General features: G+C 34.4%; 2 protein-coding genes across 2 annotated transcripts; one reads left to right on the plus strand and one right to left on the minus strand.

Annotated features, from left to right (window-relative positions):
* Positions 1-35036: 35036 nt before the first annotated feature.
* Positions 35037-36846, plus strand: LOC139845507 (cytochrome P450 81Q32-like). Its single transcript, XM_071835761.1, has 2 exons — positions 35037-35945; positions 36235-36846. The coding sequence occupies exons 1-2, from the start codon at positions 35037-35039 to the stop codon at positions 36844-36846; spliced, it is 1521 nt and encodes a 506-aa protein (XP_071691862.1).
* An 11043-nt stretch (positions 36847-47889) lies between these two features.
* Positions 47890-55231, minus strand: LOC139845532 (heat shock cognate 70 kDa protein-like). Its single transcript, XM_071835787.1, has 5 exons — positions 55169-55231; position 54101; positions 49889-50011; positions 49556-49580; positions 47890-49510 (listed from the first exon to the last, which is right to left on the minus strand). The coding sequence occupies exon 5, from the start codon at positions 49480-49482 to the stop codon at positions 47890-47892; it is 1593 nt and encodes a 530-aa protein (XP_071691888.1). The 5' UTR covers positions 49483-49510; positions 49556-49580; positions 49889-50011; position 54101; positions 55169-55231.
* Between the last annotated feature and the right edge of the window lie 16858 nt (positions 55232-72089).

Below are 72089 nucleotides of genomic sequence, written 5' to 3' on the forward strand. Positions count from 1 at the left end.
TATTAAAACCTTGGGTTACACTCAGTCGACATCCTGGTATAATTATTAAACAAAGTATTAAAATCTTGTTACAGTTTAAGTCCCCAATTAGTTGGAATATTTAACTTCGGGTATAAGGATAATTTGACGAGGACACTCGCACTTTATATTTATGACTGATGGACTGTTATGGACAAAAACCAGACGGACATATTAAATAATCCAGGACAAAGGACAATTAACCCATGGGCATAAAACTAAAATCAACACGTCAAACATCATGATTACGGAAGTTTAATTAAGCATAATTCTTTTATTTCATATTTAATTTCCTTTATTTTATATTTAATTGCACTTCTAATTATCGCATTTTTATTGTTATTGTATTTAATTGCACTTTTAATTATCGTACTTTTTAATTATCGCAAGTTTATTTTATCGCATTTTTATTAATCGCAATTTCATTATCGTTATTTACTTTACGCTTTAAATTAAGTCTTGTATTTATTTATTATTTTACATTTGATTTTAACTGCGACTAAAGTTTTAAAATCGACAAACCGGTCATTAAACGGTAAAAACCCCCCTTTATAATAATAATATTACTTATATATATATTTGTATTTTTATAAAAGTAAACTAATATAGCGTTAAGCTTTGTTTAAAGATTTTCCCTGTGGAACGAACCGGACTTACTAAAAACTACACTACTGTGCGATTAGGTACACTGCCTATAAGTGTTGTAGCAAGGTTTAAGTATATCCATTCCATAAATAAATAAATATCTTGTGTAAAATTGTATCGTATTTAATAGTATTTTCTTGTAAAATTTAATAGTATTTCGTACACCCCGCTGCACACATCATACATGTTGGTTGCATGTATGTTAAAACAGGGGTACTTATTATAACGTTAAAGTTTAGTTACCAGGGTGCTCAACTTCGCAGAATATTTGATAAACGTTTCTGGATGAAACAACTGAAATCTTGTGATCCACCTTTATATACAGATTATGCGCAACATTAAAACTATGAACTCACCAACCTTTGTGTTGACACTTTTAAACATGTTTATTCTCAGGTTCTTAGAAGTCTTCCGTTGTTTGCTTATACGTTATACAAGCTATGTGTATGGAGTCATACATGCTTTATTCAAGAAAACTTTGCATTCACAAAATCATCACCATGTATCTTATTTTGACTGCATTGTCAACGGATGTAGTATTGTAAACTATTATATACGGTGATAGTCTATACGTAGAAATCATCAGACGTCGAAAACCTTGGATTTATATATTCATTTATGGTGTGCCTTTTCAAAAGAATGCAAGATTTACAAAACGTATCATATAGAGGTCAAAACCTCACTATGAAATCAATGAATGATGTATTCATCCAAAGGGATTTTGAAGAATCGTCACAGGTGCTAAAGGAGTGGTCATGTGGCCAACGATTGTAGAAGTACCGCCCCCGTAGCTCAAAAGGGGCCCAATGCACCAAAACCGGGTGTTTGTTTCGAATATGGCCAAACGGGTCACTATAGAAATGCGAGCCCAAAGAAGAAAGCAAACCCCAACACACGCAGCTGAGCTTTCAACATCACCACCGAGGAAGCCCGGGACAACAATGAACTAGTCACGGGTACGTTTCTTCTCATCAACTCTTATGTTACTTGCTTGTTCGATTCGGGTGCCGATAAATGCTTTGTATCCAAGACTTTGGCTCATACACTTCGCACTCCACCACTACCCCTAGATACTACTTATGCCATTGAGGTGTCTAACAGGAACTTATTGAGTGTCGACATATATTACCGGGGGTGTATGTTAAACATTTTGGGTAATGAGTTTGAAATTGACTTGATACCTATGGAACTAGGAAGTTTCGATGTAATAATCGGTATGAATTGGATGGTCAGAATGAAATCTCACATCCTTTGCGATCTTCACGCAATCTGAATTCCTATCGAGAACAGTGAACCCTTGATTGTCTATGGCGATAAGAGTTGCACCGGACTCAACCTCGTTTCGTGCCTTAAAGTTAGAAAGTTACTCCGTAAGGGTGGTTTTGCAATCCTTGCCCACGTTAAGAAAGTCGAGTCCGATGAGAAGCATATCGATGATGTGCCAATTGTTAGTGACTTTTCCGATATATTTCCCGATGAATTTCCGGGTCTCCCACCTCATCAACCGGTTGAATTTCAAATCGATCTTATTCCGGGAGCCGCACCCGTAGCACGTGCACCGTATAGACTTGCTCCATCCGAAATGCAAGAATTGCAAAGTCAAATCCAAGAACTACATGATCGTGGTTTTATCCAACCTAGCCATTCACCATGGGGCGCTCCGATTTTGTTCGTTAAGAAGAAAGATGGATCCGTATGAATGTGCATTGATTACCGTGAACTAAATAAATTGACGGTTAAGAACCGATATCCTCTTCCTCGCATCGATGACCTCTTTGATCAACTACAAGGGTCTCGTGTATATTCAAAAATCGATCTCCGTTCGGGTTATCATCAACTAAGGGTTAAGGAGGAAGATGTCTCCAAAACCGCTTTCCGGACTCGTTATGGTAGTTATGAATTCCTTGTCATGCCATTTGGTCTCACTAATGCACCGGTGGTGTTCATGGACCTTATGAACCGCGTGTGCAAACCGTACCACGACAAATTCGTTATCGTGTTCATCGATGATATTTTGGTCTATTCTAAAAGCGAAGAAGAACACGAAGAACATCTCCGACTTGTGCTTGAACTCTTGAGACAAGGGCGACTCTATGCCAAATTCTCTAAGTGTGAATTTTGGTTGAAGGAAGTTCAATTTCTTGGCCATGTTGTAAGTGATCAAGGTATTAAAGTCAATCCTACTAAAATCGAAGCCATTAGTAAATGGGAGACTCCTACTACTCCTACCCACATTCGTCAATTCTTGGGCCTCGCCGGATACTATCGTAGGTTCATCATGTAGTGGCCCGAACATTTACATATTTATATTTATATATATTAAATGAAAGTGTTATTTACATGATTAAGTGTTTCCAACATGTTAAGCAATCAAACTTGTTAAGACTTGATTAATTGAAATAGGTTTCATATAGACAATTGACCACCCAAGTTGACCGGTGATTCATGAACGTTAAAACTTGTAAAAACTATATGATGTCATATATATATATATATATATAGATATATATATAGTTAACATGGTATTATGATAAGTAAACATATCATTAAGTATATTAACAATGAACTACATATGTAAAAACAAGACTACTAACTTAAGGATTTCGAAACGAGGCATATATGTAATGATTATCGTTGAAACGACATTTAATTGTATATATATCATATTAAGATATATTAATACATCATAATATCATGATAATGTAATAATTTAACATCTCTTTAGATATAATAAACAATGGGTTAACAACATTTAACAAGATCGTTAACCTAAAGGTTTCAAAACAACACTTACATGTAACGACTAACGATGACTTAACGACTCAGTTAAAATGTATATACATGTAGTGTTTTAATATGTATTACACTTTTGAAAGACTTCAAGACACTTATCAAAGTACTTCTACTTAACAAAAATGCTTACAATTACATCCTCATTCATTTTCATCAACAATTCTACTCGTATGCACTCGTATTCGTACTCGTACAATACCCAGCTTCTAAATGTATTTACTATTGGTATATACACTCCAATGATCAGCTCTTAGCAGCCCTTGTGAGTCACCTAACACATGTGGGAACCATCATTTGGCAACTAGCATGAAATATCTCATAAAATTACAAAAATATTAGTAATCATTCATGACTTATTTATAAGTAAACAAAATTACACATCCTTTATATCTAATCCATATACCAACGACCAAAAACACCTACAAATACTTTCATTCTTCACTTTTCTTCATCTAATTGATCTCTCTCAAGTTCTCTCTTCAAGTTCTAAGTGTTCTTCATAAATTCTATAAGTTCTAGTTTCATAAAATCAAGAATACTTCCAAGTTTGCTAGCTTACTTCCAATCTTGTAAAGTGATCATCCAACCTCAAGAAATCTTTCTTATTTATAGTAATATATCTTTCTAATACAGGGTAATACACATATTCAAACTTTGATTCAATTTCTATAACTATAACAATCTTATTTCGAGTGGAAATCTTACTTGAACTTGTTTTCGTGTCATGATTCTGCATCAAGAACTTTCAAGCCATCCAAGGATCCTTTGAAGCTAGATCTATTTTTCTCATTTACAATAGGTTTACCTACTAAAATTAAGGTAGTAATGATATTCATAACATCATTCGATTCATACATATAAAACTATCTTATTCGAAGATTTAAACTTGTAATCACTAGAACATAGTTTAGTTAATTCTAAACTTTTTCGCAAATAAAGTTAATCCTTCTAACTTGACTTTTAAAATCAACTAAACACATGTTCTATATCTATATGATATGCTAACTTAATGATTTAAAACCTGGAAACACAAAAAACACCGTAAAACCGGATATACGCCGCCGTAGTAACACCGCGGGCTATTTTGGGTTAGTTAATTAAAAACTATGATAAACTTTGATTTAAAAGTTGTTCTTCTAGGAAAATTATTTTCTTATGAACATGAAACTATATCCAAAAATCATGGTTAAACTCAAAGTGGAAGTATGTTTTCCAAAATGGTCATCTAGACGTCGTTCTTTCGACTGAAATGACTACCTTTACAAAAATGACTTGTAACCTGTATTTCTGACTATAAACTTATACTTTTTATGTTTAGATTCATAAACTTAAGTTCAATATTAAACCATAGCAACTTGAAACACTCAAAACGGATTTAAAACGAAGAAGTTATGGGTAAAACAAGATTGGATAATTTTTCTTGTTGTAGCTACGTGAAAATTGGTAACAAATCTATATTAATCATATCCTAGCTAACTCATATTGTATTATACATGTATTCTAATATATTATGTGATCTTGGGATACCATAGACATGAATACAATGTTTTGACATATCATATCGACCCATCTATATATATATTTCGGAACAACCATAGACACTCTATATGCAGTAATGTTGGAGTTAGCTATACAGGGTTGAGGTTGATTCCAAAATATTATATATACTTTGAGTTGTGATCTAGCATGAGGCTTGTATACACGAGGTCGTGGATTGATTCAAGATAATATATATTGCTTTATTTTTAGTACATATAACTGTGGACAACTAGTTGTAGGTTACTAACGAGGACAGCTGACTTAATAAACTTAAAATAGCAAAACGTATTAAAAATGTTGTAAATATATTTTGAACATACTTTGATATATATGTACATATTTGTTATAGGTTCGTGAATCGACCAGTGGTCAAGTCTTACTTCCCGACGAAGTAAAAATCTGTGAAAGTGAGTTATAGTCCCACTTTTAAAATCTAATATTTTGGGATGAGAATACATGCAGTTTTATAAATGTTTTACAAAATAGACACAAGTAAATGAAACTACATTCTATGGCTGGATTATTAAACCGAATATGCCCCTTTTTAGTCTGGTAATCTAAGAATTAGGTAACAGACACCCTAATTGACGCGAATCCTAAAGATAGATCTATTGGGCCCAACGAGCCCCATCCAAAGTACCGGATGCTTTAGTACTTCGAATTCATCATGTCCGAAGGGAGTCCCGGAATGATAGGGGATATTCTATATGCATCTTGTTAAGGTCGGTTACCAGGTGTTCACCATATGAATAATTTTTATCTCTATGTATGGGATGTATATTGAAATATGGAATCTTGTGGTATATTATTACGATTTGATAAATATAGGTTAAACCTATAACTCGCCAACATTTTTGTTGACGTTTAAAGCATGTTTATTCTCAGGTGATTATTAAGAGCTTCCGCTGTTGCATGCTATTATATGGACAAGATTTGGTGTCAGCATGCTTGTATAATATTGTTTAAAACTGCATTCGAGATTTATTTTGTTGTAATATATTAATATTTGTAAACCAATATGTATTGGTAGTGTGTAAGTGTGATATTTGTTAGATTATCATTTTTGGATAATCTAAGTGGTGTCATGTTAACCTTGTCGATAAAATAAAGGTTATGGTTTGTTTTAAAAACGAATGCAGTCTTTGAAAAACGTCTCATATAGAGGTCAAAACCTCGCAACGAAATCAATTAATATGGAACGTTTATAATCAATATGAACGGGACATTTCACATCTAAGATTTCTCCTTGGTTGCTCGTCCTCTAACCGCGTTAACTCATAAGGGGAGAAAATTCGTTTGGGCAACCGAGCAAGAATCCGCATTTCAAATCTTGAAGACGAAACTAACCACCGCTCCTATCTTGTCACTTCCCGAAGGTAATGATGATTTCGTTGTATATTGCGATGCCTCGAAACATGGTTTTGGGTGTGTATTGATGCAACGAGAGAAAGTCATTGCTTACGCCTCCCGACAACTAAAAGTCCACGAACGGAATTATACGACCCATGATCTCGAACTCAGAGCCGTTGTCTTTGCACTTAAAATGTGGAGACACTATCTTTATGGAACCAAGAGTACTATCTTTACCGATCACAAAAGTCTTCAACACATCTTCGACCAAAAGCAACTAAACATGAGACAACGACGATGGATTGAAACCTTAAATGATTACAATTGCGAGCTTCGTTACCATCCCGGAAAGGCAAATGTAGTAGCCGATGCCTTAAGTCGAAAAGAAAGAGCGGTGCCTCTTCTCGTCCGAGCTTTAGACATCACTATCCACACCAACCTCAATAACCAAATTCGTGTGGCCCAAGAGGAGGCTCTCAAGGATGAAAACATTTCTCATGAACTTTTAAACATTCTCTTCTCTCGATTCGAAGTTAAGGAGACCGGACTTCGATATTTCGCCGGAAGGATTTGGGTGCCTAGATATGGGGATTTACGAAACCTCATCTTAGATGAAGCCCACAAGTCACGATACTTGATTCACCCCGGTGCCAATAAGATGTACCACGACCTTAAAGAACAATATTGGTGGCCGAACATTAAGAGGGACGTCGGTACTTATGTCGGAAAATGCCTAACTTGCTCCAAAGTCATAGCCGAGCACCAAAGGCCATCCGGGTTACTTCAACAACCTGAAATCCCCCAATGGAAGTGAGAAAGAATAACGATGGACTTCATCACCAAGCTACCAAAAACGACGGGCGGTTACGATACCATTTGGGTTATTGTTGGCCGTCTCACCAAATCCGCCCACTTCCTAGCCATGAAGGAAACCGACAAAATGGAAAAGCTCGCACAAATTTACATCAAAGAGATCATAGCCCGTCACGGTGTACCTTTATCGACTATTTCTGACCGAGACGGCCGTTTTGTTTCTAGATTTTGGCGTACCTTACAAGAAGCGTTGGGAACGCGATTGGACATGAGCACCGCATATAATCCACAAACCGATTGGCAAAGCCAACGCACAATTCAAACTTTGGAAGATATGCTACGAGCTTGCGTTGTCGACTTCGGAAAAGCTTGGGAAAAGCATTTGCCACTAGCCGAGTTCTCTTACAACAATAGCTATCACGCGAGTATTAACGCCGCACCATTCGAAGCACTATATGGCCGAAAATGTCGTTCTCCTCTTTGTTGGGCCGAAGTAGGCGACGTTCAAATCACCGGACCCGAACTTATTCACGAAACGACCGAGAAGATCGTTCAAATCCGTGATAGACTCCAGACGGCCCGAAGTCGTCAAAAGAGCTATACCGACAAAAGATGCAACGACCTCGAATTTCATGTCAGTGATCGCGTAATGTTAAAAGTCGCACCTTGGAAGGGTGTGATCCGTTTTGGGAAACGCGGGAAGCTAAATTCGCTATATATTGGTCCTATCGAAATCTTGGAGCGTATTGGAACCGTTGCTTATCATTTAGATCTCCTGCCTCAATTAAACTCCATTCATCCTACCTTCCATGTATCCAACTTGAAAAAGTATCTTGCCGAACCCGATATCGTCATCCCTCTCGAAGAACTTACTATTGATGACAAACTTCATTTTGTGGAGGAACCGGTTGAAATTGTGGACTCCTACGTCAAAACGTTAAAACAAAGCCGAATCCTGATTATTAAGGTCCGTTGGAACGCCAAAAGAGGACCCGAGTTTACTTGGGAAAGGCAAGATCAAATGCAAAAGAAATGCCCTCACTCATTCGCGAATTCGGAAACGCAAGATCTCGAGGAAGAAACAACGACTACTACGCCTACTTAAATTTTGGGACGAAATTTCTTTTAAGGAGTAGGTAATGTAACATCCCGCCTTTTTCCGTTAAATTTTCGTCTAACTATTTAAAGTCCGTTATATATTTATAACATCTCCCGTTGACACGCGTTTTAAAATTATCTCGTTTAGGTAATTCACGCACCCGTTTCCAAAGTTGAGGGACTAAGATTGTCAAAAGAGCAAAGAGGTGACTAGGTCAAAGAGTCAACACTCTTCCTCATCCATTCATTTATCCATTATCATTTCCCTTTTCTTTTCATACTTTCACCATTTTCTCTAAATCTCCAATACAAAGATTCATCATCTAAATCAAATCAAGCAAGCATCAATCCAAACAAATTACATATTCAGAATCCTTGCATCTTCCTCTTCGAATCCATACCGATTACATCTCATTTGGGTAACTTTCTAAAATCACTAGATTTTGTGTTCTTGATGTTTTTAACTTATAAAGTTGTTAATTAGTGTCTATGGCTCAAGTCTAACATGAATATATGATTTATATGCTTGATCTCGTTGTTTAAATGTACCTTTCCAACGATATATGGTATGCGTTTTGAATGTTTTCGGTTCATGAATTATGTTAATTTGGGTTTTGGTTCGAGACTTAGCCAATTTTCTGCAAACCAGCATTTTTCCAGGTATGCGCGCCGCGCACACCTTAGCGCGCCGCGCAAATCAGAAAATCCAGATAATTGCCCTTTTTAGTTGATTTCTGACCTGGTTCCACGTTGAAGTGCGCGCCGCGTATCTCTGCGCGCACCGCGCATCTGCCCAGTTGCTTTTTATTTGTGTTTTGTTCTTCATAAAAACTTTTCCACTTAACCGTCACTCCGATTAATATGAAATTTGACTAATGTGCTCATATATGATTCCTCATCATGGGAAAATTGTCGGATGCCCGACCCGACCCCGTTGACTTTGACTTTAACCAAGTTTGACTTTTAGTCAAACTTAACCAAACATTTATACGATTGTTCTAACATGCGTAACTACTTGTAACGTACATGAAACTTGACAAATTGATTCACATGCTATATAATCGAGTCGTAACGAGCCATATGACTAATTGAACATCTTTGACCAATCGTGATTACCGTTATTGATACGACCTATTTGTTTAGGTCAAGACTAGCATTGTTCTTTGCACGCGTATACTTGCGAAGTACTTTTTACTCGTGCACTCAAGGTGAGATCATAGTCCCATCTTTCAACAACTTTTATACTTTTAAACTATGAGATGAGAAACATATACGTATCATACTTTTATGCTTTGAACGCAAGTACGAAAACAAACATTCCACGTGCGAGTTTGAACAAAAAGCCTCAATTCAATTATCATTAGTTACACTTGCAGGGTGTAAACGAGAACTTATATTATGTGATCACATGGGCTTGACGAGCCTCATTCGGACGGTTCGCTACCGTTAGCGGATGAAATATAATTTTGAGTATAGTGTATGTTCAAACACTACGTAACAGGGTACAAAACAGTTAAGTTTGATAATTGGGTGCTCGCGATATAAACAACAACTTTGGAATGCAAACGATTTAGATAATCAACTTATATTAAATATTGTGGTTCAATTACAACGTTTACTAAAACACCTATGTTTTCACCAACGTTTTCGTTGACAGTTTTCTATATGTTTTCTCAGGTCCTTGAACGCTATGTGATACATGCTTCCGCACTCTTTTTGATACTTGCTTGGATGTCGAGTATATATGCATACGTGGAGTGTCTTTTGATACTTAAATTGTGTCGCATAGATTTCAATTGTATTTTAATTGTTGTAACGTATTTAGTCGTTGAACTACTTTTGTAAACCTTGAAACATCCTAACTTTTGAAATGAATGCGACATATTTTTTGGTCAAACGTTGTTTTAAAGACTTATGACTACGTAACGGGACCTATGTAGACGGCGCCGTCAATGACGATTTGGTCGGGTCGCTACATCAAAGCTATTAGCTTCTAGTTTTTATGAATAAGATCTTATCATGTTAAAAATTCTGTCTATTTACAAGAGCTTAAAGCTTTTTGTGGGAGAAAAAAAACTAATAAAAGGTTGCTCAAATTGGTTACCCTCTTTTAGTTTTGATTTAATAGTGCCAGTTATGATATATTTGTGTTGTTTTGTCTTTGGTTATTGCGTTATATATGTTGTATGAACACTTCAACTAGTAGAAAATACGTTTGAAGTAACTAAACCTATTTGTTAACGTGGTTTCTTCAACTGGATTTATATCGAATGATGCTATGTTTTTCTTGACACCATGTATCAACTGAGTTTGTGTACTAAGTTGAGGTTCACCCCAACATGGTGTGGTCTATTGGAGCTAAAGGTGGAAATTGGGTGGGTCAGGTGGCCGTGGAAGGTTGAACAATCTCGTTTGAGGAACATATTTTAGCATGAAAATATAATGATGTTAGCATTGAATATAAATATATAAGTCGTTAGAAGCTAGACATAATGGTATATGTATGTCAATCAACAAAAATGGTATATAAACTATAAATTATAAATAAATCGGGTAAAAGGCTCTGGATTTGAAATTTCAAATAAGTAAATAACCATAAAATTGAAATTTGTAGCATATGAGTTACGTGGGTTTAGACTTTTACAATCAATCAAATTTGAGCCTAGTTATATCACTAAAACGGTAATAGCTCGCAAATTCTGCGATCCTTCACCATTTTGGCAATATATCCATCACACGTACTCCAATTTAGTTCATACAATATATATATATATATATATATATATATATATATATATATATATATATATATATATATATATATATATATATATATATATATATATATAGGTAGGATCAAGAGGGAAGTAACCAATCGGGGGGAAGCGGGGGGAAGTAAATTTTTTTTTTTCGTTTTTTGAAAAAACTTTGTTCACGAACATTATAGATGAGATGAAAATATGAACATTTAGTAGAGACACTTTGTGATAAATGTTTTTATTTTGGCGGAAAAACGCTCGAAGAAGTAATATATAACAATTATCGTGTTTTTCGAGCTTATTTTGAGGTTTTAGCTATTGGGGTTTAGATATTAGGGTTTAGATATTAGGGTTTATAGGGTTTAGATATTAGGGTTTAGAAATTTAGGGTTTAGGGTTTAGATTTAGGGTTTAGATTTAGGATTTAGATTGAGTTTTTAACACGAACGGTTTAGAGTTTAGGGTTTAGGGTTTAGGGTTTAGGGTTTGGTGTTTTGGGTTTATGGAATAAACCCCAAACACCAAACCCTAAACCCTAAACTCTAAATCGGGCTAAATTTTACTTCACAAAACATGGAAAAAAACGTTCATATTCTTCACGAACAATATTATCTTGAATGTTATTTTTGTCGATCGTTTTCCCGCCTAAATAATAACATTCATCACGAAGTGTCTCTTCTAAATGTTCATATTTTCGTGTGATCTTGACGCCGGAAAAAAAAAATTCAAAAAAAACGAATTTTTTTTTTTTTGCTTCCCCCCGCTTCCCCCCGATTGGTTACTTCCTCATTGATCCTGCCCCTATATATATATATATATATATATATATATATATATATATATATATATATATATATATATATATATATATATATATATATATATATATATTGGTAAGATCAAGTGGGAAGTAACCAATTAGAGGGAAGTGAGTGAATTAATATTTTTTTTATTTTAGTTTTTTCGAATTATTTTTTTCACTCATAAAGATCACACGAAAATATAAACATTTAAAAAAGACACTTTGTGATGAATGTTATTATTTAGACGGGGAACGATCGACAAAAATAACATTCAAGATAATATTGATCGTGAAGATTGTTAATCTTCGAACAGTTTTTTTCATGTTTTGTGAAGTAACTTTTGTCAAAATTTAGCCCGATTTAGAGTTTAGGGTTTAGGGTTTAGTGCTTTGAGTTTAGTCCCTAAACCTAAAACCCTAAACCCTAAGCTCTAAACCGTTCGTGTTAAAAACTCAATCTAAATCCTAAATCTAAACCCTAAACCCTAAATTTCTAAACCCTCAAAATACGCTCGAAAAACACGATAATTGTTATATATTATTTTTTTGAGCATTTTCCCGCCAAAATAAAAACATTTATCACAAAGTGTCTTTTTTAAATTTTCATATTCTCATCCAATTTATAATGTTCGTGAAAAAAAATTTTCAAAAAATGAAGAAACAAAATATTGCTTCCCACCGCTTCCCCTCAATTGGTTACTTTCCCTATATATATATATATATATATATATATATATATATATATATATAGTTGTAGGATCAATTGGGGGGAAGCAGAGGGAAGCAATTTTTTTTTTTTCGTTTTTTGAAAAAACTTTGTTCACGAACATTATAGATTGGATGAAAATATGAACATTTAATAAAGACATTTTGTGATAAATGTTTTTATTTTGGAGGAAAAACGCTCGAAGAAGTAATATATAACAATTATCGTGTTTTTCTAGCGTATGTTGAGGTTTTAGATATTAGGGTTTAGATATTAGGGTTTAGAAATTTAGGGTTTAGGGTTTAAATTTAGGGTTTAGATTTAGGATTTAGATTGAGTTTTTAACACGAATGGTTTAGAGTTTAGGGTTTAGGGTTTAGGGGTTGGTGTTTTGGGTTTATGGAATAAACTCAAAACACCAAACCCTAAACCCTAAACCCTGAACTCTAAATCGGGCTAAGTTTTACTTCACAAAACATGAAGAAAAAAAAAGTTCACATTCTTCACGAACAATATTATCTTGAATGTTATTTTTGTCGATCGTTTTTCCGCCTAAATAATAACATTAATTACGAAGTGTCTTTTCTAAATGTTCATATTTTCGTGTGATCTTGACGCTGGAAAAAAATTTCAAAAAACAACGAATTTTTTTTTGCTTCCCCCGCTTCCCCCGATTGGTTACTTCCTCATTGATCCTGCCCCTACACACACACACACACACACACACACACACATATATATATATATATATATATATTGGTAGGACCAAGGGGGAAGTAACCAATTGGGGGAGCGGGGGGAAGCAAAATTTTTTTTTTTTTTTTTTTGAAAAAATTTGTTCACGAACATTATAAATTGGATGAAAATATATGAACATTTAATAAAGACACTTTGTGATAAATGTTTTTATTTTGGCGGGGAAACGCTCGAAGAATTAATATATAACAATTATCGTGTTTTTCGAGCGTATGTTGAGGTTTTAGATATTAGGGTTTATAGGGTTTAGACCTTAGGGTTTAGAAATTTAGAGTTTAGGGTTTAGATTTAGATTTAGAGTTTAGATTTAGGATTTAGATTGAGTTTTTAGCACGAAAGGTTTAGAGTTTAGGGTTTAGGGTATTGGTTTTTGGGTATAGGGACTAAACCCAAAACACTAAACCCTAAACTCTAAACTCTAAATTGAGCTAAATTTTACTTCACAAAACATGAAGAAGAAAAAACGTTAATATTTTTCACGATCAATATTATCTTGAATGTTATTTTTGTCGATAATTTTTCCGCTGCATAATAATAACATTCATCACAAAGTGTCTTTTTTAAATGTTCATATTTTCGTGTGATCTTGATGCTTGAAAAAAAAATTCCAAAAAAATGAAAAGAAAAAAAAGAAAATTTTGCTTCCCCGTTTTTTCCCGATTGGTTACTTCCCCATTGATCATGCCCCTATATATATATATATATATATATATATATATATATATATATATATATATATATATATATATATATATATATATATATATATATTAGAGAGGGAATGATTTTCTCTTCTCATAGGGGAGGAATTTTTTCCCTACAAGTGAGTGGAGAAACGATTTCTCGTCTATTCTAAAATATTAGAATAATTGTCTATATCTCACCTCCTACTACCTCGAATATACGAGATTGGGTATTGTTGTTGTATATTCAAAACTATTGCTCTCATAGAATATTCACCGATTTTGACATTTTTTTAGAGTTTCCATGCATTTGATCACTCATCACTTGCTACAGAATATTCTAATTTCAAATTCATTATATTTTCAAACTATTACTCTCGTAGAATATTCTTCGATTTTGACATTTTTCACTGTCTTTTCACGTACTTTGAACATTCATAATTTACTATAGAATGTTTTCATTTTAAATTCATTAAATTTACGGTCAAACCACTTTAAGTTTATGTGATTCTCTCATATGCATGTAATAGTTGTACATAAAATAAGAAGTAAGTAAAACTAAATGTGAATTTTCAATTTCTTAAAACACGATTCAAATCAATGAAAGGCTGGCTCTTGCATCAATTGTTTATTACATTTGGATTGAACGAAATATAAGATTCTTTCAAACGATTCAAAGTTAGTAGATAATATAAACAATGCAACAAAATAATTTATAAGGTTCAACTATTGAGTTCGAAGGTTAGACGTTAAAAAATGTTGTAAATGTAGTTCGTATGTCGGGGCTCAGATGGGTTGATACCTATTAATTCAATATGGGTAAGATTGTGTTTATTTACCTATTAATTCAATGTGCCAACACCGCTAAATGGTGAACTTTTAGCATTCAAGTGTTTATTTGACAGATGATGCTGAATGATTCAACATTTAGTGTTGAACCATTCAAAGCAAGATTATCTCTTAATCATTAAGCACCTAAATTTTATGCAATATTCTCTTAGAATTATGTCAAGATTACTTATTAAAAAATATATCGTAGTTTTATTTTTTGAACAACTATTTCGCGTCACTAACGGGTGCCCAAGGCAACCCACCCATTCATATTGCGAAATCAGGACCGTCAAGGAGGAAATTGAAGGACGTTAATTCAGGGTCACACTCAATTAATTAACTCCACGAGATTTTAATTCACGAGTCACGCACTATTAAATTCGGAAAAACCCCCTTGTGGGGATCGAACCTGGGATCGACACGGGTCTCACCTCATGATCAGGGCCGGGTACCACTAGGCTAGAAATTTCGTGGTAATATATTGTAGTTTTTATTAATGTCAAAGTTTAATATGATAATTTTACAACATTCAGAATATTCATTTAAAATAATAATCAAACATGTTATTGTTATTCAGAAACAACTTCATTCGAATAATTCGGATTATGACCTTTTAGTGCTTAATCATTTAGTTTTTTAAACGCACTATAAGACTATTTCTAATGGTGATTGTGTGATGGACTGTGATGAGGGTTTTTTATGGGATATATTGGTGATGTGACAAATGTGATGGAAGAAAGGTAAATTGTTGGGCTGGAGTGGTGGAGTGTGTGAAATCAAATCTAAGTAAACATGTATATATTCGTTGCTTGAATATGACTTTAAAAAGGAACAAAATTTAATCACCCGACATCAGTTTATGTTTCTTTGTAACTGCTCATCCAGTCTAAAAAGTTGTCCACTTTACTACTTTTTTTTTTATCTCAAAAATATTATCACTTAGTAAAAAACAAATAAAAATATTGAATTATACTTTTTTATTAATAGAATAGTATTCAATATGACAACAAATTTATTGACTACTCTTTAAAATTAAATTCTTGTAATTAAACAATCTCATTGAATGAAGAGTATAATAATACACAATTCACAAATATATTTTAAATTCAACAAAAAGTAAAATTAAACGCTAATTTTTGGATGGATGGATGGACCATTTTTGATTATGCATTCATGTTTCTTTGAAAGTATCCGACTCTAATAAATACTTCTTCCGTTCCTAATTTATTGTCGAATATTTTTCATTGGGATGTTTCAGATTAATTATTCACTTCCATATATAGAAAACAATAAGAGGGTAAAATTGTTTTGCGCCCATACTTTATGCATGTAAGACAAAAATGAAAGTAAAAGAGAAAAGGTAAGATTGTAAAGTAAAGAAAAAGTACACATGGCAATTATTTTTTCTTAAAAAGTGCGATTTTTGTCTGTAGACAATTAAATATGGACAGAGGGAGTATAAAATTTATGTATTGTTTAAATCAGTGAGTTTAACCCTTTCTTTTATTAGACGTCAATCTTTTTTTTTTTTTTAAACAGCAATTTGGGATCACCCAGGAGGACTAAACGACCCACACGTTCATCTCTTGCAGTTGCATAACCCGGCCCCAATTGCTACCCAGAAGGAAACCCGTCCCAATCCTAGGGCATGGGCGGTAAAACCCCTTCCCCCACTGCCCCCGCAACACGATGTGTGGAAGGCACCCTTCGGTGGAATTCAAGGGTTAAGGGACAACCTTGTGTGCAATGCTGCTTCCCACGAGAGTTGAACTCCCAACCTCTCGTTAGAAGAGGCAAATCACTACCACATGAGCTACAACACAAGGTTTCAATCTTCTTTTATCTAGCCGCATTGCATTGATAATATAATTTGGATTAAATAACCCACTATTTCACCACCTCGGTGGTGGCGTAGTAGAGGACCACCACCCTGTTGGTAGTTGGATTCCCATGATTTAGGGGTGGGTGGAGGTGGTAGTTGTGCCTTTTTATTTGTCCTTGGTCTAATTTTTGGTGTAGTGACTTGTCAGGTTGGCGCAATCATTTGTTCGGTTTTGCCTTCGGAAATTGGACCAGGCGACGATCTCTCTATTGGAGATCTAGTTTCGTGTTGAGGGGATAGATTTTTGTGGTTAGGTTCTATTTTGATGCGACTTTCCTGCGGCATCCTGGGTATGTTGCGGTGGTGATCAGAATTCACCTAGTCACCTTCGATGTTCGTTATGTTTGTTTGTTTGTTATATTTAGTTGTTGTAGTCATTTATTGTAAATGACACTGTTATTTCTATTTGTTATAGTTCTTTAATCTTACTTTTTTGTTGATTAAATGTGTTTTCACTCTATTGGTGATGTCGTTTATTTAGTTTGGTATAGTTTGGCTAGAGCTCTTTTTGGATTCGGTAAGTAACTGGGGGGGGGGGGGGGGGGGGGGGTTCAACTCAAATCAATGTGCATAGTGTTTATGTTCAAAGTAATGTAAGAAGTAAAGTAAAGAACATAGACACAAGGATTTATAGTGGTTCGGGTGGATGTTAACTAATCCACCTTAATCCATTCCTCGATACACCTTATCGAGATTTCGCTTCACGGAGCTTTTTTCTAAAATCGGTGGAGATCCGTTTTACAAGTCTTGCACTCCTTTGTAGACAACAAACCTAATCCTTCAATCTCGTCGTAAGATTACCTGTAACTTAGATCAACTTGTCTTCACCTTGGACAAGTATTAACCCCCAATGGGATTAATCAACTTCCTAGATCTCTTTTAGGAAGAAGACAGCTAAGCTAGCATATGCTTCTAGTTACAAAGTACAAGACTCACTCTTTAGTGATAATAATCCTAATACAATTCTAAGGATATTACAACACTAAGTAAACTCACAAGATAATAATTTAGTCGTAAGTTTACATCAATTCTATATCTCTAAGATCATAGAATCTTCTATTGCTTGATCACCATAAGAATATGACTTGAGGTCTTTGTGATCACTGATGTATTTGAACTTAAATCATGTAAGAGGGTCAAGTTCAAATGTTCTTCAAGTCTTGCTATTTATAGTGAGACTTCAAAAAACTAGTAGTTTCTGCGGCTGAGCACACGGTCGACCGTGGGTTGACCGTACGCGGTCCAGTCCAAGACACCTATCCGTTATATAAACATTTGAATCAGTTTTGAACTCAAATCTTTGGACTCTTTACTACATTTAATACCTGCAAAAGATACCCAACGTCCTATACAAGTACTATATGGATTAAGTGTTCATTTGTCTTGGATGTATTGCCTTGATAGTGACTTGTCATGTTCAAAGTGGTAAGCCTAACATTCTTGAATACAAGTCATGATAATCATTTGATTCAATTTCAGTTTTGTCATAATCTTTTGTTTGTAATTAGCACACTTGCTAAAGTCCTATTGGTTGGTCAACATGTCATTGATGAAAATAATTCACTTAATCACAAAGCACATTAATATTCATCTTTAAGCTTGCTTATGGATTAATCAATTCATAACGTCTTAACAAGTCAAATAAGTAATATCAATTAAGTATGTTGTAAGATATTAAGTTAATCAAGACTAGACTATTCTTAAACTTATTTCTAGACCTAAGCAAATTCTATGTGTGTTAATAATTCTTTATTCTTTTTAAGACCATTAAATTATGACATTTCAATTGTTATCCAAGTTGCATAAGTAGGTTGAAGTAGTCCAAATACAAGTTGATGGTTTTCCAACTTGTAGCATATAGCAAGACAAGTAATATCATTCATATATGTATTTGAATGAGTATTAGCAAATTAACAAATAACACATAGTCAAATAATACTCGTGTAATCATAGCAAGAGATAACTATTGATAATACATAATGATATACTAGTCTAACACATAGAGATTACATAGCAATATCTTGGGCTATGTAAGTTTAATTGCAATATGGCATATTACAAGATTAATGTATAAGTTACATTAATGTCCAACACATGTACAAGAGAAAATCAACTCTTAGCTAGGACTTGGTGACCATCTCAATCATGTCTAGATGTGTTTTAAAATCATAAGTCATTGCTAGTTATTTTATCACTCTTAAGTGTTTCCTTTAACTAAGACCAAAAGGTCACTAGGTTGTCATTTGGTGTAATTTCTAGTGACCAAGGGTCTTATGTGTTGGTACTTGATGATCCTCCTACGTATGTCTAGATGTACTTTAGGATCACAAGTTATTTTATAACACTTACGTGTTATCCTTAATCAAGGTTAAAACGTCATTAAGTGTGATTAATCAAGATTAGTGTTCAAATGACCAAAACTCTTTTGAGTATGGAAGGGGCAACTATTCTAAGCATGTTGAAAAAGGTTTCGTAAATTATAGATGCCCGGAAGTAGTCAAACATTAATTGATCAAACGGATTTGGACAAAGATTTCTGCGGTCGACCCACGGTTGACCGTGAAGTCGACCATGTACCTTCTTTTCATAAAACAGTGGTACAAGACATGCACGGTCTGACCTGCGATCGACCATTTTCCAAACCGTGTGCACTTTGAGTTTTGTTTTACTTTGTTAGCCTAATGTTTGGTTTGGTCATTTGCAAGATTAAGTATGAATTAGTGAATTTGCATGTTTTATGTCAAGATGTCGATCATCACATTTGGCTAAGTATGTGTCATTATCAAAACATATATTATCATTGGTTGAGATTAATATTATTATTTAGGCCATAAACCAACATCAACCAACAAATTCTTTCGTATCACTTGTAATTGTTGATCTTCGAATCTGTTTTAATGTTATCGTTTATTAGATAATGAAATATCTACTATAATTATATGCAAGGTCGTGCTTCCCCATAAACCTCATGGGCAGTGGCACAGGGCAACATGAAAATAGGGGCAACATTTTTCTGTAGCTCATTCAGAATAGTAAGCTTCATTTTTTTTCCAAATGTAATATCATCCCACATTAGAATAATTAGCCTTTCACAATTGTTGTTACATTATTGAATATTAGCTCAAATACAATGCTAGTCAACTATTTTATGATCACCAAATATATTAGCCAAACCGCTAGCAACCAACACCATTAACATTTTTGTTAGATCGTTTTTTTCTCTTCATTTACGTGATCAGGTTTTGTCTTTCTATAATTTTATTGAATGTTTATTTAAACATTATTGAGTTTTTTAGCAAATCTTGAATGTGACAAATTAATTGTTGATTTTTCTTCTAAATATGCACACATACATCATTTTAGGTGATGTATCAAATTGTAACTCATTGAAGTTGATCTCTTCACATTGTAAAACTTTAACTTGATAATAACATTGACGTAAAGATTCTATCTAGCTTGACTAGGCTCTAAACCCTAATCATAATGTATAATTTGTTTATGAGAGGACACTTTTTCCAGATTCGCTCATGACACAAGATTACACCAAACCAACCCTAATTATTTGGGGAATTCTCATGTGAGATAATGTGTAGAAACTTGCGAAGAAAAATAAATCTAGGGGAAAAGAGCATCTTTCGCCGCAGATAGATTTGGTTACCTTGATTTTTTCTCGGACTCTATGGTTTGTTTAGTTGTTTTGTGGTTTATGTCGGTCAAGTTATTTCTTAATGTTGGTTGTTGCTTGTTGCTTTATGTTGGTTAGTTTTTAAGATTAGTATGTTGTTTTGTTGCGTGATTCCTGATATGTCGAGGGTGGCTCGACTCGCTTCTAAATATCTTGTAAGCTAGTTGTTTTTGTAGTTTTGTTTTCTAGGAGTGAATCTGGAATTAAATTTAAGTATATTTTAAAATTTATATTTTTTCAAAAATATAAAACAATGCTAAATCACCTTTGAAAGATAATTAGCTTTGAATACTATTTAGGTCCCCTACAGATTTTCAGTCTAGATTCGTTACTATATCTAACAGGAACTATATCGTGTGTATGTGATATGAAAACAAGCACACAAATAATTAGTCAACAAAACATCCATGCCATTTGCGTCAAACTTTACGTCTAATTTTATTATTATTATTATTATTATTATTATTATTATTATTATTATTATTATTATTATTATTATAAACTTAAAAGTATTAAAACTTACAAAAAATTAGTGGGGAGCCTAGAGACAATCTGGGCCCCCACACCTCTAGCAATAGCAAAACCTATCCTAGTAAAAATATGAGCAGCAGCACCGGCACCAATATCTTGCGCCATCGAACTCTTCTGAACCCGCTTTAGCAAAGAAACATCATCCTTTTCTAATTCCCCAAGGGAAGAAAATGAGAAAGGAATGAAACCATAACCAATCGTCTGACAGCTAGATTCGTACTTGACCCGCTTCCGACGAGCCGCATCAACCACAGCACGTCCAGGGACAAAGTCAGAAAGCCCAGACTGTGTCAAAGGAGAAGACCCTGTCAAGTCAACACAAACATCGCGACCACAATCCCAGGAATAAAGTAACACATCTGCAGGTCTGAGGGCCCTGTCGTTCCCTCCAGACAACCCAATGTCAACCTCCTTTCTCGCTGAAATCCCAGATCGATAACAAACATCAACAAGGGAATCCCGAACAACATTATGTCGATGCTTAATACCCACCATACCAGCACAAGACACCGCGTGATCCCCGAAAATATCCCCAGTAAAAACCCTTGAACAGGCAGAGCATGCCGTCGAGATAGAGAACAATGGAACACCCAACCGGTAGCACAACACACATCGGTAAGTCTTTGCGTTCATCGTCTGACCCAACCCCAAAATAGGGACTGCCCTTAGCCAAGCAGAGGTGTGATCACCCTGCTGCGATTTCCATAAGGCCGATTGTCGGGGAGATAACGAAAAAGTGGATTCTGCAGAAGCGGTAACCTTTGTGAAATAAACATCTGCCAATTTCTTCATGAGTATTGGGGCAGCGACCTCACTCGGATTACCTAAAATATCAAACCCAACTGTTTTATTAAACAGACCCAATGCATCTTCAAAAGCACGACCAAGACCAACAATACTCGCATGACGTAGTAGCTTGGTCTGCAATCCAGCAGACTGTAATCGAGATGCCAGAAAAGCATAATGACGAACATCTCCCGCAGAATAAACACCAAGCCCTCCAAATGCAAATGGCAAGGTGGCAAGCCGCCACTGCCAATCACCAAACCCAGGCCCTGAAGCAGTAACAATACGCTCCAAGGAAGATCGAAGAGCTCCATCGAAAGCGCGTTGAGCCGCCTCAAATATACTAGGAGGACAAGTACGCAAGGAAAAGTAGAGTTTAGAAACTCCCGTACATGCCCTATGATGATGTAGCGTGAGGGTACGAAATAGTATTATTTTTACTAGGAAATACTACAAAATATGACACAAGTTTTATTAATTTACGGATGGGATATACCTAAATCTTGCTACAACACTATAGGCAGTGTACCTAATCGTAGAGTAGTGTAGTTTTTAGTAAGTCCGGTTCGTTCCACAGGGAGCTAGTGATTACGTACTATATTTTTATAAAACTATATTTATGTAAATATATATATATATATATAAGTAGTAATATTATTATAAAAGGGGGGTTTTTACCGTTTAATGACCGGTTTGTCGATTTTATATTTTTAAGCGTAAAGATAAATGACAATAATTAAAGTGCGTAAAATAAATAAATGACGATAAATAAAATAACAATAAATAAAATTGCGATAGAATATGAAATAAAAGGATTATGCTTATTTAAACTTCCGTAATCATGATGTTTGACGTTTTGATTTTAATTAATTGTTACTCGGGTTAATTGTCCTTTGTCATGGTTTATTTGATACCTATCTGGTTTTTATCCATAATAGTCCATCGGTCATAAATATAAAGTGCGAGTGTCCTCGTCAAATTACCCTTATACCCGAAGTCAAATATTCCAACTAATTAAGGATTTAAACTGTGACGCAGTTATCACTTCTGTCAACAATTACACCAGTTATCACTGTATGTAATCTACCCCTGTTTTGATTAGATATGAATATTAATTTACCCACTTGATCAGTTTGAATAATCAATTACCCAACCCGAATAATTAATTAAATGATTATAATAGATTCCATATGAACGTCACTAAATAGGACAACCATAATCATTATTAATTATTAGGATAATTAATTTGAAGATAGGTTCGACAGACTCCAATGAGTTGTCACTCAATTAGACAATACCCCCCATCTATTAATAGTCAATAGTCCAATTTCCACAAGTGTCGGTCTTTTGCCCAAACCTTAATTATGGTACAAAGCCCAATTACCCAATTTTAGTAATTAGCCCAACATCATGATTACTTCGTTTTAAATAAGCATAATAATAACTTAGCTACGAGACATTAATATAAAAAGGTTGAACATAACTTACAATGATTAAAAATAGCGTAGCGTTACACGGACAGAATTTCGACTTACACACTCAAACGATCTCTATCATAAATCTTATTATTATCATAATTTAAAATTAAAATTAAGATTATTATTATATCTTATTACATTAACATTATGATAGAGATTTTTAGATATTGATATTGATAATAGATTTTTAGGATAGAAAAAGGGATGCTTTTAAATTGATCGATAATCATCGCCTTTTATAGGCAAAATATGAAATTGAATTTTCATTTACGACCCCTGAACTATGCTAAATTAACAACTTTTTATTATTTAATATTATTCTTATTATGAATTATTTAAATATTATATTTTATTCTTGTGCATAGTTGACTCGTAATTTTTACACCGTTGCGTCGAGCGTTGAGAGTTGACTCATGTCCCGGTTCTGGATTTTCGAACGTCCTTGCGTACTATTTTATATCGTGTACTTTGCGTTTTGTAACTTGTACTCTTGTCATTTTTAGACGTTCTTCATCAATAATTTGAACCTTTTTAATTGTATCTTGTACTTTTGAGCTTTTTGGACCTTTTTGTCTTCAATTTGTCGAATCTGCCTTTTGTCTTCGCACTTATTTAATATAAACGAATATCACTTGAAAATGGAACAATTGCAACTAAAATCTTGTCTTTCTTGGGGGATAATGCTATGAAATATATGTTCCTTTTTAGCCTTATCAATATCCCCACACTTGAGCGTTGCTTGTCCTCAAGCAATATAGTCTTGAAATACTAGAATCACTTCTTTATTCTTCACACTTTGTACATCAGTGATTTTGATATGGCGGTATAAACAATGGTAGTAACGATATGGTTTACAGTCCCACATGACTATAAAAATTTAGATCCATTAAGGAAATTGGATCTTTATGAAAACATTTGATCTTTTGAAAATTCATTCTAGCTTTTACCCTAGATAAGTTTTCTGATTTGATCCATCATCGGTGTTGCAAAATATATTTGTGGATCAATATTTTGGCTAAAACTTTTAGGTTCGTGTAATCCACTGCTATTCCGGTATCGGAAAGCACACATCCAGTTTACTTGTTCCGTACATTACCTTTCGGTAAACTACCGTCCGGTTGTAAAGGAAAGCGATGAACAAGAAACTGTTAAGGCAATGTCCCGTGACATGCAGATGATTATGGTCTTATTAACGTGTCCGATGCTAGAACTATCCTTGGTAGGAGCGATAGTAAAGATCATCCTATAATTTTTCGGTCTGGCACAAGGTCCTGTCTCCGACCATGCTATGCAACCACCGTTCTTACGGTTGACACCCGATTTGGTTCAGGTGACCTAATGAATTCCAGGTGAATTTCTTAGGATTTTACGTTCAATGGTAATGAACGCATTGAAAATGGTTTTTCAGAAAACAAATCGGTTTGTATTTTTGATCAAAATATTTTCTCGTTCATGCTCGAGTTTAGATATCATCGAATTCCATGAGTTTGAATTCTCAATCTTTAAGGTCAATCTCTAGAATTGAGTATTATCAGTCTTAAAAGCTGATTTTTAATCTTTAAGGAGATTATCCTTTTCTGGGGATCTGATTCATTAGTCTTATCAAGCTAATTTGCACGGTGCCTCCCCATTGTACGAGATAAATCCTTCTCATGGTTAGGATAAATATGACCACTTGGCGACCCTGTTTGATGCTGAGGTCCGTGGATTTCCTGCTGATTTTAGTGATGACTTTTCTAGATTTTTCGTCAACCTACAGCTGGTCTGGACGACAACTTCATGACCTAAATCAAGAAGCGCGTGTCTTTTTCGGAAGACTTTACTTCCTTTTAATGATGGAATTGATTCATCGTGTAGATCCATCTTTCTTTCAAATGTATTACAGTAAACCGGGTAAAACTGATTAGTATCGTCCAAAGCAAAAGTACCTGCAATAATCTTGTACAAAAATATGTGATATATGTTTTAAATTGAATAACTTGGTACATTCTTCCCACACTTAGTTTCTTTCTTTGCCTTTTTATTTTCTTCTATTTCATTTTAAATGAATTCAAGCGTTTTAGGGTGTTTCTCAATTTATGTCCTTTTCGAGGTAACGATAATTTCGGTATTATCACCTAGTTTTCATCGTTCATAAATATGTATAAACATGATTTTGAGTTCATTTAATTGAAAATTTTTCAAATTTTCACAAAATTTGGCAAATAAACTAAGTGTAAACCCGAGAGAATTTATAACCCTTCCCCACACTTGAGATCATGCAATGCCCTCATTTGCATGAAATCAGACTATAATTATAAATTCATGAGGGTGATTAGTGTAGAAAAGTGATTAAAAATACCCAGTTTGTAAGCATATTATTTTACATCACATTTGATATTTTGCGCCTTGTCATCAAAATTAGTAGCTTTTTGTTGAACTTAATGACAGTCTTTGAAAGTGCGCTGTTTTACCCTGTTGTGTACATAACATAAAATACAAACATATATACATATTTTTGAAGTTTGGTATATAACCCCTACGTTCAAAAATTAATATAATATATATATTTTTTTTTTTGCATACTTTAGATCAATAAAATTAAATGATAACAAAATTTGTCGCCCCGCCCTCGGGTAAAGCAATTTCGGCTCAACGACCTAGTCTTTAACTCACGACGAATTTTAGAAATCATTTTTTAAACTTAATGAATTAAAGTAAATTTTGTTTTTAAAAACTTAAATTAAAATGCATATTAATTTCATAAAAAAACCTACAAAACAAAAATTCAGAATGGAGGGAGAAAACTAGTTCTTTAGTGTCTGCTAGCGGAAAAGACCAATCGGGTTCCATTCTCGGAACTACACGAGAACAGAACAACTAACTCTAGATAGCATTTTCTTTTTAGAACATTTGAATCTCCCCACACTTAGGTAGCCATGGTGTCAAAATTGTGATTAACTTCATCGTTAATTTCTCTTGGTCCATAATCAACTTGCATATCCGTGACTTTTTCTTTAAGCCATTGGTCGGATTCCTGTGTAATATCCACAATTTCAACTAGTTTCTCCTTTTCTTTAGGTGATAGATTGGATACTAACCGGTTACATAACTTAAAGTTCCCCTTGGTTCTAGCATCGCGAATCCGTTTAATAAGTTTCTTCATTGAACTATTAATAACGGGATCATTTAATTTCGTATCAACAACGGGGTTCTTTGTTATCATGTCATCATTAGGTGTTACTTCATTTTCCCCACACTTAGGCGTTTCATTATTGCTAAGTATTACCGTTGGAGTTGGTAAAAGCACATGGTTCTTACCAATTGTTTTTACTGGTTCAACGGTTTTGGCTGATGGAGATTTAGACTTTCGAATCATAAAGGTGATCGATTTGTCACCACTTTTAAGTGTCATTCTTCCATTTCCTACATCAAATAACGCCTTGGTGGACGCTAAGAATGGCCGACCTAAAATTAAAGGAATGTTTGGGTCTTCTTCTATGTCAATGACAATAAATTCGACTAGAAAGGTTAAATTGCCTACTTGAACGGGTAGGTTGTCAGCAATTCCAACTGGGTGCTTAATGGTTTGATCAAAGAGTCGAACACTCATATCCGTTGGACTTAACTTACCTACACCTAATCTCTTATATAAGGAAAGAGGCATAACACTTACACTTGCACCTAAATCTGCTAGTGCATCATACATGACACAATCACTAAGTAGACAAGGAACAATAAATTCACCCGGATCACCTACCCTAGGTGGAGGTTTTGGTGGAACTGTCTTCACCGGGTTTATATTTACGGCTTTTGTTTCTTGCACTTTCTTATTCTTTTTCTTCTTCTTCTTTCCAGAGGTATCACAATCTTTATTACCTATCACTTGCTCATACTCAACTCCTTTTCTTGGAAACGGGATGGGTGGTTTGTATGGTGCCACCACTGGCTTTACATACTCGGGTGGTGGTGGTGTAACTTCTTCATTGTTACTCTCATCTAAAACCTTCCCATTTTCTGGTGCTGGTTTTTCAGAATTCGTTGAAACCATATTAACATTCTCATTCCGAGGATTTACTTCAGTATTACTCGGTAGCTTTCCTTGTTCCCTCTCACTCATCATGCTAGCAAGAGTACCTACGTGTTTTTCTAGATTCAAAATGGAAGCTTGTTGAGTTCTTAATGACTGATCAAATCTCTCGTTCGTTTGGGTTTGAGTTTCAATAAATTGTGTTTGAGATTCAACTAGCTTGAATACCACGTCTTCCATATTTGACTTTTTCTCTTCGGTTTGTTGTTGTGGTTTATATAAGCCAGGTCTTTGTTGATTGAAAGTGTTGTTTTGAGTTGGTTGGTTATTCGGACCTTGTTGGTTATACCAGTTATTTTCGGGTCCTTTTGGATTGTAAAGAATGTTTTGATTTCGATTGAAGTTTAGCTTTGGCAGTTGATAATTATTTTGATAATTATTTCCAGGCCTTTGGTTCATATAGGAAACATTCTCTCGTTGTTCCAATGTTGGTTCAATGTGACAATCTTTCAATAAGTGTGGTCCACCGCATAGCTCACAACTGATTCGTATTGCGTGAATATCTTTATTCATCTTTTCCATTCGTCTTTCGAAAGCATCTATTTTTGCTGAAACGGAATCAAAGTCATGGCTAGAATCGGCTCTAGCCACTTTAGATGAACGAAAAATATCTTTTTCTTGGTGCCACTCATGCGAGTGGGATGCTGTGTTATCCATAATTTTGTAAGCTTCAGTTGCGGTTTTCTTCATAATGGAACCACCGGCTGTTATGTCGATGTCTTTTCGTGTAGCAACGTTGACACCTTGGTAGAATATTTGTACTATTTGATAAGTATCTAAACCGTGTTGAGGACATCCTCTCAACATCCTTCCGAATCTTGTCCACGCCTCATATAATGTTTCATTTGGCTTTTGCGCGAACGTAACAATTTCTCCTTGAAGTCTCACGGCTTTAGATGCCGGAAAGAATTGTTTAAGAAATTTTTCAACTAAAACATCCCATGTGTCAATCGCCCCTTCAGGTAACGATTCTAACCAATCTTTGGCTTCTCCCTTTAAAGTCCAGGGAAACAACATGAGATAGATCTGCTCATCTTCCACTTCTCGGATTTTGAATAGTGTACAAATTCTTTTAAACGTACGAAGGTGTTCGTTAGGATCTTCATTCGGTGCACCACTGAATTGGCATTGGTTAGTTACCATGTGTAGGATTTGTCCTTTAATTTCATAATCTGGAGCATTAACTTCTGGTTTAATAATGGCGTGACCTTGGCCAGTGCGCTTAGCTCTCATTCGATCTTCCATACTTAGAGGTTCTAGAATTTCCATGATTGGATTTGTTGTATCCGAATCACTAGAGGATTCTGATTTAACGGTTTGGGGTTCAGGATCTTGGAATTGTCCTTGAATATCTTCCGGGTTCTTAGTTGTGAAATCGGGTTCAAAAGATGGATTATCGGAAATATGAGTTGGAGTACTTGGATTACTTGATGATGATTCTAAAGAAAAATCAACGGCGGCAATATTCGCTAGATGTCTTGATCGAGTTATAGGTGGTGAACGTATGAAAGGTGGTGAACGTTTTGCTCGGTGCATTCACATGATATCCTATTAGTTATAAAAATAGAAAAACTTATATAAGTTGTCCAATCAATAGACTTTTCTGATTTTGCCCACGTTTCGAATAGCCAAAAGATGCAGCAGAGGGGCAGGATTCGTTTGGTCTCAATATAATTGAGTACTGTTTGGCTCCAATAACCAGGTCCACGTACAAATCCAACTATTACTACGAACCAGAAAATTTTGATGTCTATCAATTTAACCACTTAAAATAAATTTTCGTAATTTTAAGAAATTTAGAGAAGAAGTAGAAAAAAATCTAAGTCCTAAAAACTAGAATGGCGAGAAATAAGAGAGAAAAAGAGTGCGCGTCGAAAAGTGTCGAAAAATGAAAAGGTCGAAAAATAGGCGTCGAAAAATAAAAATAAGAAAGTAGTGCGAAATACGGCGTCGTAAAATTCTAAAGCACCTAAAACTTAGTCTAAGGAATAAGCACTTAAGGGATTTTACGGCAAAGCCTAAAAATTCTAGAAGTAAAAATAACTATGGCAAAACTAAACTTAATACTAAAAGTTACGACTTTAGTCTAAAAATCTAAAGGTAATAAAACTAAAAAAAACATTTTTTTTTTATAGACAAAATCTTAAAAAAATATATATTTTTTTTAATAATTTTTTTTTTTTTACGTTTTTTTTTTTTTACGTTTTTTTTTTTTACGTTTTTTTTTTTTTAGGTTTTTTTTTTTAGGTTTTTTTTTTTTTTAAAAACGATTTTTTTTTACAAATTAATAATTTTTTTATAATTATTATTTTTTTTCAAAACTTTTTTTTTTAATTCATTTACTATTCATGAATAGTAAATGAAAAGAAATTAATTAATTTACTATTCACATGAAAGCGATATGATAGAAATTATTAATTACAAGTTACATAATATACCCCTGAAGTATTTAATAAATACGACTTTTTAAAACTTTACGTATATTATTATATTATTATATTCTATTTTAATATTATTATATTATTATATTCTATTTCAATATTATTATATTATTATATTTTATTTCAATATTATTATAATTAAAAATATAGCGTTTTAGCGCTCTTTGGCAGCGGCGCCAAAAACTTGATGATGTAGCGTGAGGGTACGAAATAGTATTATTTTTACTAGGAAATACTACAAAATATGACACAAGTTTTATTAATTTACGGATGGGATATACCTAAATCTTGCTACAACACTATAGGCAGTGTACCTAATCGTAGAGTAGTGTAGTTTTTAGTAAGTCCGGTTCGTTCTACAGGGAGCTAGTGATTACGTACTATATTTTTATAAAACTATATTTATGTAAATATATATATATATATATAAGTAGTAATATTATTATAAAAGGGGGGTTTTTACCGTTTAATGACCGGTTTGTCGATTTTATATTTTTAAGCGTAAAGATAAATGACAATAATTAAAGTGCGTAAAATAAATAAATGACGATAAATAAAATAACAATAAATAAAATTGCGATAGAATATGAAATAAAAGGATTATGCTTATTTAAACTTCCGTAATCATGATGTTTGACGTTTTGATTTTAATTAATTGTTACTCGGGTTAATTGTCCTTTGTCATGGTTTATTTGATACCTATCTGGTTTTTATCCATAATAGTCCATCGGTCATAAATATAAAGTGCGAGTGTCCTCGTCAAATTACCCTTATACCCGAAGTCAAATATTCCAACTAATTAAGGATTTAAACTGTGACGCAGTTATCACTTCTGTCAACAATTACACCAGTTATCACTGTATGTAATCTACCCCTGTTTTGATTAGATATGAATATTAATTTACCCACTTGATCAGTTTGAATAATCAATTACCCAACCCGAATAATTAATTAAATGATTATAATAGATTCCATATGAACGTCACTAAATAGGACAACCATAATCATTATTAATTATTAGGATAATTAATTTGAAGATAGGTTCGACAGACTCCAATGAGTTGTCACTCAATTAGACAATACCCCCCATCTATTAATAGTCAATAGTCCAATTTCCACAAGTGTCGGTCTTTTGCCCAAACCTTAATTATGGTACAAAGCCCAATTACCCAATTTTAGTAATTAGCCCAACATCATGATTACTTCGTTTTAAATAAGCATAATAATAACTTAGCTACGAGACATTAATATAAAAAGGTTGAACATAACTTACAATGATTAAAAATAGCGTAGCGTTACACGGACAGAATTTCGACTTACACACTCAAACGATCTCTATCATAAATCTTATTATTATCATAATTTAAAATTAAAATTAAGATTATTGTTATATCTTATTACATTAACATTATGATAGAGATTTTTAGATATTGATATTGATAATAGATTTTTAGGATAGAAAAAGGGATGCTTTTAAATTGATCGATAATCATCGCCTTTTATAGGCAAAATATGAAATTGAATTTTCATTTACGACCCCTGAACTATGCTAAATTAACAACTTTTTATTATTTAATATTATTCTTATTATGAATTATTTAAATATTATATTTTATTCTTGTGCATAGTTGACTCGTAATTTTTACACCGTTGCGTCGAGCGTTGAGAGTTGACTCATGTCCCGGTTCCGGATTTTCGAACGTCCTTGCGTACTATTTTATATCGTGTACTTTGCGTTTTGTAACTTGTACTCTTGTCATTTTTAGACGTTCTTCATCAATAATTTGAACCTTTTTAATTGTATCTTGTACTTTTGAGCTTTTTGGACCTTTTTGTCTTCAATTTGTCGAATCTGCCTTTTGTCTTCGCACTTATTTAATATAAACGAATATCACTTGAAAATGGAACAATTGCAACTAAAATCTTGTCTTTCTTGGGGGATAATGCTATGAAATATATGTTCCTTTTTAGCCTTATCACCCTAAGCAACAACAACTCACACTGAGGATCATCAAGCTTAGCAACCTTATCCATAAGCGCAATGGACTTGGTCACCCTTTGCATCACTAGTTCACTACTAAAACCAGGATCGGAACTTGCGAGGGCCACAAGCAACTTAACACCATTTAAAGGCCGAGCGATATTAGGAGGAAAGACACCTACTTGCCCTAAGCAACTTATTATTATTATTATTATTATTATTATTATTATTATTATTATTATTATTATTATTATTATTATTATAAAAATAATAAACTTCAAAGTTTTAAAACTTACAAGAAATTAGTGGGAAGCCTAGAGACAATCTGGGCACCCACACCTCTAGCAATAGCAAAACCTATCCTAGTAAAAATATGAGAAGCAGCACCGGCACCAATATCTTGCGCCATCGAACTCTTCTGAACCCGCTTTAGCAAAGAAACAGCCTCCTTCTCTAATTCCCCAAGGGAAGAAAATGAGAAAGGAATGAAACCATAACCAATCGCCTGACAGCTAGATTCGTACTTGACCCGCTTCCTACGAGCCGCATCAACCACAGCACGTCCAGGGACAAAGTCAGAAAGCCCAGACTGCGTCAAAGGAGAAGACCCTGTCAAGTCAACACAAACATCGCGACCACACTCCCAGGAATAAATTAACACATCTGCCGGTCTGAGGGCCCTGTCGTTCCCTCCAGACAACCCAATGTCAACCTCCTTTCTCGCTGAAATCCCAGATCGATAACAAACATCAACAAGGGAATCCCGAACAACATTATGTCGATGCTTAATACCCACCATACCAGCACAAGACACCGCGTGATCCCCGAAAATATCCCAGTAAAAACCCTTGAACAGGCAGAGCATGCCGTCGAGATAGAGAACAATTGAACACCCAACCGGTAGCACAACACACATCGGTAAGTCTTTGCGTTCATCGTCTGACCCAACCCCAAAATAGGGACAGCCCTTAGCCAAGCAGAGGTGTGATCACTCTGCTGTGATTTCCATAAGGCCGATTGTCGGAGAGATAACGAAAAAGTGGATTCTGCAGAAGCGGTAACCTTTGTGAAATAAACATCTGCCAATTTCTTCATGAGTATTGGGGCAGCGACCTCACTCGGATTACCTAAAATATGAAACCCAACCGTTTTATTAAACAGACCCAATGCATCTTCAAAAGCACGACCAAGACCAACAATACTCGCATGACGTAGGAGCTTGGTCTGCAATCTAGCAGACTGTAATCGAGAAGCCAGAAAAGCATAATGACGAACATCTCCTGCAGAATAAACACCAAGCCCTCCAAATGCAAATGCCTAGAGACATTATTATTATTATTATTATTATTATTATTATTATTATTATTATTATTATTATTATTATTATTATTATTATTATAAAAATAATAAACTTCAAAGTTTTAAAACTTACAAGAAATTAGTGGGAAGCCTAGAGACAATCTGGGCACCCACACCTCTAGCAATAGGAAATCCTATCCTAGTAAAAATATGAGAAGCAGCACCGGCACCAATATCTTGCGCCATCGAACTCTTCTGAACCCGCTTTAGCAAAGAAACAGCCTCCTTCTCTAATTCCACAAGGGAAGAAAATGAGAAAGGAATGAAACCATAACCAATCGCCTGACAGCTAGATTCGTACTTGACCCGCTTCCTACGAGCCGCATCAACCACAGCACGTCCAGGGACAAAGTCAGAAAGCCCAGACTGCGTCAAAGGAGAAGACCCTGTCAAGTCAACACAAACATCGCGACCACACTCCCAGGAATAAATTAACACATCTGCCGGTCTGAGGGCCCTGTCGTTCCCTCCAGACAACCCAATGTCAACCTCCTTTCTCGCTGAAATCCCAGATCGATAACAAACATCAACAAGGGAATCCCGAACAACATTATGTCGATGCTTAATACCCACCATACCAGCACAAGACACCGCGTGATCCCCGAAAATATCCCAGTAAAAACCCTTGAACAGGCAGAGCATGCCGTCGAGATAGAGAACAATTGAACACCCAACCGGTAGCACAACACACATCGGTAAGTCTTTGCGTTCATCGTCTGACCCAACCCTAAAATAGGGACTGCCCTTAGCCAAGCAGAGGTGTGATCACCCTGCTGTGATTTCCATAAGGGACTGCCCTTATTATTATTATTATTATTATTATTATTATTATTTCATTCTAACCGTTTCCAATGATCATCTGTATATAGTACTAATTGATATTTACATTTCTAAAAGACAAAACACTATTTACTATTCATCAATAGTAATCAGGGGTATTTTCGTCATTTTATCGTTTTTCCGTCTATAACGATAAAAGAAGCAACTTTCGTAAAAGAACCAACCCTTCAATGTTACCAAAAGATGCCGAAAAAATTCTTTTTTATAAAAAAATCAACTACCTTTTTTTTTCCCTCAACGATAAAAGAGACAACTTTCATAAAACGAACAACCCTTCAATGTTACCAAAAGATGTCGAAAAACATTCTTTTTTACAAAATAGATCAACTAACTTTTTAAAAAAAAAACAAAAAAGGAACACTAAAAGAAGCAACTTTCAAAAAGTAATACAACTCTTCAATGTTAGATGTCGAAAAAATTCTTTTTTACAAAAAAGATCAAGACTTTTTTTTTAACTCGCATTCAAAACGGAGCCCCGACGCGAAGCGAGGGCTCCACAACTAGTACTATCTAAAAGACAAAACCATGTAGCACTATTCATCAATAGTAACCAGGGGTATTTTCGTCAGTTCACTTTTTTTTTGGTCTCCAACGATAAAAGAAGCAACTTTCGTAAAAGAACCAACCTTTCAATGTTACGAAAAGACAAAACCATGTAGCACTATTCATCAATAGTAACCAGATGTATTTTCGTCATTTCACCTTTTTTTTGTCTCCAACGATAAAAGAAGCAACTTTCGTAAAAGAACCAACCTTTCAATGTTACCAAAATATGTTGAAAAAAATTCTTTTTAAAAAAAAAACAACTACTTCACAAAAGGAACAACCCTTCAATATTAGATGTCGAAATTTTTTTTTTTTTTACAAATTAGATCAAGACTTTTTTTTTAACTCGCATTCAAAACGGAGCCTCCGGCGCGAAGCGAGGGCTCCACAACTAATTAGTACTAATTGATATTCTTAGACTAGCCCCGTCATCTCATTATATATATATATATATATATATATATATATATATATATATATATATATATATATATATATATATATATATATATATATATATATATATATATATATATATATATATATATATATATATAAACTAATAGTCAACGTACCCCGCCATCTCATTATAAATACGGTGTACTCCATAAATCATATCTACACACAAACAACCATAAAATCAACATGGTTCCTTTTTATGTAATTCTCTCCGTCGTTGCCTTCATATGGATTACTAAAATAGTCCTTGAAAAGAATAAAAACTTACCCCCTAGCCCATTCCCATGCTTACCCATAGTTTGTCATCTTTATCTAGTCAAAAGCCCTCTTTATCGAGCCTTAGCTAAACTCTCGAACCGTTATGGTCCAGTACTCATGCTTCACTTTGGTAGCCGTAAAACCCTTTTGGTTTCGTCTCCAGACGTCGTAGAAGAGTGTCTAACCACCAACGATATTGTTTTCGCTAACCGTCCCCATTTGCTTGCTGGAAAACACTTTGGGTATGACTACACCACCCTTCCTTGGTCAAGCTATGGTGATCACTGGCGTAACCTACGTCGTATAGCTACCCTTGAGCTTTTCTCAGCTCATCGGGTACAAACCTTAAACTCGGTTCGTGCAGAAGAAGTGAGGCTACTGGCTAAAAAGGTGTATGAAAGTGCGATAGAAGGTAATGGAATAGTGGAGATGAAGTCCATGTTTTTTGAGCTCATGTTGAATGTAATGATGATGATGATTGCTGGGAAAAGGTTTTATGGTGATTCGGTGGCGGATGAGCAAGAGGGACAACGGTTTAAGAAGATTGTACATGAAACGTTCGTGTTGATGGAGACAACCAATGTTTCGGATTATTTGCCATGGTGGAAGTGGTTGGGAGGGAGGGCGTTGGAGAAGAAATTCGTCGATTTGAAAAAGATAAGAGATGAGTTTATGCAAGGTTTGTTAGACGAACAAAAACGAAAACTAATTTCTGGCTTGGAAGAACGGGAAATCGAGAAAAAGGATGAGAAGAAGAATTTGATTCAGGTTATGTTAAAGTTGCAAGAAAATGAACCTGAACATTACAAGGATCAAGTTATTAAAGGACTAATGCAGGTAATACTAAATACCTAACATTATTTTGTATATTTATATTTATTCATTATTGTTAGCGTTATTGTTATTATTCAATATAGCCTGGTAGTTTGGCCTTATTTTCTGTCAAGAGGTCTCAGGTTGAGACCGGAATCATATATTGAGGTGGTTAGGGAAAAGTGTTGGAAATGATGACAGAATACCCTGAAACAGGGTGAAAACTTATCCGTTTACCCGTGTCAAAACAATTTTCGGTTTGTTTATAATCATTAAGTACCTAAAATTCAACCTGATTCTGTATACTTGATAGGTACTATTATCAGCAGGAACGGATACATCAAGTAATACGATGGAATGGATGTTATCACATTTGTTAAACAACCCTGAAGCTCTAAAGAAAGCACGAGATGAAATCGATAATAATGTAGGCAAAGATCGACTATTTAACGAATCAGACATATCAAACCTTCCTTATCTACGCTGCATAATAAACGAGACTATGCGAATGAACTCTCCTGGTCCGATTGTGTTTCATGAGTCTGCAAAGGACTGTACGGTGGGAGGGTACCACATACCAAGTGGGACGATGCTATTGATGAACGTGTGGGCCATGCATAATGATCCGAAGAATTGGGAAGAACCTAAAAAGTTTAAACCAGAGAGATTTGTAGGGTTAGAAGGTTCAAGTGTTGGGTATAAGTTAATGCCATTTGGAGCTGGAAGGAGGAGATGTCCTGCAGAAAATTTGGCAACGCGTATGGTCGGGTTGGCATTGGGTACGTTAATTCAATGCTTTGATTGGGAACGAACGAGTGACGAGATGATTGATATGACCGAAGGAGCGGGATTAACTATGCCTCGAGCTAAACCGTTGGTGGTAAAGTGTCAACCGCGTCAAAAGATGGCTAAATTGCTATTTTAGATGCCAAAGAAATTATTATTACACTCTACATTATAAGTAGTGTATTATTTATATTCTCTGCATTTACAGTGTTTATTTAAATTTTGTGTGCAACAATAATAATGAAAATAGTAGCATAAACGATTTGGGAGGGTAATTGTATATGCAATTGAAAATAAACTTGAGCAACTCTTACCTCGTTTGACAAATCAACCCACACTAATCGTTCACCTTTTCTGCAACTGTTTGATCTGACTTATTAGAGACAATACACAAATAAATCCACTGATAACTAAATGTAACAAAAAAAAAAAAAAATAAAAAAAAAAATCTGTTAATACTTGTGCACAAATATAGGAAAATAATACATACCTCACTATAACAACTACACCAAACATTTTTTTTTTCTCTCTCCTCTCTAGGCGATTAAGGCGATTTTGGCGATAATGCCAATTTTGCCCTAATTCGTGCTTAATCGATCCAAATTCTTCATATCTAAGCATTAATCTGTACGATTTTTGTTAATTTCTTGTCGTTTACTGTATTCATTTCATCTGATTTCACGATTTCACTCTAATCATGTCTCCTAATCGTAAATCAAAGAGAAAAATCAAAATTCCAGTTAAATTTCAGAATTCGATCCATAACATGAAATCAAAGGGAAGCGTTAGTGATAAGAGTAATGAGGATGATTCTATGAGTGTGGCGACAGATTATTTGGATGTTGAGGATCAAATCTCTGGAGAGCAGAATTTAGGGGAAACTGATCTGAATAATATTGATGTGCATTTTCCCCCACTAAACTCAGCTGAAAAGGTAACTACTCCTACTCAAAATCCTGCTATTATTGATGTAGTTCAGGATAAGAGTAACAGTACAGTTAAAAGTGTTGATGATGCTAAATTGTATGCTAAAGTTACTGATTCTATTGATAAAAATCTGTGCTATGTGCCTTTAGTGGAAGAGAATGGTGAGGAGATAGTTGTATTTGATGAAATTTTGGTTGAGGAAGGTTGTACTAGGTGGAATACTACTGCATATGGCTATGTCATAGGTGGTAGTATGTCTTATGGTGCGTTGCAATTTAATCTGAGGAAAATGTGGAACAAATTTGGGATCAAAGATATTATAATGGATGACAATCAAATTTGTTATTTTAAGTTTTGTTCTATTGAGGGTATGAACAATGTTATTGAAAAGGGGCCATGGATTGTGCAAGGCAAACCATTATTTGTGGCTAAATGGCATCCTGATGTAAACATTGAAAAGATTGAACCTAAAACCATTCCAGTGTGGGTTAAAATGTCTAACTTACCACTTGAGGCTTGGAGTTCAAAGGGAATTAGCACTATAGCAAGTAAGCTTGGCAAACCTCTTGTTATGGAAAATATGACAGCAACTATGTGCCATAAGGGTGTTGGTAGAGCTGCATTTGCTAGGGTAATGGTAGAAATGGATGCTTCAAAAGGATATCAGGATAACATTGATATTCATTATAAAGATAAGATGCAAATCACCAACGGTATTAAAAAAGTTAAGGTTGATTATGATTGGAAGCCAGCTATTTGCTCTCACTGTGCAGTATTCGGCCATAATCATGATGTTTGTAAGGTTAGGCCAAGAACAAAAGCTGAGATTGAAAAGCAACAAGTGAATAAACAAGCTGATGAGTTTGTGGTGGTGAAAAATAGAAAGTATAATGATAAACCTGAGGGTCAGAAGATAGAAAGGAACAAGCAAGTGTATGTACCAAAAAGAGTTGATGTAACTGTTACTAGTCCTAAAAAGAAATGGAGAATGAATGACAAGGCAAGTAGCAGTTTAAGACAAAGTATGAATAAGTATGCAGTACTTTCTGAAAATGATGAGGATGTGTTAGATCCAGGGGTTGCAGAGCATAATAAAGTGGGTGATAATGAGTTAGATGATAAGGGTCCAGATATTCTGGATGAAAAATATTAGTTTCCAATGGATTTTAAAATTTCATCATGGAACATAAGAGGTATGTGTCACATGGATAAACAGGATGAAATAAAGAAGTTTCTTAGTGAGGAAAAAGTGCAGGTGTGTGCAATTCTGGAAACTCATCTCAAGCCAAAGGGTATTAATCAAGCTGGTAACAATGTATTTCATAACTGGAAATGGGATTCTAATAGTATGTATAGTCCTAACAGTTGTCGAATAATGGTAGGCTGGAATAGTAACTTGGTTCATCTGATGATTCTTCAAGTCACAAGACAAGTTATCTTCTGTCTTATTGAAACAGTGGATAATAAGGTTAAAATGTATTGTAGCTTTGTGTATGCTAGCAACAATGGTAGAGAGAGACAAAAACTATGGAGTGACCTTTCTGCTCAGGCTATCATTACTAAGGGGCATTCTTGGATCATTTTGGGTGATTTTAATGTCACTAGAAATATTAATGAACATAGTGCTGGTGGTTCACAAAATACTGATGAAATGAATGAGTTTAATGATCTTGTGAACAACATTGAAGTGGAAGACTTGGGCAGTACTGGTTGTTATTTTACATGGACAAAGTCTTTGAAGAATCCTAATTGTGGTATACTGAAAAAGTTGGATAGGATCCTGTGCAATGAGGAATGTATTACTTGTTATCCACAAGCTTATGGTACATTCCTTCCCTTTATGGTATCTGATCATAGCCCTGCTATTTTTACAATTCCTCAAGGAATTAGTAAAAAGAAGAAGTCATTTAGGTTTATGAATCATGTTGTTGAGATGGATAATTTTTATCAAGTGGTTGAAAAGGGCTGGAATGTAACTGTGCCAGGGCATAAAATGTTCCAGGTGGTTAAAAAGTTAAAGGGTCTTAAAAAGGAGCTAAATCATTTAAACTGGTCAAATGGGAATGTGTTTACTAAAGTTAAAGATCTCAGAGTCAAATTGAAGAGTTATCAAGCAAAGGTGGTGCAAAATCCTCATGATTCAGTGGTGAAGACTGAAGCTACTGTTGTTTTAATGGAATATGAGAGAGCTAAGCATGAGGAGCTTGTTATTCTTCAACAAAAAGCTAAGATACATTGGTTATCAGAAGGGGATAAAAATACTAAGTTTTTTCATAGTATTTTGAAATATAGAGCTCAAAAAGGAAGGGTGGACAGTATTTGTGATGCACAGGGTATTAGGTATTTTGGTGATCAAGTTCCAGATCAGTTTGTGAAGCATTTTCAAGATTTTTTTGGGAAAAGTAGCAGCTGTACTCCTATTGCTAGTCTAGGTGATATTTTTTCCAAAAAGTTGAGTAATGAAGAAGCATTAGCTATGGTGTCTCCTGTTACAGATGAGGAAATCAAAGCTGCAATGTTTGATATTGATGTCAATAAGGCTGCTGGCCCAGATGGATATTCCTCTATGTTTTTCAAAAAGGCTTGGGGAATAATTGGGAAAGATGTCTGTGATGCAATAAAGGAGTTTTTCTCAACTGGTCAGTTGTTGGGGGAGGTAAATGCTACTCTTATTGCTCTTATTCCTAAGGTTGAAGTGCCTAATAAAGTGTCTGAGTTCAGGCCAATAGCTTGTTGCAATGTTATATATAAATGTATTAGTAAGGTGCTTACTAATAGAGTTAAGAGTGTTTTGGACAAGCTTGTTGGATGTAATCAGAGTGCATTCATCCCAGGAAGGTCAATCCATGATAACATTTTAGTTGCGCAGGAGGTTTTAAAAGGGTATAATAGATCTAAGGGTGCTAAAAGGTGTGCATTGAAAATCGACATTTAAAAAGCTTATGATACTGTGAATTGGGGTTTTCTAGCTGATATTCTATTGCAGTTTGGTTTTCATAAGAAAATGATCCAATGGATAATGGCTTGTGTCTCCAATCCTTCTTTCTCTATATGCATTAATGGAGAGATCAAAGGGTATTTTAAAGGGGGGAGGGGTTTGAGACAAGGAGATCCAATATCTCCTTATCTTTTTACTTTGGTTATGGAGGTTTTCAACCTTATCATGGAGAAAAGTATTAAAGAGGCCAATGGATTTAAATATCATTATAAATGCAAGAAAATGGCACTGTCCCACATATGTTTTGCAGATGATTTGCTTGTCTTATGTCATGGTGATGAGAATTCAATTAGGGTGATTAAAAGAGCATTGGAATCCTTTGGTGATGTTTCTGGGCTTCTCCCTAATCTGAGCAAAAGCACTATTTTATTTGGCAGTGTTCCATTGGATACTCAAAATAGAATCCTTCAAGTTTTGCCATCTAGTGTGGATACTTTGCCTATGAAATATCTTGGTGTTCCTCTCTTATCTAAAAGATTGGGTAAAAAGGATTGTAAATGCCTTATTGATAAAGTCAAAGCAAAAGTCAACAATTGGAAGAATAAGAAATTATCTTATGCTGGAAGATTACAGCTTGTAGCCTCTGTTTTATCATCTATGCAGATTTACTGGATGTCTGTATATATCCTTCCATTAGGAGTTGTTAAAGAGATTGAAAAATGTTTAAAGGGGTTCTTATGGTGTCAATGTGAGTCTGCTAAAGGTAAGGCTAAAGTGGCTTGGTATGATGTTTGTTTCCCAAAAGATCAGGGTGGTTTGGGTATTAAAAGTATTAGAGAGTGGAATGAAACACTTGTGGTTAAAAACTTGTGGAGGATTTTCACCAAAAAAGAATTTCTGTGGGGAAAATGGGCTAACATTGTTAAGCTCAAAGGTAGAAGCATATGGGAAGTTGATTGTAACTCTACTGACAGTTGGGGTTGGAGATATTTGATGAATTTGAGAGATAGAGTTAAGCCTCATGTTAGTCATGTTAGTGTTAATGGTAGAGAGGAAGTGAAATGGATTAGTAATGCTGGAAAGATGGGTGATTTCTCTACTAGAAAAGTATGGATGGATTTTAGAAGTAATAAAGTTAAGGTTGATTGGTTTCATGTTGTCTGGTTTAAGCACTGTGACCCCAGGCAGGTTTTTGTGATGTGGTTGGCCATTTTAAATAGGCTCAATACTCAAGATAGAATTCAAAAGTGGTTTCCTGCACTTGTCATGAGATGTGCTTTGTGTGAGCAAGATGTTGATTCTGTAAACCATCTTTTTTTTTAATGTGGTTACAGTAAATGTGTGTGGAAGTTGATACAGGAGAAATTGATTTTTAGGGGAATTCCAGATCAGTTTCATGGGATTGTGCAGGTTCTTTCCCAATATCCTCTTACAAATAATATATGGAATATTCTGAATCGTATTGCCTTTGCTGCTTGTGTATATTTTGTATGGCAAGAGAGAAACTATAGATGTTTCAAGAATAAGAAGAGGTCTGCTGATGTATTAGGTGGTGTTGTCCAGAATTTTATCCGGCTAAAGCTTGTTTCAATGAAGATTAAGTCTTCTAAAGCTGTGTATGCAGTGGCTACAAAGTGGGATTTGATTGTTATAGGCAATAGATTTTGTTTGTAATTGGGTTTTTGTTTGGTGTTGAATTCTGTATTTGTATGTGTTTTTTAGGCTTAGGGTAAATCCGGCCTGGTGTTGTATGGTTGCAAAATTAATATAAGTGTTAAGATACTAATATTTTTCTAGACTAATCTAGAATTAAAAGTGACATTAGATATTAATTATAAGATATTTTAGAAGAAGTTAACTAGAAGGTGATAGAAGGATAGCTAGACAAAAAAAATCATAAAATTCTAGATAAAAATGGAAGTCTCCATTGAAGCCTATAAATAGGCTTGATGCCTTCCAAATTGTATGTAAAAAAACACTAAACACAATTTCAAGTAATAAAAACTCACCTTTCAAATTACAAAGTCTTCATATACTTCTTTTACTAATTCATCCCCTCATAACATTAAACTAATATAAACCTAATCATCACATTAAATTAATCTATACCTTTACATTCTCACAAGTGGTATCAAGAGCCGTGTTGGGCGTTGTTCGAATACACCATGACTACCATTGGTACCTACAATATTCCCGTCCCCATCTTTGATGGCGACAACTATGATTTTTGGACTATCCGAATGAAGACATATTTCCAAGCACAAAGCTTGTGGGATATTGTCGAAGTCGGGTTTACAACTCCAAAGGACGTCGGAACTCTGTCAGCGGAAGAACAAGAAAAATACAACAAAAATATTGTAAGAAATGCTGCTGCTCTTGGGTACATTCAACAAGCCTTGACACCGTCTATCTTTCCACGAATCATGGGAGCTACGACAGCCAAAGAGGCGTGGAAGATCCTTCAAGAAGAATTTCAAGAAAACGTCAAGGTAAGATCCGTCAAACTACTAACTCTAAGACGGGATTTTGAAAATTTAAATATGAAAGAGAGCGAGACCGTTAAAGACTACTACTCTAGAATCAAAGAAATAGCAAAACAAATGAGAGCCTATGGAGATAATATAACTGACAAAAGGATCGTAGAAAAGATACTTATCAGTATGACCGAAAAATACGATCATGTCATTACTGCTATCGAAGAGTCAAAAGACATCGAGACTCTGTCGGTACCAGAATTAATTGGCTCTCTTGAAGCATATGAGGCTAGGCTGAGTCGGCGTAGCGAAAACTCACTCGAAAGTGCCTTTCAGTCTAAACTCAAATTAAGGTCTCAAAAATCTAAAAATGAGGGGAAAAGGATTTATGAAGAAAATTCGAGAGGAGGAGAAAAACCCAGAACCGGGTTCGATCAGAGAAGAAAAAACTATCCTCCATGTGGTATCTGCAAAAAGACAAACCACTTGGAGAAAGATTGTTTCCACAAAGGGAAGCCACAATGCAATAACTGCAGAAGATTTGGGCATCTAGAAAAAGATTGCCGTTTAAAACAAAATCATCGAGCTAACTTCACGGAAGAAAGTGAAGATATACTGGAGAAAAAAAATTAGCTATTCTATGCCTGTCATGTCGCAAATAAACAGAGGGACGATACTTGGTTGATCGACAGTGGGTGCAGCAATCACATGACAGGAGATGAGAAGCTATTTCAGAGTATCAACACCTCCGTAAAGTCCCGTGTCAAGTTAGGGAATGGAGAACTCGTGGATACTAAAGGCAAAGGTACCATTACTGTTCAAATTAATAACGTCACTCGATCTATCAATGACATTCTTCTAGTACCAAGCCTAGCAAGTAACTTGCTAAGTGTTGGTCAAATGATGGAGCACGGATACTCTTTACTCTTCGAAGACAAATCATGCGTTATTCGTGACAAGAAAAATAACTATAAATTAATAGCCGAGGTGCCAATGGAGAACCGCAACTTTCTGCTTCATTGGCAGTATATCCAAGACACAGCCATGAAAGTTCAAGTTGAAGAATCATGGCTATGGCATCGAAGATTTGGCCACTTTAACTTTCACGCACTAAAAATCCTCCAACGGAAGAATATGATGAGAGACTTGCCTAACATAGAAGAGATCACCGACATGTGTGAAAGCTGTGTGATGGGCAAGCAACATCGAAAACCTTTCCCTCGTGACAAAGCTTGGAGAGCGAAAGGTATACTGGAGCTGGTGCACACCGACGTTTGTGGACCAATGAGAACCCCGTCACTTAACCAAAACAGGTACTTTATTCTCTTCATCGATGATTATTCTAGAATGACGTGGGTTTATTTCATGCGTGAAAAATCAGAAGTATTTACAATATTCAAGAAGTTCAAGAACTTCGTCGAAAAGAGTAGTGGCCATTATATAAAAACGCTAAGGAGTGATAGAGGAAAAGAATACACCTCTACACAGTTTAACAAATTCTGTGAAGACGAAGGAGTTAAACGCCAACTTACTGTTGGTTACGCCCCTGAGCAAAATGGCGTCTCTGAACGCAAAAATAGAACTGTAATGGAAATGGCCAAAACAATGATACATGAAAAAGGCCTTCCAAACAGTTTCTGGGCTGAAGCTGTATACACAGCTGTATATATACTAAATCGATTCCCCACGAAAGCCGTCGAAAACAAGACTCCTATTGAGGCATGGAGTGGAAGGAAACCGTCGGCGAAACATATGCGAGTATTTGGATCTATCTGCTACATCCATATTCCAAAGGAGAAACGTCACAAGCTCCAAGAAAAATCAGAGAAGGGAATATTCTTGGGCTATAGCACACAATCAAAAGGTTATCGAGTCTACAACTTGAAGACCAATAACATTGTAATCAGCCGAGACGTGGAGTTTGACGAAGACGCTTCTTGGAACTGGGAGAAAGACAAAGTTGAAAGACAAACATATTTGCCGCAAATATCTATGGAAACTCCAGCTCAACAACCACTACAATTGGAGCATTCTGAACAACAGGAAAGTACCGGAGAAACAAGCCCTACTACACCAACTTCTCCGTCGACAAGATTACCTTTGGCGCAAGACGAGTCAAGTCTAGAGTCCACACCTGGAAGAGTCAAAGCGTTAGCAGAGATATACGAGACTTGCAACTTTACAACTATAGAACCTGAAAGCTATGAAGTTGCAGCCAAAGATGAAAAGTGGGTGGCCGCTATGAACGAAGAAATCAAAATGATCGAGAAAAACAACACATGGGAGTTAGTTGATCCTCCAGAAAATAAAGAAATCATTGGAGTAAAGTGGGTTTACAAAACAAAGCTCAACCCTGATGGATCTATACAAAAATACAAAGCAAGGCTAGTAGCTAAAGGCTACTCACAACAACCAGGAGTCGACTACACCGAAACCTACGCACCTGTAGCACGACTGAATACTATACAAGCACTTGTGGCGCTAGCGGCTCAACGAAGATGGAAGATTCACCAACTAGATGTGAAATCAGCCTTTCTAAATGGGTTTCTAGAAGAAGAAATATACATCGAGCAACCACAAGGGTTCATTCAAAAAGGAAAAGAAGACCAAGTCCTGAAGCTCAAGAAAGCCTTATATGGACTTAAACAAGTGCCGCGTGCTTGGTATAGCCGCATTGACAGCTACTTCACAAGTTCAGGGTTTAGGAGGAGTCAAAGTGAGCCCACACTTTACATCAAAAACCAAGGTAACTCAGACACTCTCATTATTTCCTTGTATGTCGATGATCTAATATATACTGGAAACAATGAGAGGATGATACAAGAATTTAAAGTAGACTGGATTGATGCGTTATTTTCTTGGTATCGAAATCAGTCAAGAAAATGAAGGCATCTTTATATGCCAAAAGAAATATACAGAAAATCTCCTGAAGAAATTTAAACTATATGGTTGTAAAACCGTAACCACACTACTAGTTGCAAATGAGAAGATGAGACAAGAAGATGGATCGAAGAAAGCGGATGCTTCAAGATTCATAAGTCTCATTGGAAGTCTACTATATCTAACAGCAACAAGACCAGACATCATGTACGCAACGAGTCTGCTATCCAGACTCGAAGCTTCATGGATACACTGATAGTGATTGGGCAGGATCGGTGGATGACATGAGAAGTACTTCCGGATACGCATTCACTCTTGGATCTGGTGTATTCTCATGGACATCAAAGAAACAAGAAACGGTGGCACAATCGTCAGCCGAAGCCGAGTACGTCGCAGCCGCAAACTCAGCTAATCAAGCTATATGGCTAAGAAGAATACTAGAAGACATGGGCGAGAAACAAGATGAAGCTACAAAAATATTCTGCGACAACAAGTCCGCGATCGCGATGGCAAAGAATCCAGTGTTTCATGGTAGAACAAAACACATTGACATCAAGTATCACTTTCTGCGAGAAAGCTCAGCCAAGAAATATATTGAATTAAAATACTGCAAGACCGAAGAGCAGATTGCAGATATTTTCACTAAAGCACTACCAAGACCCAAGTTCGAGTTCCTACGCAACATGCTCGGAGTAACACCGAAAAACATTAAGGAGGAGTGTTAAGATACTAATGTTTTTCTATACTAATCTAGAATTAAAAGTGACATTAGATATTAATTATAAGATATTTTAGAAGAAGTTAACTAGAAGGTGATAGAAGGATAGCTAGACAAAAAAAATCAGAAAATTCTAGATAAAAATGGAAGTCTCCATTGAAGCCTATAAATAGGCTTGATGCCTTCCAAATTGTATGTAAAAAAACACTAAACACAATTTCAAGTAATAAAAACTCACCTTTCAAATTACAAAGTCTTCATATACTTTTTTTACTAATTCATCCACTCATAACATTAAACTAATATAAACCTAATTATCACATTAAATTAATCTATACCTTTACATTCTCACAATAAGTTTCTCAGTTTGCCCAAAAAAAAAAAATATATATATATATATATATATATATATATATATATATATATATATATATATATATATATATATATATAGGAAAATTAACTTTTTCGGGCATTGGTGGAAGAACTTACGAAATAAACACAGATATCATCAGTATATGGTTCCATACATACATCTGCATTCTACAACTAAACTATAATTGATACTGCTCTGATTATCTGAAATCATAAACTTCATTGTCAGGATCAGGTGGGTTACCTGATAAAAATTCACAACACAACTAACCAATCTATTGAATTCCACACTTGCCTTGATGCAAAATTAAATTATTCTTTAGTTAACCAGATTCACCATCAACTTAAAATATCCAGTAAACATCTATATATATGACTGCCAGAATCAAAGGTGAAAACTGTATTTTTAAAATTCCACTTAAAGTGAACCAACCAATAATAATTGGCTACAACCTAACTTGTTGATGTTATTGAATACTTCATACCAAGTTGGAATACAAAAGAGTAACATGGATCCAAAACAAATCAGACCAGATGATGCAGTAATGAGTAAATTGGTAAGGAATTAAAAACTTATGCAGTAGAACAAAAAGACATCAACTAACTTCCAAATCAAAAATAGGTTATACAAAGGAAAATATTTAGAACATCACCAAATAATAGCAATTAAAGGAGAAGTGACTAAAATTACCAAACAACTGAGGCAGTATAGTAGTTGGTGACATAAAAGATGAAGATCAAATCTGATCATAAAAGATGAAACAAATCCCAAATAAAAAAAAAAAATAAAAAATTAAAGGTTCATATGGATTCTTAAAGCATCACGAATCATGTACACTGGTACATGTCAATGAAGCTCCCTTCTCACCCTTACATAAACGGACCAATTATTGCGTTGAAGGCACATTCCAGTTTCTTCTTCTTTTCTGCAACTGCAATCACATCAATTTCTACTAGTTTATATATTTCAAGCCACACCATTGCACCCGCGACCAAATCATCAATCTTCCTTAAATTTTGCGGACTTAGCATCTTCCTGACGTTGTCATCATTCACTCTTCTTTTCATGAGATAAACATAATACTCCAAATCGTTATAGGCCTCCACTTTCTTTCGGTAGTTTTGATCCTCAACTTTGAATTTTTTTGCGTCATTCAACATCTTATCAATTTCTTCCTTTGAAATACTTCTCTTACCATTGGTGATTTTGACGTCGGTCTTCTGACCAGTAATCAGTTCCTCAGCAGAAACTTTCAAAAGACCATCGACATCAATTTCAAACTGAACCTTTGCTTTTGCAATACCCCTAAGGGCTACAGGAATGTTATGAAGAATAAATTCACCGAGATAAATGTTGTCTGTCACTTTACTTCTCTCTCCCTGATAAACCTTGAAATAAAAATTACTTTGGTAGTCAACAACTGTAGTCACCGTACGCTCTCTAATAACAGGTATGGGAGTATTTTTTGGGATCATAACACTCATGACGTCTCCTACAGCATGATAACCAAGTGAAAGAGGGGTGACATCTGACAACGTCAATTCTTGAACCATTTGATTCCTCTTACCACTAATTTTTGCAGCCAAAACAGCTGCACCATACGCAACAGCCTCATCAGGATTGACTGTCTTGCACAAGTCTTTACCTTCAAAAAATTCCTGTAACATTTGTTGAACCTTTGGAATCCTTGTGGACCCACCAACCAGTACCACCTCATCCACCATTTTCTTATCCCATTTTGCATCTTCAAGACATTTATTTACAATTTCCATACACTTATTAAAGAAATCCATATTCAACTCCTCAAACTTAGCCCGAGTAATTTTTGCTGAAAAATCAACGCCATCATACAAGCAGTCAACTTCTATAATAGTAAAAGTTGTTGAAGAGAGAATCCTCTTTGCTCTCTCACAAGCCACTCTCAGCCTCGCTAATGCTCGTGGATTCTTGCTAATATCTTTCTTTTCTTTCCTATTAAATTCCACAACAAAGTGATCCATCATTTGATTATCAAAATCCTCACCACCTAAATGAGCGTCACCACTAACACCCTTAACCTCAAACTTCCCTTTATTAATGATAACAAGAGATACATCAAACGTACCACCCCCTAAGTCAAATATAACCACATTTTTTGCACCGGCGATTTTGGACTTCTGGTCCAGACCGTAAGCTACAGCTGCTACAGTCGGTTCACTGATCAAGCGCAAAACATCAAGGCCAGCAACAGTAGCTGCATCTTTAGTGGCTTGTCGTTTTAAATCGTCAAAATAAGCGGGCACTGTGATTACTGCAGATTTCACATTGTCATTAAGGTGTCTATCAGCTATCTCTTTCATCTTTGTTAGCACCATGGATGAAATTTCTTCAGCAGAAATCAGCTTCGTAACACCCTGATACGTTACTTCAATCATTGGCTTACCATTATTTCCTTCTACAATCTTGAAAGGCCAAACTTTCATGTCAGTCTGTACGCTAGCATCAGAATACCTCCTTCCAACTTTCATGTCAGTCTGTACGCTAGCATCAGAATACCTCCTTCCAATTAGTCTTTTAGCATCTGCAAAGTTCAATAATCAACACATGTTATAATTAACTATACCATATGTTAATTAACCTTAACGGACATTCCAAAAAACAAGGAAAAAAAATAATAACATATATAAGTTGCAAACATGCTGCAAAAAAAAAATTCCGCTATGTACTATTCCTGAAAGTGTTTTTAAATAATTCATTGGTACTAGTAGTATCAAGCCATCGATAAATACTTTTTTTACGAATCAAACTAACCACTTCCGTTTCAAATACTCGTACTAAATAAGTTTTACGTAACTGAGACGATTAAATATATAATAAAAAAGATTATACCGAAAACCGTGTTTGTAGAGTTCCTGGTGATTTGGTTCTTTGCTGCGTCACCGATCAAACGATCAGAGTCAGTAAAAGCAACGCAAGAAGGAGTGGTTCGATTGCCTTGTTCATTGGGGATGACTGTTGGAAATAGGAGGTTATGTATATTATTTGTGGAAGAGAGGATTGATGATTTAGATGTTTGATTGATCTTGAAGGCTTTGTTTATTACTTGATTTGCTTTGCTTTGCTTGATTACAAATGAGGGGTGAAGCCCTCTATTTATACTACTCAATGGAGTAGTCTAGAACTCTCCATCATCTACTTATATCTAGATATTTTCTAAGTATTATCTAGATATTTCCTAAATATTATCTTAGATATTTTACAAGATGTTTCTACACACATTCTACACACTTTCACTACTAAATATTACAAGAAGTTTCTAGATATGGACTACAATCTTGATCCATATACTTGTATACTTGCAAGCCCATATCCAAAACACATAGCCCAAAATCAAGTTTATTTTTCAACAGCCCCCCTTAAACTTGATTTCGTTACTCCGAGCATATTCCGTAATCTCTGAAACGTCTCGTGTTTTAGAGGCTTTGTGAAAATATCAGCAACTTGGTCAAGTGACTTCGCGTACTTTATCTGCACCTCTTTATTTGTAACACACTCCCTTATGTAATGGTATTTTGTATCGATGTGTTTGCTTCGATCATGGAAGACTGGATTCTTTGCTAGAGCAATCGTAGACTTGTTATCCACATATATCTCTGTAGGTTCCTTTTGAAAAAACTTAAGCTTATTTAGTAACTTCCTGAGCCATACTGCATGACAGGTGCATGATGTTGCTGCTACAAACTCGGCTTCACAGGTTGACAGAGTCACAATGGGTTGCTTCTTCGAGCTCCATGTGAACGCTGTATCTCCCATACAGAACACGAAACCACTCGTACTCTTACGATCATCTATGTCTCCAGCCCAATCACTATCACTGTATCCAACTAGTTTAAAGTGATCAGAAGGTGAATAAAACAGCCCATAGTCAATCGTACCTTTGATGTAGCGAAGTATCCTCTTGGCCGCCTTCAAGTGATTTATTGTAGGTGCTTCCATGTATCGACTTACTAGTCCAACTCCGTAGAGAATATCTGGCCTCGTGCAGGTTAGGTACCTCAGACTTCCAACCAAACTCTTGTATTGTGTTGGGTCCACCAAGTATCCTTCATCATCTTTTGACAATTTGAGATTGCAATCCACCGGTGTGTTCATTGACTTGCAGTCATTCATCTTAAACTTCTTGAGCACCTCATTCGCATAACCTTCTTGGGATATGAATATTCCTTCTTTCTTTTGTTTTACCTCGATCCCAAGATAGTAAGCCATAAGTCCAATGTCGGTCATCTCGAACTCCCGAACCATTGCTTTCTTGAACTCCTCAAACATTTTGGGATTACTACCGGTGAATATCAAGTCATCCACGTATAGGCACACAATCATAACATCTCCATCATTGCTAACTTTGGTGTAGAGGGCATGCTCATGGGGGCATTTCGTAAAGTCATTCTGCTGGAAATACTTGTCTATCCTGCTATTCCATGCCCGAGGCGCTTGCTTCAACCCGTATAAGGCCTTTTTTAATTTTAGCACCTTATTCTCTTGGCCTTTCACGATGTATCCCAAAGGTTGTTCTATATAGACTTCTTCTTCTAAGTGGCCATTAAGGAATGCGGATTTGACATCCATTTGATAAATCTTCCAATTATGTTGAGCCGCAAGTGAGATTATCAATCTTATAGTTTCTAGACGAGCGACGGGAGCAAATACCTCGTCATAGTCTATGCCAGCTTGTTGACTATATCCCTTCGCCACCAACCTTGCCTTATATCTTTCAACTTCACCTTTGGAATTCTTCTTGGCCTTGTACACCCATTTTACACCAATAGCCTTATGTCCCTTTGGTAGTGTGGCAAGATCCCACGTATTATTCTTCTCGATTGCTTGAATCTCTTCGTCCATAGCAAGTTTCCACTTTTGGCTTTTTGTTGCGTCTTCATAACTTATTGGCTCACAATCGGCAAGAAGGCAGAACAATGATAGATCCTCCATAGGCTGGGTTACCTCATACAACTCCCTAATGCTCCTTGTGTGATGTTGTAGCCTACTTGATTCTCCTCCTGATGTTGGTGTCACTTCATTAGGTGTAGTGGTTGGAGTACGTGGAGAGTGCGGAGATGGTGTACTAGAAGGTTCTTGAACTTCTAGATATTCTTCGTTCCTTGCAGTACTTTCGAATGGATAAGGGAGAAAGTCGTAGTTCTCCTCTTCGGGAACATTCCAATCCCATGTTGCTTCTTCATCGAACACCACATCTCGACTTGAGATTACTTTACCGGTCTTGGGATTGTATAACTTGTAACCCTTCGAACTTGAGTCATAGCCCACGAATATGAGTTTCTCGCTTTTATCATCGAGCTTCGTCCTCTTCTGATCTGGCACATGAGCATATGCCACACTTCCGAACACTCGAAGGTGTGAGATGCCTGGCTTCCTTCCACTCCAAGCTTCAATGGGCGTTTTGTTCTTGACGCTTCTAGTGGGCGAGCGATTTGCTAGATAGATCGCACAGTCCACTGCCTCAGCCCAAAACTTCTTAGGCATCCTTTTGCTCTTTAACATACTCCGAGCCATATCAAGAATGGTCTTATTTTTTCTTTCCGCAACACCATTTTGTTGAGGTGAATACGGAAGTGTTAGAGGATGTCGTAACCCATTGTTGTCGCAAAATTCCTTGAATTCCTTGGATGTGAACTCTCCTCCACGATCGGATCTCATCGCCTTTATGGTGAGACCACTTTGATCCTCCACAAATGCTTTAAACTTCTTGAACATTTCAAAAGCTTCCGACTTCTCTTTTAGAAAATAGACTCATGTCTTTCGACTAAAATCATCAATGAATAGAAGAAAATATCTATTTTTACCAAAAGACGGTGGGCTTATGGGTCCACACACATCCGTGTAAATAAGTTCTAGAGGTTTCTTCGCTCTACTAGAAGCTTCTGTTGGAAAACTATTTCGGAAGTGCTTTCCTAGAAGGCATCCCTCACATATTTGATCCGGATGATTAATTGGAGGTAAACCCTTCACCATTCCTTTACTTGATAATAATTTTAAGCCTCCAAAATTTAAGTGCCCGTATCTCATGTGCCAAAGCCAAGAATTATCTTTGAAACATGCTTTTAAACATCTTGGAATGTCATGTTGAATATTTAGCATAAACATCCTATTCGTTGACATTGGCACCTTAGCAATCAAACCTCCTTTTTGGTCTCTTAAAGAAAGGGTACGATTCATCATGTGAATATCATAGCCTTTCTCTAAGAGTTGTCCAATACTCAGTATATTCGTCTTCATATTGGGCACATAATACACGTTAGAGATAAATTGATGCCTTCCATTTTTCAAGCGGATGAGAATCTTACCTTTACCTTTAACCGGGACCTTAGAGGAATCTCCGAAGGTGATATTTCCACTAATTACCTCGTCTAACTCCACAAACATGTTTTTGTCACCGCACATATGGTTGCTTGCACCCGTGTCGAGATACCACAAATTTGATTCTCCGTTATCTCCACATTTGCATGCTAGTAACAAAGTGTTTTTCACGGCTTCGGTATCTTCTTGCACTAAATTTGCTCTTTCTTGCACGTAATTGTTTGATTTCTCGCATTCCGAAGCATAGTGGCCAAATTTATGACAATTATAGCATTTGGTTTGAGAATTGTCATACCTTGGCCTTCTACTTGTGTAGCCTCTCCCGCGACCTCTTGTCGGGTGAAAATTTTGACTTCTTTCTTCATTTCTATAAGAACTATAACCTCCACATTTGATATATCCTTGTCCTCGTCCTCGGCCACGTACTTGACCACGACCTTGTTGACTCGTTTGATGAGTCTTTTCACTGCTCTCTTCCTTGAAAGAGAGTTTTGCTTGTAAAGCTTGCTCCAAAGGCTCCTTATTTTTCTTATTGAACCTCTCTTCATGGGCTTGTAGTGAACCCATGAGTTCATCGATGGTCATTGATTCTAGATCTTTAGATTCTTCGATGGCTACGACTATATAGTCGAATTTTGAATCTAATGATCTAAGAATCTTCTCAATGACTCTTACATCACTTAGAGTTTCACCATTCCTCTTTAATTGATTAACAACCGCCAAGACTCTTGTAAAATAATCAGAAATTGATTATGAGTCTTTCTTATTTAAGGATTCGAACTCACCTCGTAGTGTTTGTAGTCGAACCTTTTTCACCTTATCAACTCCCTTATAAGAATTCTCCAAGATCTCCCATGCTTTCTTGGCGGTGGTTGCACTTGCAATTTTCTCAAAAGCTCCATCATCTACACTTTGTTGGATGATGGAAAGAGCCTTTTGATCGTTGGTCTTCAATAGTTTTTTCTCCTTACTGAGAGAACCTTTTTCAGTAGGTTCCTCATAGCCTTCCTCCACAATCTCCCATAAGTCTTGTCCACCTAGGAAGGTCTTCATTTGGATGCTCCATCGATCATAATTATCCTTTGTGAGGCGAGGAAATGTGATGACATTGTTGGCCATCATCTTGTCGAACCAAGCTCTGATACCATTTGTAAGATCGCATAGCCCAAACACAATGTCCTGCAATATAAGCCCAAGAGTCCATCCTTTTCTAAAACCAATTGGTATTAGAGGGACTTCCCCTTAGACTTATATACATACATTTGTTTTTGTCTCCCTCCTATGTGGGATAGGTTTGCACCCCAACAATCCTCCCCTCAAACCGAAGACCACATCACCGAGCCTCCCCTTCAACGATACTCCCGCCATCTTATATCACCGGTCTCTTTTTTCTTTCACTTTTCTTTCACTACCGGGACACGCCTCTTATACCGCCGATCTCTTTCTTTCACTTTTCTTTCACCATCGGGACACGCCGCACTTCCACGCCTTGGGAAGGAAGACTTTCGATATAAGGCACCATGGCTCCATTATCGTTGGCAAACTGAGGGGTGTGCCATGTCGCACCGTGCGTTCAGGGGTGCGCCACAATCGTCCACCACATCGGGCTATAGCCTAGCTCTGATACCATTTGTAAGATCGCATAGCCCAAACACAATGTCCTGCAATATAAGCCCAAGAGTCCATCCTTTTCTAAAACCAGTTGGTATTAGAGGGACTTCCCCTTAGACTTATATACATACATTTGTTTTTGTCTCCCTCCTATGTGGGATAGGTTTGCACCCCAACAATGACTTCAATGCGATTGTTTTGCCAAACAGCAACGCATGAGTACGTTGTCCCTAAATCTATTCCGATCGCCGGTGTTTTTGCCATATCGCCTTCGAAAAAATACAAGCAGAGATAGAGGTTTAAAGATATCGAATTAAATATTACTCCTTATGAGGGAAAGAGAAAAAAAACAAGGTTTATGAAATTATAGTCACAGAAACGGAAAACTCGGTTTGCACAAATTATTTTACACCAATATATACTCCGAAGAGATACAGTTCGAAGAATCAAATATATCGAATTAAATATTATGAGAGAAATAGAAAAACTAGGTTTATAGTATTTGTAATCTATATTTTTTTTTTACCTTGATCAATTTTATATTTTAACTTTCAATCATGTAATATAATCAAGGATTTTTTATGGGTTATATGATATTTCCACTATTTCAATTGATAAATTCACTTAAAATACCTAAAATATATTTAAATGATGTATTATACTTATTTTATATTAGATTTATTTGAAAGTATTATTGAAATGGAAGATTGTATGAGATAAGTGTGGATCTATCATTTTTGAGTTTGAAAATATCACTACCTTTTTTTATACATAGCCCTTAGAACTATCCTATTAAAAAATTAAAACAAACAATAGTTGACTGTACATTAACAATAAATAGCCACTACATGAAAAAAAAAAAAACTGCTCATAAACTACCAATACTAGAAGACAATGCTCGTGTGTTTCACGTCATGATCCATATTATAACTCGTGGTTTGAATTGTTAAAGGTCGAAGATTGAAACTTTAGGTTTCATAATCAATAAGATAAATCTCAAGGGAGCTGTTAAGTTTTAGGCATTTCATGTTTAGAGTATACCATGTGGGTTTGTCAAATGGCTATCTAACCCCACCTGTTTGTATTGTATGTAGAATTGCTTATATACTTTTTTTTTTTTTTTTATATCATAAGAAATCAAGTTCGATTTAAGATTGTTTTAGCCGAATTAACATGTTGGCCCGTTAACCAAACACGAACGAACATGAAAACGACCTGGGAAATTACTTGATGAGGTTACCATCTTCTTATATTACATGGTCATTTTGATTTAACTAGTTTTGGGTCAGCCGCGCGATGCGGCGACGGACAACTTATTTTTTATATATAACATAGTTAGCGAATTTTTCGTTGTACACGGCTTATGTTTTAAATTAAATCATTAAACGTTAATAACCTTAACGAAATCAAAGGAAAATATATTTTGTAACGATAAGTAAAGTAAACATAATTTAAATATTGTAGTTATTTAATAGTAAAATGTGGAAGAAGGGAAATAAATTGTAAAGAAATAGAGGAGGAAAAAAGAATTGAAAAAAAAAATTTAATAAAAAAAATATATAAAAAAGTGGTAAAGGTAAAAAATAATAGAAGTAATTAAATATTGTAAGAATGAAGGGGGAGATTTGAAATAGTAATTTAAAACATTAAGAGGTGAAATATGGAAAAGTTTAGAAGAAATGGGATTGAAGAGTTAATAAGGAAAAAAATAAAGGGAAATAAAATGTGGTAGTTCGAACCCTTGACCAATCGTATAGAAAGGGACGCAAAAAACCACTCAGCCACTTTTAAATTTGTGTAAATTGTATGATATATAATAATTAACAATTAACAATTAATATTTTTGGAAAGGGTACTGTAAATGAATATTAACTTGGATTTGCTCAAATGTAATATTATTTATAATATATCATTTTATTCCATATATTGGTTTCAAACCGATCATCATATTATGATATTATATGAATTCATATATAGATTCTTATATCATTACAAAACAAATTAACAAAATTTATATCTACAATTAATATCAATCTATTTTAATCGGTTTCTACAATACAAAATGAGCTTCAATTCTCATTTTTACATAAATATTTTGAACATCATAAAGTATGTGTACTTACATCATGGTCTTATATTTAGTTTACATCAATTTTTAGCTGAAACTAGAAAAATGAGCCCGCGCGATGCCGCGGGGCCTTTGGGTTGCGTATTTATAGTTAACGGAGCGTGTTATAGGTGTGTATATGTATTGAATATAGTCCGAGGTATTGAACGTTTTTTTTTAGTGTCCGTTTCGCGTATAGTTAGTCCCGTTGTGTTCGTAGGATTTTTTTGAGTTGAACGGTGGGCTCGGAAAAATTTAACCCGCATCGAGCGAAAAGATAGGGCCCGTTAAAAATTCGGGTGGAGTTAGTTTTTTTTATTTTAATAAAATTGTATATTTACACTTTTTACCCCCAAGAAAAAGTAAGTTTGAGGGGTCATTGTGTAAAATGAGGCAAAGATGAGGGACCGGATGTAGTGTGAACGCAAACGTAAAACTACATTCTAAATACATTGAAACTACAAGAACTTGTGTAGCTATATTCTAAATACATTGAAACTACAAGAACTTGTGTGGCTATTAGTATATGTAGGAAATAACTTCATATGAAAGTAATGAATTATTTTACCATATATTGTAATAATAATAAAATATAACTACACTTGGACAACAAAGTGTTGTAATATAATAAAATAATATGTAAGTCACGATACTGTACATATAAATCATTTCATTTACGAATACAAAAAAGGATCACCACCAAATAACATAAGCTAAGTATTCACACATAAAAAGTTAATTAAGACTCGATATAATCAATTTTAAATTCGTATGCATAATAAACAAAATCATTTGTAGTGTTTGCTATAACTTCAAATTCATGTACCCGTGTAAACTAAGCAGAGAGCTAAAATTCAATCCTTGAAACTTTAAAAGGATAAAAAGAAATAAATGATATTTTATTTTAAAACCTGATACACATGATTTTTGAGTGAAATATATATAATATATTATATATACATATAAATTATAAATAAAACATTAAAATAAAACGTAGAACAAATATAAATGTGAAACTAAAGGGTCTACCATTAAATCATCAAAAAACAAACACAGACAAATATGCATCAATATAATACTATCAATCATAGTTAATAGTAATAACTAGTCGGGGTGCTCTCGCGTTGCGTCGATGAACGTTTGTTAAATTTCGATTGCGAAAAAAAAGGACAAACATATAAGCAAAAGGAAAAATTGAATTGGGTAAAAAACCCGAAGTTAAAAAATATTTTTTAAAAAATTGCCTTTTTAGAAAAGATAATAATAACAATAATAACAATAATAATAATAAATTAATAATAATAATAGAGAATAGTGGTTGTGGAGTTGATGTTTAAGGGGTGTTATTGATGGTACAAATATGTAAGCAAGAGGTACAAATGGTTTAAGCATGTTGGAGGTAAGTGGTGTTCTTGATAGTACAAATATGTAAGCAAGAGGTACAAATGATTTAAACATGTTGGAGGTTAGTATCTACACTTCTACATCTACACTTCTACGCTATCTATCATAACAAAACCCTATTTACCTTAGGTTTTTCAATATCTCCCTATTGCAACCAATCCCAACCCTTAGATTAGGTTTTTTTTGGAGGTAATCTAATGACCAGCATTTATCTTACTTCAGAATACTCTGTCTGATGTCAAAATTAAGTCTCTTTCCTAAAATACCCATCTACCAAGTCACATATAACCCATCGATCTTTCAACAAAACTGATACATCCAAAACTGTTTTATATAACCGCCTGTAATCTATGCCCAAATCTAACCCCAACCACACAACTAACCGATCGTTCGTTATTAATCTCAAATCCAGAAACACAAATGTAACTTCCCACTTCTAACTCCCATTTGTGAATCCCCATCCGTAACTACCCATTTGTATCATGAAGAATTTTTATCGGTCATTGCATTTTACCCTAATGATTTTATCTGTTCATCGAGTTCATCGATTGGAATTCATCATATATTCTCTCCAACAATTTAGGGTTTCCAGAAAAACAAAGTGCTACTCCTATTAAGTTTCGATTCAAACAAAATAGATAGGGTTTCGATTTATAAAATCTGTTGTCATTTTCATTCACACCATGTACACATAAGGTGATCGCAGTTAATAGCATATTAATATGACCATTTTCATAAGACATCATCGGTGCTTAATTTCTCTGGTCTTCTTATGTTTCTTGTAGGTCAGAGATTAAATGCGATTGTTGGGTTTCCGTTGTTCATGGTTCCTGAAGTCTTAAAATGAAACTTGATGTCTGGAGTGCTGGTGTTATCCTATACGTATTTTTTTATGGAGTCCCGCCACTTTACGCAGGTCAGCATCATTTATTAATTTGTGTTACACGGATTAGTTATTTACATTTGTAGGTTATTTTTTACGGGTCTGATTAACCATGAACATTTTATGGATATTTGTTCTATTTACTTCTAAATTATATGTATCATATATAAGTTACTGTAAGTTTATGACACTATTATGAATTGATAACACGATTTTAATTCTTATTGATTGATTTTATTTTCATTCAGGGTGAGATTAACTTATGTTATTGAAGATGATAAATGCATTTTCATCAATATGAAGTGCGGATATTAACAAAGCAGATGGTATGTACGGATACGGTTACCACGCTTTAACTTCGATTTTTAATGTTAATCTCTGTTGGCTACTGGTTTGTGAGTCTTAAGCTGAGAACCCATTGGATTCTCACTATTATTAGTATGTACTAACCACTTGTTTTATAAACCTTATTATGTTAATGTTGGTTTCACCCTCATTCATGGACCTAAAGCTAAAGGTTCTTACTCCGTATATTTATGTGTTTTGGATATAATTTAAGTAATAGTCTAAACAAAAATAGCTCACAAGCAGCTGCACAATGAGGGAATTCAAAGGTTGATTATTAATTCAATATGATTCATTTATCTAATACTTAGGTAATCCACTGATAAATTATGAAACTGGATAATGATCAAAATGTCAGGTTTGCTTAAAAAGAGAAAGAAAGCAAGGGATAGAATTTGTGATGCAAACAATAAGGTTTTATGTCTGGTTGTTTGTTTAGAAGTTGGTGATGCTAAATTTGTTATGATTATTTATCATTTATGTTTTCTTCTTCTGACTTTGTAGGAAAAAACTTTGAACATAAAATATCTTGAAGATGTTTATAAAGCAATAATAGCAAATCGTGGTGTTCCTCTTATTGCATTAAAGGAACATGATGCATTTTATAAGATAAAAATGCAAGCATCTGAAGCATGTATTCGGATTTCCACTTCATCAAGTGACTAATAAAGACAATCATGGGGGTTCTTCTTGAGAAGGAGAGCCTGCCAAATATGAATAATTATGAAAGAAACAGGATGCTCTGGTTTGTTGTTGGTCCTGCTGGTGTTGAGTTTGCAGCCGAGCTTCACAAAAATGTGTCTGAAGATTTGGTAAAACTACACCAAGGGGTCAAAGATTTAGTCAAAAACATCACTTCTTGATGTAATGACTAATGACCATATACCCAACATGTAAGTCTTTCATTGGACTCTCTAATGAAATTTAATTTTCGTATATATATACATATATATGCTTATGTTTTCACATGCTTGTGGCTTGCATGTTTGACAAAAGAATTACCACTTTCGCTGAATAGAAGTTCTAAAGAAATTTCAACCAGAAAGATATAAACTATACCCTTTTGGATGGCTGTGTGGTCAACAGGTATTACAACTCATCCTATTGTAGCGGATTTCATAAAGTAAGTTGGACAGGTACTTTCCATTTATTATGCGTTGAAATTGACATTTTATTCCGTTCCAGTTGCCTATAAAGTGTGATTTTGTATCGTTTCGACAAATCACCGTGTATTAGCTACTGATGAATGGCTTGGACTTGCAGGGACCAACAATATATAGGTACTTGGTGACTGTGCTACAATAAACCAGCGAAAAGTCATTGTATGTTAATTTCTCAACTTCGATAGCTTGGTCATCGAGATTCGAGATAGTCAGATAGGTGCATAAGATCCCATTCATATTCATTTTCGTTAAGCAGTTCTACAATATTTTAATTGAGAAGGATATCTCATCTATATTTAAAAAGGCTAGCCAAGACAACTCTGGAACATTAACAGCTAAAGAAGCTCCAGCTACACTCCCCAAAAACTCAATCAAGGTATTGATCCACTTATATGTCGTTATTGTTACATTTGTGTTGCGTTTGCTAAATTTATTGTTTCAACTTTTTATTCATTACTTTATTTTTATATCACTGCATTGTTACATGGTTTACATCTGATTATTAGTATCTTATGACTAAAATAATAAATTTAGATATATACTGTATATAACCATCCGGGCATAGCCTGGGTGGCCAGGGTGCCCCGCAAATGCTCAGTTGACCTAGTCAATTGGCAATTCACTCCTAGATGGCGAAGGTTCGAATCTCGGTTCGGCCACCAGTTGTATTAGGCGCTGAGACAGGGGTTGGTTCCGACCACACTTGCCCGGGGCTGTGCTGACCCGCGTACAGTTGGCATCCAAAGGGTGCATGGGGTTAAAGGTTCCCCACCATGATAACCTTTTCACTCCTAGATATATACTTTATATATATATATATATATATATATATATATATATATATATATATATATATATATATATATATATATATATATATATATATATCACTGCATTATTAGTTTTTGCTTCCCCCGATTAGTTACTTCCCTCTTGATCCTACCACAATATATATATATATATATATATATATATATATATATATATATATATATATATATATATATATATATATATATATAGTGGTAGAATCAAGGGGGAAGTAACTAATCGAGGGAAGCAAATTTTTTTTTTTTCCGTTTTTTGAAAAAACTTTGTTCACGAATATTATAGATTGGATGAAAATATGAACATTTGATAAAGACACTTTGTGATAAATGTTTTTATTTTGGCAGGAAAACGCTCGAAGAATTAATATATAACAATTATCGTATTTTTCGAGCGTATTTTGAGGTTTTAGATATTAAGGTTTAAATATTAGGGTTTAGATATTAGGGTTTAGATATTAGGGTTTATAAGGTTTAGAAATTTAGGGTTTAAGGTTTAGATTTAGGGTTTAGATTTAGGATTTATATTGAGTTTTTAACACGAACGGTTTATAGTGTAGGGTTTAGGGTTCAATGTTTCGTTAACATTCTTCACGATCAATATTATCTTGAATGTAATTCATGTCGATCGTTTTCCCACCTAAACAATAACATTCATCACGAAGTGTCTTTTTTAAATGTTCATATTTTCGTGTGATTTTGATGCCTGAAAAAAAATATCCAAAAAAACGAAATTTTTTTTTTTTTGCTTCTCCCGATTGGTTACTTCCCCATTGATCCTGCCCCTATATATATATATATATGTATATATATATATATATATGTATATATATGTGTGTGTGTGTGTGTGTGTGTGTACTTATTATCATATTTTTAGTTCCTAATCCAAGGTGCTCAAGAACCACAAATCTTGTGGTTAGTGCAGATCATTGTTGCTGCATGAGTAGAACTTGTCTCTAAAATTAAAATGTGTCAAAAATTTGAGTTGTTGGTTTTATATACTGTAGATACCTTCTTCAAAAGTCTAGTGGTGTTCTTTTGATCCCTACATAACTCCTTTATGCAATTTCTTTGTGCATCAGCGATGTGTTTGTGTTCTACCTTTCAACTCCCTTGTAACATACTTCTTGGACACAATTGCACTGATTTATTTGTGCTAAATTACAAATGGTGGTATAATGGGTGGGTCATGTGAGATGGGTAATGGTTCAGCAACTATTATTGTTGGTAATAGACTTACCCGTTTTAAAGGGCTTTTTACAAAAGATTAGGTGTACTAACTTTCAGTGGGTGATCCGTTTGACACCTTATGGATAAGACATTTCAGGTTTTAGGTTGCGATGGTTCCAGCACTGGTACTATATATTTATATACATTGAGAGACGTATTGTACAACTTATCTGTAATGGGTTTCCAAGTTCTCGATTAGTATATATCATCAGGGCTAGGTTCACGATGTTAAAAAAGTAAATCATATCTGAGTATTCGCTCTTCACGCTTTGGTTTTCTAAGCATCCTATCTGTTATTATAAAATTCAAAGCAGACGTTGAAAATAGGTGGAAAATGTGTCAGGTCAAATGGGTAAGTAATACGTAGGTGGAAGCTAAACTGGTTGAATAGGTCAAATAGGTTGATAGTCACCCACATGTTTATTTTGAGTGCATAGAACCTTCCAACTATAGTATTTTACACACTAATTAATGTTTGACAAAAATTGCTGTAATTTGATATGACCTATACATAACTTCTCTTTTGTCCTGTTACCAAACTTGATCTGCCCATTTTCCATCTCTAATTCTATTATGTCATATCCATGATTACAAGCACTTATGTTGACCCATTTGACCACAGATATGCAGTTTTACAGAAAGAAGGATTACTCGAAACATCTGGTGCTGCTTACTTTGCGTATCGGTATGGCCACAAGCTGTATGATCATCGGTTGTGTATATGAAGAAGATATCCAAAGTATTGTTGATGTAAGAATTAGGAGAAGAAAATAACCATTCACAATTGCTTTGACCCATTGCTTTCAAACTCAAGTGGTTGTCTTTTTACTCAACTTTCTCATATATTTATACAATTCCTTTGGTAGTCTAGATATCGATTTGTTGTCCTCATGCTGATGTTTTTGTTCTGCCAAGGAAAGCAACATTATATGAAACAAATTATTTTTTATTGCCTGGGAGTGTCACCCTATATTTGTTAGTATTGATGTAATTAAATTGAACTGAATTGCATAAGTTTGTTTTTCATTTTATACAAGACAAGCCCGAGAGTAGGAACCATCTAAACCACACACAAAACATACAACACAAAACCTTGGATACCGAACATCAAACTAAAATAGTGGGTACCAAATCTAAACTAGAAATCATCTAATTTAAATACATTTTAATTTGCAGTAAGCCTATGTGTCATCATAAATGATTTTTGCACAATTGACACAATTGAATTTAGGTCATGTTAGGAGTTGGAAATTATATATATATATATATATATATATATATATATATATATATATATATATATATATATATATATATATAGGGGCATTATCAATGGGGAAGTAACCAAGCGGGGGGAAGCAACATTTTTTTTTTTCGTTTTTTTTGGAATTTTTTTTTCCCGGCATCAAGATCACACGAAAATATGAACATTTAGAAGAGACACTTCGTGATGAATGTTATTATTTATGCGGGAAAACGATCGATAAAAATAACATTCAAGATAATATTGTTCGTGAAGAATATGAACGTTTTTTTTCTTCATGTTTTGTGAAGTAAAATTTAGCCCGATTTAGAGTTTAGGGTTTAGGGTTTAGGGTTTGGTGTTTTGGGTTTATTCCATAAACCCAAAACACCAAACCCCAAACCCTAAACCCTAAACTCTAAACCGTTCATGTTAAAAACTCAATCTAAATCCTAAATCTAAACCTTAAATCTTAACCCTAAACCCTAAATTTCTAAACCCTAATATCTAAACCCTATAAACCCTAATATCTATACCCTAATATCTAAACCTCAATAGCTAAAACCTCAACATACGCTCGAAAAACACGATAATTGTTATATATTACTTCTTCGAGCGTTTTCCCGCCAAAATAAAAATATTTATCACAAAGTGTCTCTACTAAATGTTCATATTTTCATCCCATCTATAATGTTCGTAAACAAAGTTTTTTCAAAAAATGAAAAAAAAGGTTTTTGCTTCCCCCCGCTTCCCCCCGATTCGTTACTTCCCTCTTGATCCTACCACTATATATATATATATATATATATATATATATATATATATATATATATATATATATATATATATATATATATATATATAGGGAGAGGATCTAGTGAGAATTTTTTTAGTGTGAGAACTCTAGGAACTCCAAAATACACCCAAATACACTAAAATTCAAGCAAAAAATGGGGAATTCGAGCAAAAAAGGGAAGTCGGGCAAAAATTAAAAATACGGACGAACAAAAAAAAAATCATAGTCGAGCAATTTTTTTTTGTTCTAATACCAAAATGTAGAACACAAATTGTTCGAATATCGCATTTTTTGTTCGAATATCAACATGTTCTACATATTTTTGTTCAACTATCAAAATGTAGAACACAAATTGTTCGCCCGCCTTTTTTTGTTCGAATATCACATTTTTTGTTCAAATAGCACGTTTTTTGTTCGCCCGTGTCCCATTTTTGCTCGAATTTCACCTTTTTTGCTCGATTTTCCCTTTTTGCTCGAATTTCAGTGTATTTTTGAGTTCTCAGGGTTCTCACACAAAAAAATTCCCATTTGATCCCTCTACTATATATATATATATATATATATATATATATATATATATATATATATATATATATATATATATATATATATATATATATATCAATGGGGAAGTAACCAATCGGGGAGCAAAAAAAAATTTCTTTTCGTTTTTCTTGGAATTTTTTTTAGGCATCAAGATCACACGAAAATATGAACATTTAAAAAAGGCACTTCGTGATGAATGTTATTATTTAGGTGAAAAAACGATCGACAAAAATAACATTCAAGATAATATTGATCGCTAAGAATGTTAACGTTTTTTTTTTATCATGTTTTGTGAATTAAAATTTAGCCCAATTTAGAGTTTAGGGTTTAGGGTTTAGGGTTTAGTCCCTAAACCCAAAACCTCAAACTCTAAACCCTAAACCCTAAACCCTAAACTCTAAACCGTTCGTGTTAAAAACTCAATTTAAATCCTAAATCTAAACTCTAAATCTAAACCCTAAACCCTAAATTTCTAAACCCTAACCCTAATATCTAAAACCTCAACATACGTTCGAAAAACACGATAACTGTTATATATTAATTCTTCGAGCGTTTTTCCGCCAAAATAAAAAACATTTATCACAAAGTGTCTTTATTAAATGTTCATATTTTCATTCAATCTATACTGTTCGTGAACAAAGTTTTTTCAAACAAACGAAGAAAAAACAAATTTTGCTTCCCCCCGTTTGGTTACTTCCCCATTGATCCTACCACTATATATATATATATATATATATATATATATATATATATATATATATATATATATATATATATATATATATATATATATATATATATATATATATATATATATAGGGGCAGGATCAATGGGGAAGTAACCAATCGGGGGGAAGCGGGGGAAGCAAATTTTTTTTTCGTTTTTTTTGAATTTTTTTTTTCCGGCATCAAGATCACACGAAAATATGAACATTTAGAAGAGACACTTCGTGATGAATGTTATTATTTAGGCAGGAAAACGATCGACAAAAGTAACATTCAAGATAATATTGTTCGTGAAGAATATGAACGTTTTTTTTTCTTCATGTTTTGTGAAGTAAAATTTAGCCCGATTTAGAGTTTAGGGTTTAGGGTTTAGGGTTTGGTGTTTTGGGTTTATTCCATAAACCCAAAACACCAAACCCTAAACCCTAAACCCTAAACCCTAAACTCTAAACCGTTCGTGTTAAAAACTCAATCTAAATCCTAAATCTAAACCCTAAATCTAAACCCTAAACCCTAAATTTCTAAACCCTAATATCTAAACCCTATAAACCCTAATATCTAAACCCCAATAGCTAAAACCTCAAAATACGCTCGAAAAACACGATAATTGTTATATATTACTTCTTCGAGCGTTTTCCCGCCAAAATAAAAACATTTATCACAAAGTGTCTCTACTAAATGTTCATATTTTCATCTCATCTATAATGTTCGTGAACAAAGTTTTTTCAAAAAATGAAAAAAAAAAGTTTTTGCTTCCCCCCGCTTCCCCCCGAATGGTTACTTCCCTCTTGATCCTACCACTATATATATATATATATATATATATATATATATATATATATATATATATATATATATATATATATATATATATATATATATATATATATATATATATATATATAATATCGATTCTAGATAATATTTTCTGGTTCTAACACGCAAGGTTGCGGGTATTAAACTAGTTCATTATTTATAATAATGGGGAATGGTGTTTGTAGATTTAATGTTTAAAAGGTGTTGTTGATGGTACAACAATGTAAGCAATATGTACAAATGATTTAAGCATGTTGGAGATTACTATTCATCATTTTTTTAGTATATAGGTATAACTAGTGGGGCGACCTGGCTTTTGCGTCGGTTCTTCACCTTTGATTAACATTAATTACGTATCTAATAATTTAGTAAGTAACTATTTATTATTTTTTGTTTTATTTTTCTTTTTGTCGAGGAAGGACCCAAAATGGTTATGTGATTGATTTGTAATAAATGTGAAAGTAGTTATTCATCATTTTTTATTTTAGTTTTCGTCTTGTCGAGAGAAAAGACCCAAATGCTCAATCAATAAAGTGAGGCGTACGATCGGTACAAATTATTTAATAAAATAGGAAAAGCTACTGTGTGTGTGTGTGTATATATATATATATATATATATATATATATATATATATATATATATATATATATATATATATATATAGGGGCAGGATCAATGGGGAAGTAACCAATCGGGGGGAAGCAAAATTTTTGTTTTCGTTTTTTTTGAATTTTTTTTTTCCGGCATCAAGATCACACGAAAATATGAACATTTAGAAGAGACACTTCGTGATGAATGTTATTATTTAGGCGGGAAAACGATCGACAAAAATAACATTCAAGATAATATTGTTCGTGAAGAATATGAAATTTTTTTTTTTAATGTTTTGTGAAGTAAAATTTAGCTCGATTTAGAGTTTAGGGTTTAGGGTTTAGAGTTTGGTGTTTTGGGTTTATTCCATAAACCCAAAACACCAAACCCTAAACCCTAAACCCTAAACCGTTCGTGTTAAAAACTCAATCTATATCCTAAATCTAAACCCTAAATCTAAACCCTAAACCCTAAATTTCTAAACCCTAATATCTAAACCCTATAAACACTAATATCTAAACCCTAATATCTAAACCCCAATAGCTAAAACCTCAAAATACGCTCGAAAAACACGATAATTGTTATATATATATTACTTTTTTGAGCGTTTTCCCGCCAAAATAAAAACATTTATCACACAGTGTCTCTACCAAATGTTCATATTTTCATCTCATCTATAATGTTCGTGAACAAAGTTTTTCAAAAAACGAAAAAAAAAGTTTTTGCTTCCCCCCGCTTCCCCCCGAATAGTTACTTCCCTCTTGATCCTATATATATATATATATATATATATATATATATATATATATATATATATATATATATATATATATATATATAAGGGGGAAAAGTTAGATAATAATAAAGTGGAAATTTTTTTGGGTGATTTGTAATAGTAATAGTAATAGTAATAGTAATAATAATAATAATAATAATAATAATAATAATAATAATAATAATAATAATAATGAGGAGTTAGTAGATAGCAAAAAAATATGTGGTGGATTTATAGTGGATGAGAGGTTTTGTGGTTAAATGGTAAAAAATGAAAAGTGTGTGGTAAGTTTGTTAAAACTATAAAGATAAAGGTGATAAAAGTGGGGCCAATTTAAAAAAAATAAACTTTTATGGTGGAAGTGTGAACCATATAAAGTTTTCTATTCATTTCTTCTATACCTTTTAGATATAGATATATAATAATTAGAAACACATGTCAAATATGATATGATGATCCAAAAATGAAAGTGTTCAAAATTCGCAAATGATATAAAATACTTAGACACACAAATATAATCTCTTAGTACACCTAATCAAGAAAGACAAAATAACTTACAAATTCAAGGGTTAGATAAAAAATAGAAATTGATAGATATAAAACTATGAGTTGTGCATAGTCAAAGCCAATAAAAGGTTTAGTTGTAACAGACTGAAACCGGGATTAGAAGTAAGATTACTTAATTGCCTTTAGGTTTATATTTGTGTTTAAATTATGCTTTTATTTTAATAATATGTTTATTATTAATTGAATATGTGGTTAAGACCAGTTTGTGACAAGGGTCACAGAAATGGTTCATTTGTTGAATTTGGACTCCGTTAAGATTACCAAATTAAGTACGATTGATATTAGATAACTGATAAATACCCGTGTGTTGTGGGGTATGGGTTTTAACAACCCATTTAGAGTGTAATCTGCTTCACTCTTTTCATTTTCTAGATATTTCTCAAACTAGTCCCATACCAAACTTCATCCCTTTCACAAACCCTAATTGGATCTAAGCTAGAATTGAATCAAGAGGCTTTAGGAACTGAATCATATCATCCTTGTAAGCAATTATCCAGGTTTGTTTACTTGAATTCGCGGTTTAATTCATAGAAATTGGGTTTGGGGTGTAAAATGGGGTTTTGATGAAACTAAGCTTGAATCTTGATGATTATGTGTTTGTAAGTGTCAATTGTTGTTAGAAATAGTTTATATATAGTTTATATGATGTTTTTGAAGTAGTTTTGGTGTTAGAACTGAAATGCCCCGTTCTTATTGATTAAAAACGTTCCATATTAATTGATTTCGTTGCGAGGTTTTGACCTCTATATGAGACGTTTTTCAAAGACTGCATTCATTTTAAAACAAACCATAACCTTTATTTCATAAATAAAGGTTTAAAAAGCTTTATGTAGATTATCAAATAATGATAATCTAAAATATCCTGTTTACACACGACCATTACATAATGGTTTACAATACAAATATGTTACATCGAAATCAGTTTCTTGAATGCAGTTTTTACACAATATCATACAAACATGGACTCCAAATCTTGTCCTTATTTTAGTATGCAACAGCGGAAGCTCTTAGTATTCACCTGAGAATAAACATGCTTTAAACATCAACAAAAATGTTGGTGAGTTATAGGTTTAACCTATATATATCAAATCGTAACAATAGATCAGAAGATTTCATATTTCAATACACATCCCATACATAGAGATAAAAATCATTCATATGGTGAACACCTGGTAACCGACATTAACAAGATGCATATATAAGAATATCCCCATCATTCCGGGACACCCTTCGGATATGATATAAATTTCAAAGTACTAAAGCATCCGGTACTTTGGATGGGGTTTGTTAGGCCCAATAGATCTATCTTTAGAATTCGCGTCAATTAGGGTGTCTGTTCCCTAATTCTTAGATTACCAGACTTTATAAAAGGGGCATATTCGATTTCGATAATTCAATCATAGAATGTAGTTTCACGTACTTGTGTCTATTTTGTAAATCATTTATAAAACCTGCATGTATTCTCATCCCAAAAATATTAGATTTTAAAAGTGGGACTATAACTCACTTTCACAGATTTTTACTTCGTCGGGAAGTAAGACTTGGCCACTGGTTGATTCACAAACCTATAACAATATATACATATATATCAAAGTATGTTCAAAATATATTTACAACACTTTTAATATATTTTGATGTTTTAAGTTTATTAAGTCAGCTGTCCTCGTTAGTAACCTACAACTAGTTGTCTACAGTTAGATGTACAGAAATAAATCGATAAATATTATCTTGAATCAATCCACGACCCAGTGTATACGTATCTCAGTATTGATCACAACTCAAACTATATATATTTTGGAATCAACCTCAACCCTGTATAGCTAACTCCAACATTCACATATAGAGTGTCTATGGTTGTTCCGAAATATATATAGATGTGTCGACATGATAGGTCGAAACATTGTATACGTGTCTATGGTATCTCAAGATTACATAATATACAATACAAGTTGATTAAGTTATGGTTGGAATAGATTTGTTACCAATTTTCACGTAGCTAAAATGAGAAAAATTATCCAATCTTGTTTTACCCATAACTTCTTCATTTTAAATCCGTTTTGAGTGAATCAAATTGCTATGGTTTTATATTGAACTCTATTTTATGAATCTAAACAGAAAAAGTATAGGTTTATAGTCGGAATAATAAGTTACAAGTCGTTTTTGTAAAGGTAGTCATTTCAGTCGAAAGAACGACGTCTAGATGACCATTTTAGAAAACATACTTCCACTTTGAGTTTAACCATAATTTTTGGATATAGTTTCATGTTCATAATAAAAATCATTTTCTCACAATAACAACTTTTAAATCAAAGTTTATCATAGTTTTTAATTAACTAACCCAAAACAGCCCGCGGTGTTACTACGACGGCATAAATCCGGTTTTACGGTGTTTTTCGTATTTCCAGGTTTTAAATCATTAAGTTAGCATATCATATAGATATAGAACATGTGTTTAGTTGATTTTAAAAGTCAAGTTAGAAGGATTAACTTTTGTTTGCGAACAAGTTTAGAATTAACTAAACTATGTTCTAGTGATTACAAGTTTAAATCTTCGAATAAGATAGCTTTATATGTATGAATCGAATGATGTTATGAACATCATTACTACCTTAAGTTCCTTGGATAAACCTACTGGAAAAGAGAAAAATGGATCTAGCTTCAACGGATCCTTGGATGGCTCGAAGTTCTTGAAGCAGAATCATGACACGAAAACAAGTTCAAGTAAGATCATCACTTGAAATAAGATTGTTATAGTTATAGAAATTGAACCAAAGTTTGAATATGATTATTACCTTGTATTAGAATGATAACCTACTGTAAGAAACAAAGATTTCTTGAGGTTGGATGATCACCTTACAAGATTGGAAGTGAGCTAGCAAACTTGAAAGTATTCTTGATTTTATGTAACTAGAACTTGTAGAATTTATGAAGAACACTTAGAACTTGAAGATAGAACTTGAGAGAGATCAATTAGATGAATAAAATTGAAGAATGAAAGTGTTTGTAGGTGTTTTTGGTCATTGGTGTATGGATTAGATATAAAGGATATGTAATTTTGTTTTCATGTAAATAAGTCATGAATGA

Source organism: Rutidosis leptorrhynchoides, chromosome 1, assembly GCF_046630445.1.
Source record: "Rutidosis leptorrhynchoides isolate AG116_Rl617_1_P2 chromosome 1, CSIRO_AGI_Rlap_v1, whole genome shotgun sequence".
In the NCBI taxonomy this organism is placed as follows: domain Eukaryota; kingdom Viridiplantae; phylum Streptophyta; class Magnoliopsida; order Asterales; family Asteraceae; genus Rutidosis; species Rutidosis leptorrhynchoides.

Excerpts from the sequence above, each read along its gene's own strand:
- LOC139845507 (XM_071835761.1), top strand. The coding sequence starts at position 35,037 with ATGGTTCCTTTTTATGTAATTCTCTCCGTCGTTGCCTTCATATGGATT. Across the intron at positions 35,946-36,234 it reads TTATTAAAGGACTAATGCAG|GTACTATTATCAGCAGGAAC; the intron begins GTAATACTAAAT and ends TATACTTGATAG.
- LOC139845532 (XM_071835787.1), bottom strand. The coding sequence starts at position 49,482 with ATGAAAGTTTGGCCTTTCAAGATTGTAGAAGGAAATAATGGTAAGCCA.